The following is a 72,089-nucleotide window of genomic DNA, read 5'->3' as shown; positions in this document are numbered from 1 at the left end:
TACTCCAATAAATTTTGTTTCTGAAGGCTCAATTGATCCTAACGCTTCGTCTTCATGTGCAGATAAAGTAGTTGAAGTAAAGTTTGGAGATGTTCTTGGGAATGAACCAGATTCAAATTCAGATTTTTCTAAAAACTCAATAAATGAAACAGCTTCTTAATCTGTTTTTGGACCAAACTTTTTTAAGTCGTTATTTGGTTCTTTTTCAGTTGATAATAATTGTGATGTTTCTTGTTCAACAGCAACTGAAGCTGAACAAACAAATGAAAGTGAGAGTGAAGATCAACAATGTTCTGATTATTCTTCTGAAACTGTTTCTGTAAATGTCCCTGATAATGTATCCCGTGGGACCACTGAAACACACTCTCAAACGGATCAGGAGACTTCTTTCAAAAACAAAGCTGCCAGTGAACCATTCTTGAACACAAATGGTTCATGTGCTGATAACTCGTCTAATGATTCTGCTGAAGTTTATGGTGTTACATCTGATAAACCAGAACTCTCGGATCCTACCAAAGCTGATGAAGAGAAGATTGACGTGAACAAGGCTCCAAGTGCGCAAGCTGAACAATCTGAACCTTTTGTTAATGATGAAAAGGTTCAGATCAAGCAACAAGAGCCAAAGCAAGCAAGTAAAGGACGCGGAAAGAAGAAGCCTAAACATCAAAGACAAGCAGGCTCTCCACAGTCCTCAACGGGCAGCAATAGTCCTCAAAAGGCCCGTGATGTGAAAAATGCTTTTGTTAAGCCAGTCAGTAATGGCAGATGTGAGAAATATGCATTTGACTGTGCTAACAAAGTTTTTGAAAAGACTGGTGAGATTTCAAAACAAGACTTGCAGTCTAAACAAAACAAGAAGAATCAAAAGAAATCTCCACCACAGAAGGCCCCTACAAACGATAAGTATAGACATCCAAATTCATCCTCGTTTGTCAGAAATGTGCAACAAAAACAAGCACAGAAAGGACCAGTTCATCCTTCAGGGTCTGCAAGAGCTACACAATGTCACACCCCGACCACGTAGGACATACAAAACGTGGCGGAAACGTCGGGGAGTGTTGTAACAGAATCAATTGTTTCAAATCCATGGCAAATGAAGTTTCGTTTTAACAAGAACTAGTTCTTGTCTCGTTTTAGGTCACTAAGGCACAGGTCCGCCTAAGTATGTCTTGATAAGTCCTATGCATCATTTCCTGAAAACACATGTGAAAATAGGTACGTCAGCATAAAAATGCCTGTGAGATACATTGGTTTTATGAAAACGGAATTCATGACTTATGTTTGAGAAAATGTTTGGTCATGAACCTTGTAATTTGCTTTATCTTGTAATTCATTTGAAAAACGATAAAATCAGATGATATGTATAAATAAGAAGACACTGTATGGTTAAACGGATAACCATGTAAAATGTGTTTGTATAAGATAAGTCGTTTGTAAAACAATGTCTCGTAAAAAGTGTGTTATTTGTATAAAATGTCATATGTCTCAAATTGAAATGATTCAAATAACGCTACGATATGTAATACCATACAAACACTTATATATAGGAAGTACCAGCGGCGTATCCACCATGCTTGTATCATATTACACACGCCTCGTTACTTAATCATTTACCCAAACCATCCACCATGTAAGATTGTTCTTGTATAACTCAATTGTTTATTGTGTAAAAAATTTCAAATGTCTATGTTCAATGTAAATCACCAAATGTGTATGTCAATGTCAACGTGTTTATGTTCAATGTAAATCATGTAATGTGTATACCAAAATGTATCATGTATGGTAAGCGAAATGTATCAACTTAAACCATATGTAAAATGCACAAAACAAGTCGTTGAAGTAAAACGTGGTTTAAATCAACGTTATGTTCTGTGGAAAAATGCAAGCTCTATTGATATTAACATTTATGCGGTATTGTGAAATATGCATACATCCAAGCCTTGAGACTGTGGCGATAAACCCTCAAACAAATTAAAGGTTTATCTAAGTTATGTATATCGAATTCGGTCATTCCTTCCAATCCTATCAAACCCAGGATTTCAGAAACGGGAGTTGTCAATTCATATGGTACGACTACCTACTAACGAACGGCGTAGCTAATGTTAATGAATGTATTGTCCCATGTTAAACAAACCAAATGTCATAACAAAATGAAGGTATGTGATGTAAACAATTGTACTAAGTATGCTAAGTAAACATACGAAGCAGAAATGTTCATGTAAATCAATGTGCCCATATGCTGAGTAAACATATGCAGCAGAAATGTTCGTGTAAATCAATGTGCCCATATGCTGAGTAAACATATGCAGCAGAAATGTTCATGTAAATCAATGTGTCCATATGCTGAGTAAACATATGCAACAGAAATGTTCATGTAAATCAATGTGTCCATATGCTGAGTAATCATATGCAACAGAAATGTAATGTAAATCAATGTACTAAGTACGCACACAATGGGCATACATAGCATAAAATGTAATGAAATCGTGTACTATAATGTACTAACAACATAGCAGGCATATGATGTGAAAACATGGAAAGCATGAATGTAACAGATAGGCACATGTGTTTCACCCCAAAACAGTTTGGAAAACAGTAAAAGAGGGGTTCAATGTACTCACCTGAGATTGCTTTGATGTTCTTGTATAATAACCAGATAATGCTAGATCACGGAATATCAAACGGCACCTAATAGGTAGCTATGTTAATATACCGGACCTAAAATCGGAGGAACGGATAGTATGCGGGTTCGTAAACCAAACGAGCATAGAGACTCGTATAACATGGTTTAACAAAGCCTACATACTAAAATGAAACCTAACCTAAGTGCTTGCGACCCATCACGACCTGTTTAGGTAGCTTATGCTACCTTACGCGTCGTTCGCGTAGAACGCGTCTGGAACGCCTAACATCGTGACCACAAGTTATAACCTCGGAAGGTTATAGCTATGGTCACTTAATGTGTTTGGTCGGATCCTAATGATCGACCAAATGGGTCGGGTTCGAAAGTATAAGCGATGGTTTAGATCGCTTACCTTACAACCCTATATAAGCACTAAACTAAAAGTGACGAGCTAAGCATGTTAGAACATGCTTAACTAAGATTATAAAACAGGTTTGGCATCAAAACAAACGGCTTTGATACTCACGAGTAGTTTGGTTACAAAATATGCAAGAATGCACATTTTGGCCAAAACTACGGCTCGTCACTGAGCCTAGATAACGTGGTAATCAGTAGGTATAGTCACTACGGACTATAACCATCGTGATCACACTCACGTTATGAAGTTCCATGAACTTCGGGTTGACCATAGGCTGGTCAATGCAGAAAGTCAACAAAACATTGACTTTCGGACTCGAAAAGCGAATAAAAGAACGAAAGAATACTTACGGAGGGTCCCCGAATGCTAATCTAGATCAAAATGGCTCAGGTATGAAACAAAGGTTCCAACTTAGAGCTCTTGATCAGATTGTGTGGGTTTTTGCAACAAATGGGGGGTATTTATAGGAAAAGCATAACCGTTAGGATCGTTTATCGAATATCGTGCCACGATCTTGTGCGTACACTTGTCAAAATATTGTGGTAAGTCAGAACTTGGCCCTTGGCTCTTGATTGGGTGAAAGGGCATTGCCCTTTGATCGAACGAAAGGCCAACTGCATTGAATGCAAGCATTGAATCTGGTCTGATAGTCCCACGCGGCCCGCGTGAAGGTGCAGGCCAATCTTACGCGGGCCGCCTGGCCCCGTCTGATCTGCACCAAGTTTCAGAATTTGCAGTTTTGGTCCTTGTTGCGTGTTTAAGCCTTTTCCGACACTTCTAAGGCCCGTAAAGCCAACTTTAAGGCCCTAAAATGATGCCTAAACATTGTGGACATGAAACATGCTCAAAAATGTTCCGGATGTTGGTTCGTTCGGCCGTACGATCGCGATGTTCGCTTAATTACGACGGAATGCGCATAAGCGCGAAAAACGATCCAATTGAGGCGACAAATGGATTTTTTTCATGCCAAACACTAAGGCATAATATTAGGATGCTTACATAAATTTTTGGATGTCCGGATGTATTCAGAACGTAAGTTATGCGCGAAAGTGCAAACTTGTGTACTTTTTGACACTTTTAGTCCCTGAATGATCCAAAAGTTTGTTTTAGCATACCAAACCTCTCAAAGCCTATTTCTAAGCTATGTAAAGGATATTTATGGTATTTTTAACTTATGGACATGTTCCGGAATGTTCGTTACAGTTTAAATTGGCATACTTTTGCAGTTTGTCAAGTTTAGTCCCTGTAAGCGAATTAACTTGTTTTTGCCATACCAAAGCCTTCAAAACTTATTTCTAAGTTATGTAAGGGTTATTTAAGGTATGTTGAGTATATGTTGATGTTCCGGAGTATTTGTCGCATTAAACTGAGTACGTTTTATGCACCAGTTTGCGTATAATTCTCCAGAAAGCGATTTAGAGCTTGAAATCGAACAAGAGTTGATATGTGCAAACGATACACATATTTATATATGTCCAAAGTATGAAATACAATATTTCATTGGTTTGGCATTTGTTTGATGGTTGAAGTGACACAAGTGTCGCAGTCTCCCCTACTTTAGGAAATTTCGTCCTGAAATTTAGTTTTAGAGGAAACTTGTGAAGACATCCGTGACGGTTTCGCTTTCAGACAAATCCATTGAACCCTTAGGAAAAACTCTGGGCCATGTTAGGATCCATAGCGAAAATTTCAACCCACAAAGTGAAGTCCTTGTAGTAACAAAACATGGAGTTTCGAACTACGGGCAGGAGAACGTTTCCCGTGAAGAGTTATCATAGGAAACTTATGTGTGCTTGAAATCAGAATTGGGGAGTGTAAGGATAAATGACATGGGTCAAAATCCAAGACTTCTCCCGTATCATTACTCTTGTCACTGTAGGCCTTTAACACATGACAAAACTTCCTGTGGTTTCTATGCACTGAATTCCATAATTATGTAGGCCTCCATAATTACGTACTTCCTTGCACAGTCCGCACAGTTCATTTCATAATGCGTATGGGAAAAATATCAAACGAATAATCTCTTCAGCTAAACTACCCAAGAGAAATATTTAACTACATCAACGTAGGATGTCTTTAACTAGATTGTCGAACCAATCTATTTAACTTAGATCGACGTAGGATCTCTTTAACTAGACCACCCGGGGGCCTTTTTAACTATATCAACGCATGATATATTCAACTAGATTGTCAAACCAATCTCTTTAACTTAGATCAACGAATGATCTATTTAACTAAACTACCCACGGGGAATATTTAATTAAACTACCCACGGGGAATATTTAACTACATCGACGTAGGATGTCTTTAACTAGATTGTCGAACCAATCTCTTCAACTATATCAACACATATTGTCCTTAAACTTTGGAATAGTACTTTATAATCCAAGGGACATAACTACAACGTAGAAGTCCATTAAGGATTTAAGATAGTACCTTTCTTGGAAATCCTACTACGAATCCCTCATATGAAGGTATGAAAGATTCTATGAGGATTTGGATAGCGAATATCCAGAGTATACAGAAACACAAAATGCATATATGGAAAGACAAGATGTATAAACACATAGTCACATAACCACAAAATTGTTTATCTAGATCTCAAATTTGTTAATTTGTTTTGTTGATTACGTACATGAATTTAAAGCACACTAGGAATCCATTTCATGGATTTCATTCGGTACTTTAAACATTAGCAAGAATCTAACTATGAAGATAGAAAGATCTCCTATAAATTCGATTTTGTTTTCAAGAAAACGCAATTTTCGAATTAAGGTACAATAATTTTTGAATATACGGAAATATCCTTAGGTACCCTATTAAGAATTTATAGTGGTACTTTGGGTATTCGCGGGAAACACAAAAGATGATAAAATGGAAAAAAATTACGGGGTAGTCTGTTCTTCAAGGAATACGGTCCCTTGATTGTCGGTATTGAAGAGGATACGTTGTTTATACATAACATCACATTTGAACATTGCAATGTAAAATAAAAAAGATTTATTTATAAACAACAACAACTGTTTCATGGACCTCGACTACAAAAGAAAATAATACATAAGGTTTGATTATCTCTAAACAACATTGTCTTCTAGTTGGTCCGATGCTCATCCTTGCGCTGGATTCGCATTAGCAATCTTTGGGCAATTTCTCCGGAAATGGCCCATTTCGTCACAGTTGAAGCAAGGACCTAGTGGAAGACGAGCTTGAGCAGGATTTACTTGAGGTTGGTTTGGACCACCTTGGTTTGGGGTAAATCGACAAGCATTTTCCAGGTGACCGAGTCGCCCACACGATGCACATAAACGACACTGTAAGTGAGCTAAGTGGTGTGCATTACATCTGTCGCATATCGGTGCAGTACCGGCATAAGGTTTCTTTGCAGGAGGTTGAGTTGGTTGGTTGCGGGTGTTTTGGTTGGGTTGAGCAGCAGTTGCAAAATTCTGCGAAGCCTTACGCTTCTTAGACTTCTCATGGGATCCAGTCTGTTCATCCATGGTCTTTGATTCCTCGATTGGCTTCTTGTCACCCCTTTCGAAAAAGTTTATGCTTTCTGATCTGCGATTCAGTCAAGGTTGCAGATAGCTCAATGGCCTGACAGAGTGTGGTAGGGTTGCTACCAGTGACAATGTCTTGTACCGAGTCAGGCAGGCCGTCGATGTACCTTTCGATAGCCTTGTCGAGTGGGGCGACCATAGTCGGGCAAAGTAGACTCAACTCCTCAAACCTATCAGTATATGCCCTGTGTTCGCCACTATCTTGTTTCAAATCATCAAACTCCTTCTCCAACGCTCGTTGTTCATGACGAGGACAAAACTCCCTCATCATAAGAGCTCTCAGTTCAGCCCATGTCTGTGCTAGAGCAACATCTGCACCACGGTCTCCCATTACCCCATTCCACCATGTAAGAGCCCTCTTCTGAAACACACTCGAAGAAAACTCGACCTTGCGATTATCCGGACACTGCACGTGGCGAAAAGTATTCTCGATGCTCTCGAACCATTGAAGAAGCCCAGTTGCTCCCTCAGAACCACTAAACTTGAGTGGTTTAGCCGAGTTAAAGTTCTTGAAATTGCATGTACCATTGTTGTTGTTGTTGGCTTGGTTCCATTGAGCAAAGAGATTTGCGAATTGAGCAGCCATCTGCTGCGCAATAATTTTTGCCAGCTCAGCAGTTGCTATCTGGTTTTCGCGTCGAGGAGGCATTCTAAAAGAGAAACAAGAAAGAAAGCAAATGAAATGGCATTGGGTAAGAATAGGATGTTACAATTACCGACCATAATCATGGTTGATGGTCACTTGTTTGAACCACGAAGCAAACAAACAACACCAAGGCTGAATCAAAGCAAATAGATCCTCATAGTGTATCGCGAAGACATGCTCGCCTATAAGTGGACACTCACCCCAAGAGTTCCCAGGTAAGAGTGACTGGTCCGATTATGTGGATTTGTACGAACACTCTAACCTTAGACAGAAAACCCAGGGTACAGGCATTCACTCTTCCAGTTTGCACGCGTTCACACTATTTAGGACCCAAAACTTTGACGAGAGTTTTGAAAATTCAAAGGGGTTCAAAACCTTATAACAGAGGGTTCAAAACCTAGTAATCAATCATCCTAGAACAGATGATTGGTTTTCAAAGCGGTTTTGAAATTTATGTTCTTGTTGTGGTCGTCGCCTAAGGATATGTGACGGTATTGTTTTGTGACTAAACGCAAGTAAACTCGCGTTAGGGTCCTAGGAAGGTTATAGACTAGGTCAAAGCATTACTAATAACCTAATTCCCTATAACCATTGGCTCTGATACCAACTTTTCTGTCACACCCCGACCACGTAGGACATACAAAACGTGGCGGAAACGTCGGGGAGTGTTGTAACAGAATCAATTGTTTCAAATCCATGGCAAATGAAGTTTTGTTTTATTGATCAAATATGAAAGTATACATTGTTTAAACAAGAACTAAAGAGTACATAACATTAATTAACTAGTTCTTGTCTCGTTTTAGGTCACTAAGGCACAGGTCCGCCTAAGTATGTCTTGATAAGTCCTATGCATCATTTCCTGAAAACACATGTGAAAATAGGTACGTCAGCATAAAAATGCCTGTGAGATACATTGGTTTTATGAAAACGGAATTCATGACTTATGTTTGAGAAAATGTTTGGTCATGAACCTTGTAATTTGCTTTATCTTGTAAATCATTTGAAAAACGATAAAATCAGATGATATGTATAAATAAGAAGACACTGTATGGTTAAACGGATAACCATGTAAAATGTGTTTGTATAAGATAAGTCGTTTGTAAAACAATGTCTCGTAAAAAGTGTGTTATTTGTATAAAATGTCATATGTCTCAAATTGAAATGATTCAAATAACGCTACGATATATAATACCATACAAACACTTATATATAGGAAGTACCAGCGGCGTATCCACCATGCTTGTATCATATTACACACGCCTCGTTACTTAATCATTTACCCAAACCATCCACCATGTAAGATTGTTCTTGTATAACTCAATTGTTTATTGTGTAAACCATGTCAAATGTCTATGTTCAATGTAAATCACCAAATGTGTATGTCAATGTCAACGTGTTTATGTTCAATGTAAATCATGTAATGTGTATACCAAAATGTATCATGTATGGTAAGCGAAATGTATCAACTTAAACCATATGTAAAATGCACAAAACAAGTCGTTGAAGTAAAACGTGGTTTAAATCAACGTTATGTTCTGTGGAAAAATGCATGCTCTATTGATATTAACATTTATGCGGTATTGTGAAATATGCATACATCCAAGCCTTGAGACTGTGGCGATAAACCCTCAAACAAATTAAAGGTTTATCTAAGTTATGTATATCGAATTCGGTCATTCCTTCCAATCCTATCAAACCCAGGATTTCAGAAATGGGAGTTATCAATTCCTATGGTACCACTACCTACTAACGAACATCGTAGCTAATGTTAATGAATGTATTGTCCCATGTTAAACAAACCAAATGTCATAACAAAATGAAGGCATGTAATGTAAACAATTGTACTGAGTATGCTAAGTAAACATACGAAGCAGAAATGTTCATGTAAATCAATGTGCCCATATGCTGAGTAAACATATGCAGCAGAAATGTTCATGTAAATCAATGTGCCCATATGCTAAGTAAACATATGCAGCAGAAATGTTCATGTAAATCAATGTGTCCATATGCTGAGTAAACATATGCAACAGAAATGTTCACGTAAATCAATGTGTCCATATGCTGAGTAAACATATGCAACAGAAATGTAATGTAAATCAATGTACTAAGTACGCACACAATGGGCATACATAGCATAAAATGTAATGAAATCGTGTACTATAATGTACTAACAACATAGCAGGCATATGATGTGAAAACATGGAAAGCATGAATGTAACAGATAGGCACATGTGTTTCACCCCAAAACAGTTTGGAAAACAGTAAAAAGGGGGTTCAATGTACTCACCTGAGATTGCTTTGATGTTCTTGTATAATAACCAGATAATGCTAGATCACGGAATATCAAACGGCACCTAATAGGTAGCTATGTTAATATACCGGACCTAAAATCGGAGGAACGGATAGTATGCGGGTTCGTAAACCAAACGAGCATAGAGACTCGTATAACATGGTTTAACAAAGCCTACATACTAAAATGAAACCTAACCTAAGTGCTTGCGACCCATCACGACCTGTTTAGGAAGCTTATGCTACCTTACGCGTCGTTCGCGTAGAACGCGTCTGGAACGCCTAACATCGTGACCACAAGTTATAACCTCGGAAGGTTATAGCTATGGTCACCTAATGTGTTTGGTCGGATCCTAATGATCGACCAAATGGGTCGGGTTCGAAAGTATAAGCGATGGTTTAGATCGCTTACCTTACAACCCTATATAAGCACTAAACTAAAAGTGACGAGCTAAGCATGTTAGAACATGCTTAACTAAGATTAGAAAATAGGTTTGGCATCAAAACAAACGGCTTTGATGCGCACGAGTAGTTTGGTTACAAAATATGCAAGAATGCACATTTTGGCCGAAACTACGGCTCGTCACTGAGCCTAGATAACGTGGTAATCAGTAGGTATAGTCACTACGGACTATAACCATCGTGATCACACTCACGTTATGAAGTTCCATGAACTTCGGGTTAACCATAGGCTGGTCAATGCAGAAAGTCAACAAAACGTTGACTTTCGGACTCGAAAAGCGAATAAAAGAACGAAAGAATACTTACGGAGGGTCCCCGAATGCTAATCTAGATCAAAATGGCTCAGGTATGAAACAAAGGTTCCAACTTAGAGCTCTTGATCAGATTGTGTGGGTTTTTGCAACAAAGGGGGGGTATTTATAGGAAAAGCATAACCATTAGGATCGTTTATCGAATATCGTGCCACGATCTTGTGCGTACACTTGTCAAAATATTGTGGTAAGTCAGAACTTGGCCCTTGGCTCTTGATTGGGTGAAAGGGCATTGCCCCTTGATCGAACGAAAGGCCAACTGCATTGAATGCAAGCATTGAATCTGGTCTGATAGTCCCACGCGGCCTGCGTGAAGGTGCAGGCCAATCTTACGCGGGCCGCCTGGCCCCGTCTGATCTGCACCAAGTTTCAGAATTTGCAGTTTTGGTCCCTGTTGCGTGTTTAAGCCTTTTCCGACACTTCTAAGGCCCGTAAAGCCAACTTTAAGGCCCTAAAATGATGCCTAAACATTGTGGACATGAAACATGCTCAAAAATGTTCCGGATTTTGGTTCGTTCGGCCGTACGATCGCGATGTTCGCTTAATTACGACGGAATGCGCATAAGCGCGAAAAACGATCCAATTGACGCGACTTATGGATTTTTCTCATGCCAAACACTAAGGCATAATATTAGGATGCTTATATAAATTTTTGGATGTCCGGATGTATTCAGAACGTAAGTTATGCGCGAAAGTGCAAACTTGTGCACTTTTTGACACTTTTAGTCCCTGAATGATCCAAAAGTTTGTTTTAGCATACCAAACCTCTCAAAGCCTATTTCTAAGCTATCTAAAGGATATTTATGGTATGTTTAACTTATGGACATGTTCCGGAATGTTCGTTACAGTTCAAATTGGCATACTTTTGCAGTTTGTCAAGTTTAGTCCCTGTAAGCGAATTAACTTGTTTTTGCCATACCAAAGCCTTCAAAACTTATTTCTAAGTTATGTAAGGGTTATTTAAGGTATGTTGAGTATATGTTGATGTTCCGGAGTATTTGTCGCATTAAACTGAGTACGTTTTATGCACCAGTTTGCGTATAATTCTCCAGAAAGCGATTTAGAGCTTGAAATCGAACAAGAGTTGATATGTGCAAACGATACACATATTTATATATGTCCAAAGTATGAAATACAATATTTCATTGGTTTGGCGTTTGTTTGATGGTTGAAGTGACACAGGTGTCACACACAAGCTGATCAGAATGCCTTCTATGTTAAGAGACAAACATGCTTCAATTGCGGCATTGCTGGTCACATTGATCGGAACTGCACACATCGTCCCTACGTACCCTATTATATGCAAAATCAGAGGGTTACACCAAAGGGTAACTACCATTCCAGGCCGATGAAGGTATCATCACCTAAGGCAATGAAGAATGTGAATCCCAATGTTAAACCTTCTGATGGGGATTGGAATGTTGCTAAAAACAAACGAAGGGCTGTTCAGGAACAAAACCGTGTTTCTAAAACCAACAAACTTGAAACAGATAAAGTTGCTCAACCAAAGGCAACAAACACGTTTGATAAGCCGAAACAAATTTGGAAACCCAGATGCAAAATGGCAACATCTCCAATCCTTGAAACGAAAGGGGACTTATGTTTAAAGGAAGTGTCTTATTTTGATGCTTCAGGAAATCCCAGGACCACGATGGCCTGGGTACCTATGTCTTACTAATCTCCTTATTTTTCAGGAACAACTAAGGAGGAGCTATTGACAATCTTTGGAATGTTGATAGCGGTTGTTCCAGAGATTAAAACGGGTAACATTTCACTGTTGCAAAAAGTTCAAATTTTTTTTACAGATGATATGTTTCCTTTGGAGGAGATAAGCGAAGTAAGAAATGATCAGCAAAAGGTACCGTTTAAGTTCAGTACTTGATATGATTTTGATTAGTCTTCAATCTGATGATAGAACGGTTAAACAAAAATATTTTCTCTCTTTCTTAGTTCATTATTTGGTATATAAAGTGTCCTTTCTCTAGTAAATGGTAAATTTGCGCAAAAATACAAGATTTATGCACAAATTTAGGGGGGAGAGGAACATATAGATAGATATAGAGTTTAGGGGGAGAAAACTCTAAAAAGAAAAATACAAAAAGAGTTTGTTGTATATATATGCATTGTTTTAGGGGGAGAAAATGAGAAAAATACAAAAACATTAGAAAATGAAAAAGCCAAAAAGAAAAATTGCATGTTATGGGAAGTGAAATAAATGTTTGTGTTAAAGGGTTTGACTAACACATGTAAGGTGCCATAGCTGAAAAGACTAGGATCTACTGTGATATGTCGATAGGCTTGACGCTCAAAATGATAAAAGATACTAAGTGATATAAACATAACGAACTATGTACCATGTGGGTAACATACCAACGGCGTATGATTTTATGGTCTTAAATCTTGCGTTGATAGATAGCCAACATCTGAGGTTTCGGGTCTTTATATTGTTGAATCATCCGGGGGTATCTTGGCTGTCCTTCTGTTCAGAACTAAAATTATACATGACCCCAGGAAAGAAAGTCACTTGGAATTAGCTCATTTCTATTTGAATGTCTGTATGTTGTCCCGATACACACAATTTTGATCTGATTCTGAAATCTTCTCTGAAAAAAGTCGTGTACCTCCTCTGCTGCATCCAGATATATGCTGACCTGGAGGTGCTAGGCAATGACAGCTTCTGCTGCATCCAGATACATGCTGACCTAGCTGTACGTTGTCGCGCTATAGATCTAATACACCCGAAAGAGGCCCTCTAGTGCCCAAAAGAAACCCAAGAAACCTATATCAAATTGAGAAAAACTCATTTGATCTGTATATTATACCATCTCTGCAAAAGATCTATTATGTTCTCTTCTCAACCTACTCCCAGTTAAGATTTCAGAAATCTGGATTAGACTTGTGAAATATGTGGTAGGGAAGATACTTGCATGATAGAGTGTGCTGTTTATATTTCCGGGATTTGATTAGTATTTATTTGGGTGTTCATTGTTAAGAAATCAAAACATGATAAAACAGATTATATGCAGACCTAGACACAGTCAGGATATCTTAAAGGATGACATCAGTATACTCACCTGCTACGCTGAATCGTTGTGCTTACCTTGATCGCGGGGGTATGCCTTGGAATGGGACACACGGGTATAATAGTATAATATTACCTTAAGCATATCACGAAGTTGAAAATTGAAAGTTGAGCGTTAAAGTTTAAGTGGACAAACATATTGGCAGTCGCATAGACCAGTTTGATTAGGCTCGTACTGAAAAGTGTTCCTTAGTCTGCCTGAGAACGAATTTTGATCCCATTGCAATTGTAATTGTATATTATGGTAGCTGTTTATATTTTGAGTTCTTGTTTGTTTCTTGCTCTTAAAATTAAAAAAAATAGAAAAATTCAAAAAATACAAAAATAGTGTCTTGTTTTTCTTTAAAACCAAAAATCCAAAATAGAGTGTTTATTTGTTTTCTTAAAATTAAAAATGTAACCGTTCTTGAAGATTTGACTGATCATCAAAAGTTAAAAGAATTTAAATTGTGAAATCCGAGTACAAGTACTTGGATGTACCTAGTGTTCATATGGTACTCTCCCTGTTGCATAAGAAATGTTTGCTTATGAGTTTGTGAGCATGTGCAGAACTTGAATTCAATCAAGAACATGGGTTGATAAAGATTGGGATGCTGTTAGCTGCTGAAGAAGCATGGAGCATCACAACAACAAGATGTACCTGAGTCAGAAGAACCGGATACGAAACGTCGTCTGACAGTGATAGTGCATTTGAAGAAGTACCGTGAACCTGCTTGAAAGACAAAGATTGAAGAAGAAAAGAGCTGCTGAGAATCCTCCTCTCACGTTCTTTTTAACAAGACTTTCAAGCAAAGATGATCGAGATCCTGATATGAAGCTAACCACAAAATCTGAAGAAAGAGACCCAGTGCTGAGAGTTCAGAAGTCAAGAACTTCCACAACATTTGCAACATAGCGATAACCATAGATTTCGTTGAAGACGTTGCTGAATTCAAGTTATGAAGACAATTTGATGGCATCAGTCTAGGGGGAGATTGTTAGGCCCTAAAGTGTGAGACTGACGCATCAAATTAATACAACGGGCTATGGTTACGAACTGGGATTTACCGGGTTAGTTTATATTAGGTTGTGGACCATTATAGGTCACTTGGGCCAAGCTTTAGGCCCTGTGGGCCAAGCAGGCCCAAGGGGAGCCCATGTAGGGAATTGGGCTTAAGTTAGTATATAAACAAGTTTCTAACTTGTTTTTAGGTTTGAACTTGTTGAACCTTTGGGAGCCTCAGTTACACAATTCTAGAGAATCAGAGAAGGGGAGGCGATTTGTAGTGGTGTACTCATACCAGACGTTTTTGCTTGTTCAAGTAATCGAAACGTGTGTGAGTTAAAAGTGATTTTGGTGTTCTTGTTATTTATCGTTTTCAGTTTATCTTGAATCATCTTGTGATTGGATTCCGCACTCTCACAAGATTAAGTTTGATATCATTGAAAGATCCGTTTTACGGGACTTACATTGCAGCATAATGAGCAGTGTTAACATGTGCTGCAGGGGCATATTGGGTATAGTGCACAGTGTTTTGTTGTTGTGGTCTAGGGTTTGTGTTAGGGTGAGTTATTATGGGACCAGTAGTTTGACTCCTTCATTCTCTAGCAAAGTGACCTAGCCTACTACACTTGTAACACTTGATTTTCGACTTATCCAACCCCACCCTTAAATTTCCATGAAGCCCTGGAAATTTTCTCCCTGTTCTTTTGTAGAACTTGCTTGTTCTTACACTAAGCAAGGCCAACTGATGCAAGATGTCCATCTCTTCTAAGTCAGTGGGATCAAAATGTTGCAGATCATTCAGCTCAAAACACAAATTATCTGACATCTGGTTTTCAGTATTTGCTGTGACAGCATAATTTGTAGAGTGAGAATCAGAGTTGGCAAAGTTACCCCCAGCAGTTATGTCAATAAAGTGATCATAACTCTGATCCTTACTGCTACTGCCAGATTCTTCCTGACCAAGCAGAGTTGTGCTGCCGAATGAATAGTCATCAGCAACTTTACCAGACTCTTGCAACCTCCTTTTTTGGTTCAACTCCCTTTCATAGGTCAGGAGTCTACCATGGAGTTGGGTCAGGGTCAGATCTTTGAATTCAGCTGAATTCCTGGTGACAAAAGCAATTGTGTCCCATTTTTCTGGCAATGATCTAAGGAACCTGCTATTTTGGGTTGCATTCAGAAATGTAACCTTAACAAGCCTTAGTTCACTGATGAGACAACTGAAACGTTCAAATTGTTGGGTTAGTGACTCCCCTTTGATGTGACAAAACGTTTCATACTGCTGATTCAGAATTTCCCTATTGTTTTCGATAACCTCCTCCGTTCCTCCGAACTGTTCCTTCAATGCATCCCACAATTCTTTTGCACTGTTACAATGTAACAGTCCAGCATAGATTTCGTTGGGGAGTGCAGAGGCTATGATGCTAAACGCTTTGGCATCCAGTTCAAACTTCTGAAAATCCAATTCAGTGTAATTTTCAGTTGGTTTAGGAACGGACTTTTTGGCGTCCTCTGCGCTTGGCACTATAGGAACGTGAGGACCGAAAACGACAGACCTCCAACATCCAGTGTTTTGTTGAGCGAGGATGTGACACATCCTTCGCTCCCAGATGTTGTAGTCATTTCTTTTCAGCATAGGTGGTTTAAACAAAGAGCCAATGTTATTTTTATCATCTTGTGATTGTGACATCTTTCCGGTTGTTTTACAGGCACTGATTAATCAACTTTATCGGTGATTAAACCTTACTCTGTTTTTCAACACAACGAACAAACGATCAGTATCAACAATTTCGAGCTGAACTATTTACGTCAAAATGATTGTTAGATCAAGTTTGACTGTCCTAGCTCTGATACCAATTGTTAGGATCTGAGTTTGGATTGATTGTGATTTGTGTTTGAATTTAAATGAACAAATGGAAGAGTGGTGCGGCAGAATTTAATGGAAGCAAACTTTTCACAATCAAACAGAAGAAATGCTATCAATCATACATTTTCAAACACTGAATCAAATGATTAAATTTATTTTTAAACTCTGATTACAATGTGTGTATGATATGCAAACTCCCCCTCAGCCCGAGCTCAGTGTTTGTTCGTGCAGAAAGAAGATGGTGAAAGAGCTAAACAGAACAGTACTCTGTACTGTTCTATTTATAGGCACTTGCAAACCACTGAGCATCAAAGCTGACGTCACCATGAAAGTGACATCTAACCTCCTAACAAACTCTAACCTCTGATCTATACAAACACTGCTATGCTAACTACTAAACAGACTCAAACTGTTGCTGCATCCTTCCACTGCTGTGAACCCAGCAGTTCTTGTTATGATCAGCAATGCTTGAACCAAGGCAGTAGATTGAGCAGCAGAGCTTTAGTTCTTCTATCAGACTTTGTCTTGATCAGCAGTTGTAGGTCAGCAGTTTGCATGATCAGCAGATAGGAGGTCAGCAGATGTTGAAACCACTTTCAAGGGGAGAGACTTGCAACCAAACATCTGCTTATTCTGAATCTACTGTTGTGATCCAGTTTTGGCTTTTATTATCTGTTCCTTTGGTAGGGTTCACTCCCAACAGGCAAAGACCTCTCGGCGTGTCTTGCCAAGAATCTGTTTATGGCCACTAAACGCCCGTTCAATGCTTGTGCCTCTTTCAAAGTCCTAGGGGAGGGCATTCCCGTTATAGCGGCTACCTTTTCCGGGTTAGCTTTAAAACCGTCCCGGGTGACCACTACCCCCAAAAACTTTCCTTCTTCTACCCCAAATGAGCACTTTTTGGGGTTGAGCTTAATGTTGTATTCTCTCAGCTTTTGGAAGTTTTCTTCGATGTCTTCGAGCATTTGTTTTTCATCTCTGCTTTTGATCACTAAGTCGTCGACATACACTTCCAGATTTCTGCCAATTTGTTTTTCAAAAGCTTTGTCCATGAGACGTTGATAAGCGGCCCCGGCGTTTCGTAGACCAAAAGGCAATTTGGTATAGCAGAAGATGCCTATGTTGGTATTAAATGCCGTTTATTCTTCGTCTTCTCTTGACATTTTGATCTGGTGGTAACCCTTATAGGCGTCTAAGAAACACTTGTACCTATAAGGGACTAGTGAGTCCACTTTGAAATCCATCTCAGGCAGCGGATAAGCATCTTTAGGACAGGCCTTGTTCAAATCTTTGAAGTCAATGCACATCCGCCATGTGCCACGTGGTTTTTTAACCATCACGGGGTTCGATATACATGTATGATATTTAGTTTCCCTGAGGATTCCAGCTTCAACCAGCTTTCGTACTTTTTTTACTACCGCCGATTTTCGATCGGGGGCCATGCTACACTTCCCTTTGGCAACGGGCTTAATGCCTGGAAGCGTGGCCAATTTGTGTTCTGCCTTATCCCGGGGTATCGCGGTCATGTCAGAGTGCTCAAAGGCGAAGATATCAGCGTTCCTCCTTAGTAATTGCTTCAGATTGTTTTTAACTTCAGGAGAGAGGTTGTCTCCTATTGTGATTGTTTGCTCGAGATGGCACGTGCTTAAAACCCACCTTTCCAGACCAATCGCACCAGTAGGCCCTTGTCGGCACCTTTTAGTATCCAAAACTTCTCCCAGATTTTCCCGGTATACCGTTGCAATCCCCCGCGGGGTGGGAAACTTCATGAACCCACGCGCCGTGGAAACTACTGCGTCAAGTTTTCCCAGGGTAAACCTTCCAATGATTACATTATGGTAAGACTCAGCGCGTACCATAAGAAATGTGAGGAGTATGGTTCTTTCTCGGGGGGTGTGTCCGAATGTCACTGGGAAAGTTATCTGGCCAATTGGATCAACCTTTTCCCCGGTGAACCCCTTAATGGGAGCGTGTACCAACTTGAGCAATTTCCTGTCTTCTGGTTGCATTCTGTTGAAACAGTGCTCGTAGATGATGTCTTCAGAGCTCCCGGTGTCTACCAGGATTCTTCTCATATTATAGTCGCCTACTGCGGCGGATATGAGTGGTGAGGTGTAAATCCTCTGCGCGTGGTTTGATTGTCATGGTTGCCAGCATCCATGGTTCGAGTGTGGAGAAACTCCGTTTCGCTCCCTTTCCCTTATCGGCGTATACCATATTCAGCTCCCGCTGTCTCTTGCCCGCCCCTTTGTCAGCCTCTTCTTTGTTGGGGGGGGGGGGGGGCGGGCCCTGCTTTATGTCTCGAACCAGGTGAGCCAACTTACCCGCCTTTACAAAGTACTCAATTTGCTTCTTCAATTGATAGCAATTGTTGGTGTCATGGCCGCTCCCCTTGTGATATTCATAGTATTTACTGGTGTCTTTGTTGGGGGCGTCCTTCAATGGCTTGGGAGGATTAAATTAAGGTTTTTGGAGGCCAGGATTTCTGCCGGCGTTTTGCTTAAATTAGGGTAATCAGACCGCGGCTTAGAGGAGGATTCATTTCTTGAATATGAATTCCTGGATCTGTCATACCGCGAGTCTGATCTGTCATTCTTTTGGTACCTGTCTCCTCTACCTTTGCCCTTAGAGTTCTGTTGCTCTCTATCGTCTTGGTTTTTCTGGGCTTCCTTTTTCCTGTTAGCCGCGTGACTGGCTGCCACAGTTTTTTCTTGTGTAACGTACACCTTGGCTATCATCATTATTTACTCCTTGTAAAAAGGCGCCGCAGGCAAGATCGTTTGTGATACCTGGGATCGCCGGGCCTTCTTTGTTGAATCTAACAATGAAACTTTCCACTGTTTCATTTTCTCGCCGACGGATGTGAAGGAGTTCGTTTCGATCTTTTGTGTGTCGTCTCTGTTGACTGAATTGTAACGTGAATTTGGACTCTAAGTCCTCAAAGCTATCGATTTCTCCAATTGGTAGACTATCCCACCATACTCGCGCTGCCCCTACCAGCGTTTGGACGAACATTTTGCACCAAAGAGGCATGGGCCAGCAGGCTACTTCCCCGGCACTTTTGAACAGATTGAGATGGTCATCAGGGTCACCTAAACCATCGTATTTGCCCACTGTTTGGGGCATCTTGGGTTTTTCTTTAATTGGGGCTTCAGCTATTCTCCTTCTAAACTTGGACTTGAAAGTGGCGTCCATAGGTTTATAAGGTCTGGTGAGGTCGTCGTCCTCCACGTTAACGGGTTGTACTAGTTGAGTTGCCCCGCCCTGGCTAGTTCCCTGAGTGATGGGGGGTTGGGCTGAGGTGATGTTCAATGTAGAGCTGGGACCCCCGTTTGGAGAGAAACGAGGTCTTGAAGGGTTTCCCCTGTCATAAACAGGTTCCGCCGTAGGAGGGGATTGACCATAAGTCGGTTGTGACGTTGGAAAAGACCACCAAGGCGGCATGTGAGCCGCGTATGGCGGTTGCTGAGCATAACTCTAAGCTGTCATCTGGGGTATGTAGGTCTAGTTATTATATGAGGGTAGATACCCGTAAGGGGGTGCATAGTAATAACCTGGGAAGTAAACTTGATTCCCCTGGGTGACCGGGGCGTTCATGATCCCTGTAGGCATAATGACCGGCTGATGTGGTGGCGTAGACAATGCTGCCATAAGTGCTGCCGAGTATCAAGGCGGCATGGCGTATGTAGCCGGGGGCTGATAGTATTGGGCCATGCTCATCTGCTGTGTAGTAATACTTGGGCCCGCGGATGTGATAACAAGCATAGTGCTATGACGTATAGTCTGTGCACTTGTTGTCGTTGCTGGGGTGGAGACATTGGTGACTGTTGTGGTTGGTGCCACTGATCGCAGCTGCCAGGAAGTGTATGAGAGAGGGTCTGCTACTGTAATCTCAGAAGAAATAGCAGAGGTGCTTGCAAACCCCCGTGGTGGTGCTTCTGCTTTAAACTCTAGGTCAAGAGACCTGGTCACAACAGCTGAGGCTGGCATGGTAGTGGTCGCGGAACTCGCTACCAGCAACGGGTTGCTGGTTATCACTGCTTGATTTGGTGTTACTGCTGTGTTCTGATCGCTTGCCATTGGGTTTAATCTTGCTGTTGTTACCGAAAGGTCCCACGGATGGCGACAATGAAGAAACACTGACCTTATGGGTAAGCTCCGGCTAGGACTTCAACTCTTTGGCGATCCGAACAGCTAACTGGAAAACCAAACACCGTTAGGACTCGTTACAGGAATGGGGTTATTCGTGTAACCACCCTCCGGGGTGAGAATAAGTCTCGGTTTGGGAGAAAGAAAGTATAAGTAGATAGAGAGTAAACGAGAACAAGATGAATCGTACCTTTGGTGTTTACCTCTATTTATAGTTTACCAATAGGGTTTCCCCTAACTTAGGATGGATTCCGAAAAGTTAGGGATTTGCATGATCTTCCCAAAAGTTTGGGGATTTGGTTACGTGTTTTATCCATGCAGAATGGAACATTCTAGAATAAACATGTGTAATTAAATATTTGTAATAAAATGACAGGTGATGACCGAATCGGGTTAGCCGATCCGGATCATACCTCGTCAATGTTATATAACTCATTGACTTTAAACCATCGTATATTTTATTTATTCGATTAACCTTTTTATCATTTTTATCATGTGTCATGTGTTAAATGCTTTCATAGGTTGTATAATAATAGTAGTAGCGGTAGGGTAGCGGCAGCGGTGAGGTCGGTAGAATTAACGAGCCTATACAATTAATTAAAGATAGTAAGATAATAGACGTATATATATACCCCACACACATGGTGAGGTCGGTAGAATTAACGACCATGTCGACTAGCCGAGAACAACGGTGGTCTCTCAAGGGAATGACCGCTCTTGTCACCGGTGGCACCAAAGGCATCGGGTTAGTTCATTTCTCTACCAACCACTGAAACATTTAACTTGATCATAATTGCATATGTTTGTTTCATGTATGTAGTTATGCAATAGTGGAGGAACTAGCCGGATTCGGCGCAGCCGTGCATACTTGTTCCAGAAACCAAAAGGAGATCAATGAACGATTGGAAGAATGGAAAGGCAAAGGGTATGAAGTAACCGCGTCCGTCTGTGATTTGTCTTTGAAAGAAAATAGAGAGGAGCTCATCAAGGTCGTCTCATCGGTTTTTAGTGGCAGACTTAATATCCTTGTAAGTTGTTATGCATCTTTTCGGGCGTTGTGTTATTTGAAGGTTTGGAGTAGAGGTTTAAATGAGTCGAGCCGCTTTTGTAAAGACCTACCCACCCTTTTTATGTATAGTCGTCTTTCATGAAAAGGATATTATTGTTAGCAATTAGTCACGCTTAAATAACCTGCGAGCCGAGCTCGAGCTTTAGACATCAAGGTGGGCTCAAGCTTTCTTAAGATTGAACGAGTGGAGTTGAATTCAGGCTCAGCTCCGCTCATTTACACCACTACTTAAAATGGAAACAAGAAAACCTTACTTGAGTTTGACTGGAATATTGGTAAGCTCGAACTCCATTATATGTCAAATTTTCTTTATGTAGGTTGGATCCTGGGTTGAGGATGTTTGAGACTTGATTAGAATTAGAAGTATATATGCTCGATCGATAAAATAAGCTAGATACACAAATATGTGTCAAGTTATTCTACAAAGGCTTCTAATTGTAAGAAGTGTAAGAAGGATTTATAGAGTGACAAGTGTCCAATAACCTAAAACTAAACCCACTACATCACCAAAAAACTAAACACCCACCCCCACCCCACCCCACCACCACCCAAAAACCTAAACAACCCCCCCCCCCCCCGGGCAATAAAAAACAAAAAAAAAACTATACCTCACCAAAAAAAACCCCCAAAAAACCTAAACCCCCACCCCCACCCAAAAACCTAAACCCCACCCCCACCCCCTCGGCAAAAAAAAAAAAAAAAAAAAAAAAATATTTGGTGGGTTATTGGGGGGGGGGGGGAGGGGGGTTAGGTTTTTGGTGGTGGTGGATGTTTAAGGTTTTTTTTTTTTTTTTTTTTGTATTGGGGTTTTTTTGTGTAATGGGTTTTTTTAGGTTATTGGACATTTGTCACTCTATAAATCTTTCTTACACTTCTTACAATTAGGATCCTTTGTATTTGATCCTAATCCACACAAATATATATTGTGATTATTTAAGCATAATAACTACATATATATCAACACATGCATACCATATGGAATACTAGACATAACTTTTGATCTTATACATTGTGCCAGAAATGTGTAGTTTGCTATGCAGATACAATTATTTTAAGGTAAATATATACAAAATCTCTGTGTTTAGGTGTTGACTTTTGTGTAATATTATTAGATAAACAATGCTGCATCGACGTTAGTCAAGGATGCAACACAACATACACTCGAGGATTACGCATCTATAATGAGGACCAATGTTGAATCACCCTACCACTTGACTCAACTCGCACACCCGTTGCTCAAAGCATCAGGCAACGCTAGCATCGTTTTTATCTCTTCGATTGCTGGTGTCACGGCTCTTCCTTCTATATCTGTATATGCAGCATCTAAAGGTCAGTTATCTATTCTGTAAAAAGATGGGTGAATGATTGCATACATATCACTTATCACATGTTTGATGCTTGATTCATGCAGCTGCAATCAATCAGTTGACCAAGAACTTAGCTTGTGAGTGGGCCAAAGACAATATTCGCACCAATACCGTCGCACCATGGGGTGTCAAAACTACTCTTCAGAGTCCCGTAAGACCCATAAAACTCTTCATGACACTCTTTAGATATATAAAGGAAAAAAATATTGCCTAAGATTAGCGAAAGGGTGGTTATATTTATTACTAACTAGTCAAACATTACATTATATACACGAGTGTTGTTATGCGTGTGAGTTTTTTACACGACAAATATCTAATTTGAAATTAATGGGTTTAGGTTCAGTCTAGACTCTAAAAATGTGGGTTAGTTTCAGTTAATTGCTTCATCTTCGAGATGACTTGGCAGGGTCGACGGATGGCCCGTTTAACCGTGTATATGGTTAAAAATTTTGAAATAAGTATAGATTTTTATGGCATGACTTAAATGGATAGGGTATTTATGCCAAAACTAATAAGGTAAAAGAGAAATTAGTATTAGGTTTCATAATTTACATGTGATAATTATTTTTTTTGTTGTAGATTGTAATTTTAAAGTATCAATATGCCAAAAAAAAAAAAAAAAAAAAAAAAAAAAAAAAAAAAACTGCATGTGGTATCAACCAACGGAAATCTGTATCATGTTTGGGTTCAAGTGTCTTGACACAATTTTCGGGTACGTGTTGTGCTAGGGTTAATGTCCAGTTCGAAATGCGAACCCGCGAACACGACTCGTATATATGCTTATACATGAGTCATAACAAACCGATGAACATTCTCCATTCGGCTGAGATTCATTCTAAAGTTTAAACATTCCCTAGCTAATGTTACCAAGGACATTTGTTTGGTCAGCTTGTTTAATATATCCTATTACAAAACAGGAGAAGGTTGATGACAAAATTATTGAAGCGTATGGCGCGTTGATGGCCCGCACTCCACTTCGACCAATAGCAGAACCCGATGAAATATCGCCATTGGTTGCATTTCTTTGCCTCCCAGGAGCATCCTTCATTTCTGGACAGGTTATTGTTGTGGATGCTGGATACACAGCTGGTGGTTTCAAACAACCTTGAAGCTGGAGTTACTTTTGTATGAGTTTGTGTAGTCATCACCTTTGTTATATTTTTAACATACAAGTATGCGACCTAAGTATCACTATGATAAAAATGTTTTATGATATTACTGTTGGTCAAATTGCTAATGATTTATTAGGTTTGATTGAAATGTAAGCATTACCCTTGCCTTGATGAAATCTAGGTTTAATAGCAACAAAACTACACATGTGAACAAACTTAAACGGGGCTATATTCATGTTCGTTCATTCATCTTTACCTAAACAAATACTCAAACAAGAACACATAAATGAACATATCTCTTTTTTTTGTGTTTGTTTGTTAATAAAATGGACATATTCAAGTTAATTAGTTCGTTAATATTCTAAACGAACTCAAACTAACATAAATAATTTTTTTTTTAATTTTCGTATTGTTAATTAAATCCTAAACATCAATATCTAATAGTACGTTTTACTCCTTGATTCAAAATTAACATCTTAAAAAGATCTATAAAAATACAATCTTTGAATTCTTTACGCAAGCCCCATGATTCCACAATACATCATCCATGACATCAATCACTTAATCAACATTCGTACATACTTCCATGATCCATCGTGAAATAATAAGTAAAAAAACAAATCGAATTAGGGGTTTATGTTGATTATATTATTAAAACATGGATCAAAACATAAAAAAACCCTAATCATGTTTATGAACATAAAATTAAAGGCACTTACTTGGGGAATGGTTATCTTCACAGATGATGATGATGTCATGATTTCCGTTATGATGCCTTTGAGTGATGGAGATTTAGAGAGAATTGTTGATTTGTGGTTTAGGAGTTTTAGAGTTGTGTCTATGAATGAACTAGATGACCATACATTTTATTAGGTCCTCGAAACTCCTCACATTCTCTATATTAAAGGCATTTAAAGGGAAACCATAATGGCCCATTAACTTATAATTAATATGCACAATTACTTCCATCAAGTAATTGTTAGGGACCTGTTATGTAATATTATTAACTTAAATGATCCGTAGGCCACATTACGAGTTATTTCTAACATTCTCCCACTTGGCCGAGTGATCGTTTATGATGAGTATTAAGTATTTTTGGCAAAGTTTAGAACACTCATCTACTTTCATGTTGAAACTATAGCGGAGAGTTGCGGTCATTCAAATCAAAGTCAATTCAAGACCTCCAACAGTCATACTAAAGTCTCAATATAAAACACTTAACCATAAAACCAAAATGATTGAAATAAAATCATTTACATAAGTTTTATTTTATAAGGTACGCACAAACATCAGCATGGACAAAATAAAACATTCGAGGAAATTTATAATCATTCATACACACAATATGCTATCATACAAGTTCTTTACTAAAACCCATCCTCATTACAAATTCTTAGAAAGTTCTGGGTGGTAGACCTTTAGTCATCGGATCCACTAGCATACTTTAGTGCTTATTTGCTCGATACAAAGTTTATTTTCCTCTACTTGTTCCCAAATGAATAAAAACTTTTTATAGAGGTATAAACCAGCTCCGCTCAAACTGTTATTGTTCGAGAAACTAACAACAGTTAAGTTGTCACGGTAAATCCTCAATGGTCGTGATATGGAGTTAACAACTTTGAGTCCAGTGATGAGATTTCTTAGCAACATCCCATGGCATGTTGCATTGTACACTGTAACATATTCTTCAATTATCTTTGAGGTTGTTGTTAATTGTCGCTTATGAATCCTCCATGAAATTGGTCCACCGGCAAGCATAAAGATGTACCCCGAAGTTGATTTCTTATCATCTTTGCATTTAGCAAAGTCCGAATCAAAATAGCTCACTACTTCCAAGTTATCAGAGCTTTTATGTATGTCAATTTATAGTCTTTCGTTCCTTGTAGATATCGCAACACTTTCTTTGTTGTTTTCCAATGATCTAGGCCGGGATTAGATTAATATTGGCCTAGCATTCCAGCAAAATATGCAATATCAAGACGAGTACAAACTTGAGCATGCATCAAACTTTCCACTACGGAAGCATAAGGTATCAATCTCATTTGCCCATTTTCAACCTCTGTTTTCGGACACTGAAAAGAGCCGAAAACATCTCTCTTAACTAACTACTGGAGATTCTAGGATTGACCTAATATCCCATTGATACGATCTCGATGTATTCGATGCCTATTACATAAGAGGCTTCTCCGAGATCCTTCATGTCAAATTTTCATGAAAGTAATCGCTTTGACTCATGCAACAAATCTAAACTGTTACTTGCTAAAAGGATATCATCCACATATAGGATAAGTATAGCAAAGTTGCTCCCACTCATTTTGAGGTAGGTGCATTGATCCACAGGATTCTTGATAAAGCCTTGTATCTTCATAGTTTCATCAAAAAATACTACTTACCTGCAACCTGTTTTAACCCATATATGGATTTTTGTAACTTACATACTAAGTGTTCCTAACCTTTAGGTTTAAAGCCTTCAAGTTGAGTCATAAACACATCCTCATGTACAGTAGCGGACCTAGGAATTATTTGTTGGGGGTGCGAATGAGTGATTCAAGCATATTTTCAGGGGGTGTGGTCGGGTTTTTTGCCTAAAAATACACTAAATTTTTTTTCAAGGGGTGCGCCCGCCCACGCTAGGCTTCACCTAGGTCCGCCCTGCGCATGTAAGTCACCATTAAGGAAAGCGGTTTTGACATCCATCTATTGTAACTCCAAATTAAAATGAGCTTCCAATGCCATAACGATCCTTAAAAAAATCTTCCGTGAGACAGGTGAGAAGGTTTCTTGATAATCAATTCTCTCTTTTTTAGTATAGCCTTTTGCAACCAATTGTGCTTTATACCGTTCGACGTTTCCGTTCAGGTCTAATTTGGTTTTGAAAACACCCATTTACATCCTACGGGTTTTATCCAATTAGGTAATTCAACCAATTCCCAAACACCATTCTTTCTCATGGAATCAAGCTCGTCAGTCATAACTTTATTCCACTCAGAAGATTGATCACTACTCATTGCTTCATTATTTGAGGTTGGATCATTATACTTTCCTAAATCCAAATCAGCTTCATTAAGGTAGGTTACATAATCATCAAAGTTAGTGGGCCTTCTTGGCTTTGATGACCTCCTAAGCTGATTTTCAAGTTCAACAAGTTCATTAACTGGTTCAGAGATTTGGTTATGCTCTTGTGAGTTTGATAGGCCTTCATTATTAGGGATGTTAGGAGCATAAATCTCTGAGGAAACATGTGGTGGTATAGTGTCATGTACAAGAGGTGTAATAGGAGATAAATTTGAAAAGCCTACCCCCTCTTCTTGCACTTCTTGGAAATCAAAGACTTCACTTTCACTACTTCCACTGACCTTAAAGTCCTCTATAAAATCAGCAATTTGAGATTCCACAATACGTGTAACGTGTGAAGGACATTAAAATCTATATCTCTTTGAGCATTCGGGATATCCTATAAAGTAGCAACTGACTGTTCTCATGTCAAGTTTCTTTTTCAAAGGATCATAAAGTGTAGCTTCGGCAGGACAACCCCATACTTTCATATACTCTAATCAAATACAGATACATGTACCGATAATAATCATCTATGAAAGTAATAAAAGACGTATGGCCAGTTATGCCAGGTAGGAAATGTCCACAAATATCAGTGTGTATGATTTCTAATAATCTAGAACTTTGTGTGGCACCCTTTTTATTTGTATTTGTCTTTTTTCCCTTTAATGCATTTAACACATGTTCCAAAATCGCTAAAATCAAGATCCGGTAATTCACCATCCTTCACGAGCCTTAACATTTTGTCTCATGAGATGTGGCATAAACTTTAATTCCATAATATAAATGATGTTTCCAAATCATGTTTTCGTTTTGTTTCGTTTTCCTTTGTTGATTTCCTCATTTACGTTATATGACCAAAAGATTTCGAAAAGGTATTATCTAGTTCATAATTATAGAGACTTCCATCCAGATAACCACAACCAAGAATTTGGGAGTTTACCTAATAGTAACATTCCCATACCCATGTAAAACTTCAAAACCATCGTTGTCTAACTTTGGTACCGATACTAAATTCTGAGTAGTTTTCGGTACGTATAGTGTATCATAAGGTTTAATGCAATAACCAGTTTTCATAAAAAGTTTCATGGTTCCTACGGCCTCAACTTCAAGTTCTTCCACACCTCCCATTCTAAGTGTCATTTGGTTTCTTTCCAACTTCTGGATTATAAGGACTCCCTGTGTAGCATTAGTAACATGAACTATTGAACAAGAGTCAACCCACCATGTGTTAATTGGTACATTGATATTAAAGGATTCAATTATCATAAATGCGTCATTAACTTTCTTAACCAGTCATTCCTTGAATTTCGGACAATCTCATTGCAAATGCCCAAACCAGAGTGAGATAAATATAAGTATATAGATATAGATATAAATAAATGATTTATGAAAGTTTTAGATTTATTGATTAAAAAATAATTATCTATAATTAAGTAGGAGAAAAGGCGTGAAAACAAAAAAAACTATAGATATAGATAAATGATTTATGAAAGTTTTAGATTTATTGATTAAAAAATAATTATCTATAATTAAGTAGAAGAAAAGGCGGGAAAATTAAAAACTAGATGCCTCCGGTCAGTATGACATGTGTCTCTCATTAATCAATTTATACACACATTCGTCAAGATACGTGTTTTGAAAAAATGAACTTCGATGTAATATTTACGTATAATAACACTTTACTTTGTTTTTTTTTTCTATTTATTAAAAGGTTAGAAGTCTGTATGTTACACATGGCCGGATCAATAAAATATTAAATAGTTATTATTAATTAGCGAAAAAAATAAAAGAAATAGTTAAGAAAAATATATTAAATAAATAAGAGATAAGAATAAGATAAAATAGAGAAAGATAAGATTATATATATTAGAAGATAAATATAAGTATATAGATATAGATAAACGATTTATGAGGTTTTATATTTACTAATTAATAAAATAGTTATTATCTAATATTAATAAAAGAGTCCACTTAATGCCACATGGCATCTAATCTATCCAATTCTAATAAAAAGCTCTCAATAATGCCACATGGCATTTTCTCCATCAATTCATTAATATTAATGATATTATTATTCAATTAATTTCTAATTCTAATTTATAATTAAAAATATATAAATTATCTATAATTTTAAAACCTTTGATTTTATTACTTCTTAAAATGGATAAGCATAATCTCACATTAGATTTTCTCCATCAATTCATTAATATTAATGATATTATTAATTAATATCTAATTCTAATTTATGATTAAAAAATATATAAATTATCTATAATTTTAAAACCTATGATTTTATTATTTCTTAAAATGGATAAGCATATGGTTTAGTTTACGTTATCTGTTTTGCGTAAATTAAATTTGAGAAAAAATAATTGCTATTATATAAGAAAAATGGTGTTACGCTATTAAAATGTTATTTTATATAGTGTTACGTTATTAAAAATGTTATTTTTCTAATTATATGCATCAATATTTCATATCAACATCACAAAAAATATGTAAAAGAATTTATATATTAGAAATAATGTAGTGAAGTGATTATTTCAACTAAATATTTTGTGATGAATTTATCTATTAATTCAAAGAAAAGTTAATTAATTAATAATATTATTAATGAATTGAAAGAGAGAATATCATATGACACTAACTGAATTTTTTTTATTAGAATTAGATATATCATTACCCATCACAATCCATCTCCATCACCACCATTTCAGCCACCAACTCTATCTCAATTAAGATTTAGAGTCTTCTCATTATCATCCCAAAATTTTAAAGAAACCTTTATGTGTTCATCGGTTTTTTTTCTACTTCGTCTCATTCCCCAAGATAAGGATGAGATTTAATAATCTTTTTCACATTCTTTACGTATCGTATCATAACATAATATTGAAATTTAATTGTTATATAAATACATATTTTATGTATATCTAATTATTATTACTAAAGTAACAAATAAATATAAAGTATTTGCTTAAACGCGTCATATATAGTGAGTAATGTTATATTTTCTTTAACTTGGTATGGATAGTTCATGTTATGATCAATATGTGTTTATATCAAAACTTATTTTTAACATGTGCAATATCAAGAATAATTCAAATTTTGTAATTATTCTCTTCTTTGAATACAACCAATTAGCAAGTTTTTTGTGCATTAAGAGTTGTGCCCCAAGCTTGGGGAGTTTTTCAAAAAAACAAAAAAAGAAAAAAAAAACTCTGCTATTTCACTTTCAACCTAGAAGTTTTATCTTTTACATTTTAACCCATTTGAAATTTTTACTTTTAACTCAAAGTTTTTCATCTTTTGTAATTTAACACAACACTTTATTATTTACAACTTTGGTCCCCCATACTTTTTATCTTTCGCAAGTTTTTCGTTTTACATTTCTTTCTAAATTTTGCGAGTTAACATGTCGTAGCGTGCATGTGAGGTTCAACGTTTTTTGCTCTATTTTTTCATATTTGACAGACACGTCGCAACGCGTCCATTTTTTCCCTTTTGAAAAGTTTGCCGCAACAGGCGGGTCCTAGATCGACTAAGTTATTATTTTCTACGTTTTACGTTTCTGGTTAATTTCTTCGCATTAACACACTGTAACGGGTGTGCGTGGTTCAACGATTTTAGTCTGCTTTTCGTTTAGTATATTTTTTACCATTTTATCTATTTTATTTATATTACGTAGGATAGTAAGACGGGAAAACTAAAAAATATCTCTAATGAATGACACATGTCCCTTTTTTAGTTTATTTACTTTATTATATAGTATAGATATAAATATAGATGATTAATTGTTTAAGCATGTTAGAACGGGTGTTTAAATTGATTAACTAAAATTACTAAATTTGTCAACTGAGCCAATTTGACTTAAATAACCAGTTCTTAGTAGAGTTACTATTATTGTAATTTAATTACATTTCATATAAGTGTATCTGATGATACATGCATAAGTGGCTAAACTACATATTTTACCAATGATACTTAAATATATACTAGTAATTAGACTCGCACGTGTTGTGGCGCAGGTACATCATAAACATTAAAGGGATAACATAAAGAGACGCGCCCTTACTCGAAACCCGAACAAATTATACCGCAACTGCTTGCATCTAAGCTCGTGTAGCTCTAACCGCAGCTAATTATGCAAATTTTTGTTGCCTGCAAATCCAGTCACCATAATATTTCAAAACAAACATTGACGTCTGTAATGGGTTTGATTATGATTAAGGCTTGTAATGATTATGGATGTGATCATGTATTTATATTATGTTTTGGAACTTGATTTGTTTATTTTGCTCAAATTATGTGCCCCTACCAAAAGCGTAAGCAACTATACCCGAACGTGATTAAACTAAACCCATAATCCAAATGTTAATTGGGTTGGTCATTTGATACATTTACACATACGAAAAAACCAATTAACCTGAACCAATCTACCCGAAACCTGATTAAATAACCTGAACAACACCCCTAAAACAGTATGACATTTGATAAATTTACCACATAGGCGTCATAGTTATTAAAGGCGTGAGGTGCACTCAGGGGGATTTGTTGGGCCCGAGGCTTTATTTGCGCTTAGGCGCGCCTGGGCGCTCGCTTTAATAACTATGACATGAACTAACCTGAAGCATAGTTATTAAAGGCGTGAGGTGCACTTAGGACGATTTGTTGGGCCCGGGAATTTATTTGCGCCTGGGCGCTCGCTTTAATAACTATGATAGGCGTTAGGCGGTTACGGATAGTCTAATGTGACTATGATGCTCAACTAATACAGTGGGTGGTAAGCACTTCTTCCACTGGGTCTAATAGATCGTGTATATAGTCTTAAGTTAAATGCATTTGTGATGCACTTTATGTTACATAGCCTAAACTTGCAACTTTTAAAACTTAAACCCCAAACATGTGACTTCGGACAAACCAAAGCGATCATCTGTGCAATTAACTCAAATAAAATTAGATAAACATGAGAGTTTAGAAACGAATATTATGTTTCACGTAAACTCATCTAATATGTTTTTTTAAGTGGTGCTTTTAGACCAAACATATTTCGGCTCGTTAGATAACCTGCTCGGCTCGCCTCTTTTACCACTCATACTCAAAAGTGTGTGTAAATAAAATTAACTATAGATTCAATTTAGACGTTGATCGTTCATCATCGAAATAAACTACATTGCAGGAACTGTTTTGTCAGGTTTGTTTTAGGCATTTGTTATACGCTTCTAGAAATTACATGCCTAGCTAAACGTAGTTTATTTCCTTCTTTTACTAAACATGATGAAATATAAGGTATCGAATTCGCACAGGAATCTAATGTAGCGGGTGTTGGGATGCCCTTTTTTACCCAGGCCCATTTGGGACAAAACCCCTTTTGACCCCTTATCCCGTTTTGACAAGCTGCTCACAATATCATATTTGATTGTTTGGTAAAAACTACTTACGATATTAACATATAGATTATTTAGGATCAAAATATGCACATAACTATTTGAAATTTGCTAACAAATATTACCTAATACCAGGTTTATACATTCCACCAAAATCTATATCTGCAAATGCATCATCTGGTGCAGATCCTCCTATGCTTATGTAGATATTTTCACCATCAATTTTTAAATGAATATACAAATAAACTTCTTATAGCATGTGTCAGTTCTTTTAACTCAGGATTCTTTAGAAACCATTCTTTGATTAAGACCCATTTCTCAAATCAAATGTGCTATCACATGAAATACTCCCATTTAAAATCGGTCATGCATCATGAAGTGGCGTTGATAGCCGAAAGACTAAGGGGTGCATGCACCAATCGGTCTTTGTCCCGGATCGCTAAGTGTTATGTGCCTTAGGTCCAAGACTTGATGCAAAACGACTATCGAGCCGGAGGTCTCACTAGAAGCAGCCTCTCTATTCGTACGGGGTAGAGGCAAGGCTGTCTACATCTTACCCTCCTCAGACCCTACCTTAGCTTTGCTGTTGGTGGGATTTACTGAGTGTGATGATGATGATGATGATGATGATTAAAATCGGTCATGGTTATGCATCGTTAATATAAACTCAAAGCTATGAATAGTTTCTTACAGATAAAGGTAAGGAAGTCTTATGAATGTACTGATGCCTTTAAATATCCTAACTTATATAAATATTAAATGGATAACAATATGGAAGTTAACTCCAATTTGCAAATGAAACACACAACTGATGCCTTCATATAATCTCATCATGCATTCAAATAAAAAGAGCAAACATTCATAAAAGAAACCCAAAGACCAATAAACAAAAAAGAAACCCTAGGTTATGAATTAAAAGGAAGGCGCACAACAAGACTGACCTTAACGACAAATTTGATACACCATTTAAGGCTCATGGCTCTCAAAATCGCTCCAACTTTAAATCCTTCTACACGATTTGGAATTCTTGAGGTAAAACGGCGAAACCCATTAATCGAATGCTTTCTAGGTTTAGTGAAATTTGATGATTTCTTGTGCAGTTTGATTTTGTAAATCTTGCGTTTTTGGATTCTGGTTGTTGTAATTTTACAAAAAGCTGGAAGAAATCCCTTAAAGATCAGAGCAAGACATATTAACACAGGAGAAAAACAACCTCGAGTATATAAGTGGTAGATGTGAGGGGAAAATGGAGAGGGACCAAATGGGAGGAGGGTCGCCGGCGTTTTGATTAGGGTATTAGCCACCGGAATCGTCGGAGACAGTGGTGGTGGTGGTGCACTCGCGAGAAGACAAGCAGTTTTAGGTGCTGTTTGTTTTTGCAGACATAAACTGTCTGCAACCTGATTTCATCTGTTTTCATGTCTGCAACTGAAGATGTAGTCTGAATGTCTGTAAGCTGAAAATACAAGACTGTTTGTTTTTATAAATTGATAATGTTTGCACAAACAACATCTCACAAAGATTCTGCAACCTTATCCTCTCAAATCTCCCTCACACAATCAAAACACATACATATAGAAACAACACTCTGGCTCTCCTCTCTCGAAACACAGAATCGAACAAGCAAACCCACACCCTTGAGCTATCAACAAATCACTAAAATCTTCACATACAAGTATGTATGCAACCCCTATTTCAAGATCAATTGCAAAATCAAACAACTGCATCACCGTTGACCAATTAAGCTGAATTCATGTAAAAAACATACCTTTGTCGGAGTACAAACCGATTGAAGTATTCTGGTTCCCTCTCCGACTGAACTCCGGTGACCGGAGTACGAACCGCCCGACGGTTCAGTTCTCGATAAACACCCTTCTCTCTCAGATGCCCTGCAACATTCACACCCCCCTCTTTGTCGATCAAACGGCCGGCCCACACCTCTCGATGGTGGCACACAGCGGCAGGCACAGAAGAGAGAGAGAGAGAACGGAGAGAGACAAACGGCGGTGGGGCTGTGCCGCGGTGGCAGGAGAGGTGGTGGCGGGTGTGGGAGGAGAGGCGGTGGCGGCGGGGGCTTGGGGAGGAGAGGTGGTGGTGGCGGTGGCAGGGAAGAAGAGAAAAAGGGTGGAGGAGATGTTTGAAGATTTGGGGAGGATGGGAGAGTTGTTGAGTTCTGATGTTTGAAGATGTTTGAAGAAAGGATTTTTAGCTTTTTTTTTAAGATAAAAGAAGCTATTTTCAGATCTTTTTAAAAAAAAAAATCAAACAGTCTTCAAGGGGTAACGTCTGCGCGCCTGCAGACATTAGCTCCTTGAAGATGTTAGAAGAAAAAACAAACACCCCCTTAGTTAAGAGTAAATTACAAAAATCGTCCTTTATGTATTATGTATGTCAATTATTGCAAACAGTGTCCCTTGTCTTCAATAATTATAGAAAACGTAATCGATGTTTGCAAACCCTTGCAAGTTATGTCCTTTAACCCTAACTCAGTTAATTTTTGTGGTTAAATCTGACCAAATGAACCGCACATAACGGTGTTTTTGTGGTTAAATCTGACCAAATGGATTGGACCCCACATGAGAGTAAAATAACCAAAATACCCTCATGTGGGGTCTATTTGGTCAGAATTAACCACAAAAAATTAACTGAGTTAGGGCTAAAGGACATAACTTGCAAGGGTTTGCAAACATCGAGTACGTTTTCTGTAATTATTGAAGATAAAGGACATTGTTTGCAATAAGTGACATATATAAAGGACGATTTTTGTAATTTACTCTTTATTAAATATGAAAATTTTGAGGGTCGTCGGTGTCGAAGGCCACCGACAACCCTTAAAAATTTCATATTTAATTAAGATAGTATAAATATTGGTGATAAGACAATATACGTTATTGATTATATTTTAGTGTATAATTAGTGATTACTTTTCATATGTATATTTAGTTTTGTCTATCTTAGTTATATTTTTAGGCACATTTTGTAACTTAAACACTATATTTTCACTACATATCATGCATTTATCGTATCTATATCTTATTATTTTGTAAAACACTTATTATATAATATTCTAATTTGCAACATTTTGTTGCATTAAAGGTTGTACACCATGCTATGTTGGTGTTTTGTGCATTAAATGGTTGTACAAAAGCATTATTTATAATAATAAATAGTAATATATGTTTGCTTTATTGTTTGTACCATTTGTATTGAAATATGTATGGTTGTTATGGGTCAGTTAATTTCCGTTATTTTACTAATTTCGTGAAAATAATGTTAAAAAGTGAAGGACGGTTAATCATGCATCATGTGGTGGCGTTGATAGCCGAAAGACAGGGGGTACATGCACTAATTGGTTTTTGTCCCAATTGCGGAGTGTTTTGTGCCTTATGTCCAAGGCTTGATGCAAAACTATTATCGAGCGGGGTCTCACTGGAAGCAGGCTCTACGGTGTATAGGTAAGACTATCTACATCTTACTCTTCTCAGACCCTACCTTGGTTGATGTATTTTACTTTCTAAAACTGGGTTACTCAAACGTCTGATATGAAGTTGAACAACAACCGCAACGCGGCGGATGCTCCTTCTAGTTATTATAAAACGGAATCTACTTGGGATTGTTTTCATTGTTTTATAGGTGGAACGAATCAAAGGAATTAAAGAATACAAAATTCAAGATTTACGATGATGGAGCAAATGATGGGGTTATGTTGAACCTTGAGATAGATAAATGCTGGAGATAGATGAGTCAAAGTCTTGACCCTTAGAGTCCTAATGTTGCAACCCCTTTGCCGTTAAAAAAAAAAGTCAAAGTCAAACCGATGGGTTTATTTCTACACGGATAAAAATGATTTATTTGTTTCTTCTCGTTTGGGACGTATGTGAAAAGAACCACAAATTAAAGAAATCAAACGGATGGGCTAATTACAATTATGAATTGAGTTCACATATGATGGGCTAGTGTTGGACCAAAAGAACGTTAAATAGAGACTGGGCCATTTTGGAGGTCGGCAGTTCTTTTGATGGCAACTGACGAAAACAAACTTCTATGGCCGACAAGGAATTTGATTTTTTATTTTTTTATTTTTTGTGTGTGAATCTATTCAACCCAATCATCGGTTTCGTAAGTTCTTAATTATATATTTTGTCTCTCGTAAATCATTTTTTTTCATTTAGTCGTAAGGGTGGAGGGAGTGGTCTCGAGGAGTGCTTAAGGGAGGGGGGTTTACTGATTGGTATATATATATAATAAGAGGTAATACACTATGTCTTTAACGTTGCACTTTATTCCATTTTACATGATGTTGGTCGGTATTTAATGCATTCACATAGAATAGAATGTCCATCTAATCATATATTAAGCTTGGTTTTTAGTGTTACATAATGGCCCCTTGAAGAAACAGCGATCCAAATGGACCAGAGTCAATCAGATCGGGGGTTTTGTCTCTGTATAAAAGGGGTTAATCCTCTCGTCGATTTGGTGGTGGGCTAGTTTCCTCCTCCGGTGATTACCGCAAAACAGAAAGCTGTTAGACTCGCCACGGGGAGAATGGGGGTTCTCTTCGTGACCACCCTCCGGCGTGAGAATAAGTACAGTGATCTCGAGGAAGAAGGTAAAGTAGTAAAAGTGAGAGTAAGTGAAGTGTAACTTGTGAGATCATATCTGCAGTCCCTTATTTATAACTGGATTTTAGCGGGAAAATGGTGTAATGGAGAGGTAACGGAAAGCACTTTTTCGTTAGCGGTTATTCTACTTTCTGTAACAACCGTCAATAAAACTCGTAATTAGAATAATAATTATCTAATAAGAAAACCCTAATTAAGACACCCAAGTAATTTGGCGTAAACCCTGAAATTTCCGGAACAATCGGAATCAGGATCAGGGCCCCTAAAACTCGAGGGGGGCAAACCCTAATTGATAATTATCTTTATTAAAACGTTGCACAGTTCTTATTTGTTGAAAATGTTGATTCACCAAGGCTATAACCCAACTCAGCTAGGCTAGGAAATAGGCTGAACCCTTTACGGACCGTAAGGGTTGGTCCTTACGGACCGTAAGCATACCAGTCAGCCTTACGGACCGTAAGGGTTAAGGCATACGGTCCGTAAGCGAAGCGAAATTCTGGCTATAAATAGCCGACCTTGGCACTTGAACTGTGGTGTTAAAACGTTGCACAAAGCTTCTGTGTACGTTGAGTTCTAACTGTTACACTACAAATAAACACACACGATCACGAGGTGCTGCCGCAATCAAGGTAATAACTCGATCGCTATTACGATTCAACGTCCGATCGATTATAACTATCCAACGATAGTCTGGGTGCTGCTCGAATTGAGCTTGTACTTTGATTATTTGTCGTGATTTCGACTTGAATATTAGAGTGCTGTTCGAATTCGGACTATGCTCTGTTATTCGTTGTGAATCCGACTGAATTATCGAGTATTGCACTGATTAATCGTTGTGAGGGTTTAATCTCGTGAATTGACGTAACTGTTGTATTAGTTACTAACCTGCCTGTGTGTGCATTGTGTTAAATTAGGTTTAATCAAGGCTAATCAGTAGGCTTATATCTTGCTCGTTAATCTGCAATGTGAGTCATTCTTCTTTTAAACTGTTTTCTCACAGTTTGTGAGTAAGTTTACAAAACTCCAAGTTATTTTCAAAGGTTATAATTACAGGGATTAAGTCTATGTAATCACCATATTATAGCCGGTATGTGGGGTTTTGTATACATTACTTATTTCCCGTCACACTTGGACAAACGGGTGGCCAAGGGGTGATCTGACCACAGTCACAGACACCATTGGACAAATGGGCTAGCCAATGGTTGGTCGAGTGACAAATACTGTGGGTAGTTGGTTTGATATCAGAAACATTGTAATTCCCCTTAATACTGTAATTTATAACTAACGGGTCGTTTTAGAAAAATAGACTGATTCACTCAGTATTTCCCCGCTGACCGAACCTTTTTTCCAAACATGTTTCAGGTGATCTGTGTGATCCAGGAAAAGTGCAGTAAAGCACTACAAGCTCAGAGAAGTGGCTCATTGGGAATAAATAAATAAAACATGTTTTGGCAAATAATGATTTCTGTGTGGAATCAACGTATTGTAAATTATGGGAATTTGTCCATAAAACTTTGTAAAATATATTAAACGAGCATTTTTACGGTGAAAAGATCCTGTAATAAAAGACTTCCGCTGCCGCATAAATCAGATACCACGGGTACCACTGGACTGCTCGCGACTCCCGATTCCGTCCAGGGTGGGTCGGGGGGCGTGACAGAAGGTGGTATCAGAGCTAATAATTAATAACTATTGAGCCACTGATCGAGCCACTAATTTAAGCCTATTACGGAATTAAGTATTCGACAAAATAATTAATCCTACTAGTTATCATTCTGTGATTATTTGTTGCATTAACTGACTATTTGTTAGTTACAGTATGGGTAAACAAAAGCTGTCTGCTATCTACCACAAATTAGATATTGCATCTTCTTCTAAAAACCCAGTAAACCTAGAAGAAGGAATCTTTGTCCGCAAGGCAAACTATGAAAATCCTCTTTCCCCAAAGAAAAGGGATTCAATACTTAAAAAGAGTCAGGAGAAAAAGAAACCCCGAACCAAGAGAGTTAGGTTTAACCCAGAAGTCCAAGAGTTGGGTAATAGTACACCTTGGGAAGATAAAATAGACAAGAAATGGGCAAATCTCTATATGCTAGCTACTGTAGCAGAAAATGCCAACCTCTAAATATCCGATAAGTTGGGTCTAGTAAGAGAAATCACAATCCAGTAAATAAATAAAATCCTAGTGTGTTTATTTCTGTTGTCCTTTGTATAAATTAGTATGCAATAAAACTTCAGTGTTTGTTTGTTAAACCTTGTTCCAAAGTTTTAACATTGCATTCTTGTATTTTGCATATATACTATGCAGCATGAATGAGATATCGGAAGCATTTCAGAATCTCAACCTATATCCAGTGCCTATCGAAGTCTCTTACGACTTTACTGGTTACATTGCTGGCATAGAAGAACCTGTGGAATTCAAAGCTCCACCGCTGGAAAAAGCCAAACCTAAAAAGAAAAGAAGATACGTAGGGTGGAGGAAAGTACGCCGTAGGAAACCAACCACTAGGAGACTTCCTAATAGAAAATCCTGTGAGCATGAACAAGGGAAAGGAAATAGAAACTGGAGAAGGTTCGAAACCACCAGAAAAGGAATTAGGAATAGACCTAAAGCAAAAGGGAATAGAGATCGGAGAAAGCTCTAAACAGTCTGAGGAAATCACATTCCAGGACGAAATAGACCGCCTACTGGATAATTGTGATGTTCTAGAGCCTATCAACGATAATCTCTTCTCTTATCCTGCTACAGCCCAATTCCCACTAAACCTAGGACCAGCTATTCCAGACCCACTAGTTCACACCAGACCATTAGGCCAAATGGAGGAATGGTGGACTAATGACCGGCAATTCCAAAATATAGTTAATAGTCCCTATAGTTTTCTCCCACAGTTTGATCCAGAACCTATCCCTAATCCGCCAATGAACTATGAAAATTTAGCTGAGTTACGTCAGTTTGGTGAAGAACTGATAGGCACCGGGAATAGGATCCGGGAAATGGGGGAGCAGATCTCTTGGAAGTACGACGAAAGGGAGCGTCGTTACTGAAACTGCCAGTGGACCAAAAGATAGGAAGGGCTGGAAAAAGTTTGTCTGTATTATAACTAATGTAGTAAAACTGATTCTGTAAAATGGGCAATAAAACCTTGTAAGATATGGTGTGTACGGAGGCATATACAATATACAATAACAAAATGAAAGTCGAGAAATCGACAATTTTGGTTATGTTTGTATGTTGTAGTAATTTATGTGTTCATCTGTGCTAAATTTGTTATTAATAAGTTAGACACTAATAAATTTCTACTAATTAGCAGATGGAAAACGCTAACAATGAACCAATTAATGAAGTAAATCAATCTGAGCAAGAACCGGAAGATCAATATATAACCCGACAAGATATTGAGCACTTTATCGCCCAAGGAATAGCCCATGCTATTCCAGAAATTGTGGCTGCTGTTCAAAAACCTGCCGAACCACAACAATTACATCCTAGTAAACGTACTCTGGAAGATAACGGCAGTAACAGCATAAATGGAGGCGGCAATCACAACGATCATGATCCGCAACAAGTCCCACTTCTAAAAAGAATAAAAGCTGCAACATCCAGTTGCACTTACAAAGAGTTTCTTGCTTGCAAACCCACTGAATTTGCAGGTAACGAAGGGGCAACTGCAACACTGCGCTAGTTAGAGAAAACCGAAGCAGTAATTGCAATAAGCAAATGTGCCGAAGAGGATCAAGTGATGTATGCATCAAATCTGTTCAAAGAAGGAGCACTAGAATGGTGGAACACGGTCCTCCAGGCAAAAGGAAGAAGGATAGCCTATGCCATGAGTTGGGAAGAATTTAAGAATCTTGTAGAAAGAAAATTATGTCCCGAATATGAAAAAGATCAAATGGCAAACAAATTCCTAAGTCACCGCATGACAGGGGTAGATTGCCGGGGCTATACTTCGACATTCTTTGAATACGCAAGGGTGGTGCCAACACTGGCTTCGCCAGAACCGGTACTCATTTCCCGTTACATCTGGGGGTTAATTAGTGAAATCCGAAACATTGTTAAAGCTGCGAGACCTCGTACCATTGACGATGCGGTAGAATTAGCTAACACCCTAACGGATGAATTGGTACGCACAAGAGAGGAATATCGTAAGAAGGAAATAGCTCAGAAGATTACCCAAGGGTTTCGTATGGGTAATATCAAGAAAAGAGGAACAGGGCAATCCTCATCACCTCCTTTCTGCAGAAATTGCAAAAAGAAGCATTATGGACAATGCAATATAGTTTGCAATTTTTGCAAGGCAAAAGGACATCGTGAAGAAGACTGCAGGAAGAAAACAAGAATTTGTTATAACTGCAGAGAAAGGGGATATTTTCAATCCGAATGTCCTAAGCTAGCTAAACCAGTAGACAACAAAGCTAAACCAGTTGAAGGAGCAACCAAGAAGAATGTACGCACATTCCAGCTGACCACTCAAGAGGCCGAACTCATTCCAGATGTGATAGCTGGTACGTTCCTAGTACATGACGTATTTGCAAAAGTATTATTTGACTCTGGTGCGAACCAAAGTTTTATTAATACTTCATTTTGTCAAGCTCTTAAGTTACCTTTAACCACTCTTAGGCAAATTTTCACAGTTGAAACCGCAGAAGGAAATTCTGTGAAAATAGATAAAGTCTGGCAAGAAGGAAAAATAGAACTATTAGGCCATAAATTTTCTGCAAATTTGTTACCAATGAATTTAGCCGGATTCGATGTAGTATTAGGAATGGATTGGTTAATAGCCAACCATGCACGAATCCTATGTGATAAAAATGCAGTAGAAATTCAAACCCCTTTAGGAGAGGTAATTGTAATTACTGGAAATAAACCTCGAAAGCCACTGAAATTTATTTCAGTAATGAAATTGGCAAGCTATTCGAGAAAGCAGGAAATGGTGTATATGATTTCAGTAATCATTAACACTAAAGATAAGGAACTTCAGGATATTCCCATAGTCTCAGAATACCCAGACGTTTTTCCAGAAGAATTACCTGGATTACCACCTGATAGAGAAGTAGAATTTAGAATTCATTTAATTCCAGGTACTGCACCAATAGCCAAAGCACCATATAGATTAGCACCTACTGAAATGCTAGAATTGAAAAAGCAATTAGATGAATTATTAAGCAAAGGATTCATACAACCGAGTTCATCCCCTTGGGGTGCACCAGTACTGTTTGTGAAAAAGAAAGATGGATCGATGAGAATGTGTATCGATTATAGAGAATTGAACAAGGTTACGATTAAGAATCGATACCCACTACCTAGGATTGATGATCTTTTTGATCAATTGCAAGGAGCTAGGTATTTCTCTAAGATAGATTTAAGATCCGGATATCATCAGTTGAAAGTACAAGAAGAAGACATACCTAAAACTGCTTTCAGAACTAGGTATGGTCATTATGAGTTTACAGTCATGCCCTTTGGATTAACGAATGCCCCAGCAGCATTCATGGACATGATGAATCGAATCTGTAAACCATACTTGGATAAATTTGTGATCGTTTTCATCGACGACATACTTATTTATTCCAAAAGCCAAAAAGAACATTGTGAACACTTACACGTTCTCTTAACTTTGTTAAGAAAAGAAAGGCTTTATGCCAAATTCTCGAAATGTGAATTTTGGCTACAAGAAGTACAATTCTTAGGTCATATGGTAAATCATGAAGGTATCCATGTAGATCCTGCTAAGATAGAAGCTATTACAAAGTGGAAAGTCCCACAAACAGCTATGGAGATAAGAAGTTTTCTAGGCTTAGCTGGATACTATAGACGATTTATCAAAGATTTTTTCTAAAATAGCCGTACCTTTAACTAAGTTAACCTGTAAAACTGCTAAGTTTGAATGGGGACCTAGACAAGAAGAAGCCTTTAAGATTTTAAAGCATCGATTGACGAATGCACCAATCCTAGCTTTACCAGAAGGAACCGAAGATTTTGAAGTATATTGTGATGCTTCAAAATTAGGCTATGGATGTGTGTTAATGCAACGCAAGAAGGTAATTGCGTATGCTTCTAGACAATTGAAAAAGCACGAAGAAAATTATACGACTCATGACCTAGAACTAGGAGCCATAATTTTTGCCCTTAAGATATAGAGACATTATCTGTATGGAAGTAAGTTTACTGTTTATACAGATCATAAGAGTTTAAGATATATATTTGGGCAAAAAGAGTTAAACATGAGGCAAAGAAGATGGATGGAGATGCTAAGCGATTACGACTGTGATATCCAATATCACGAAGGAAAGGCAAATGTAGTGGCAGATGCATTAAGTCGTAAGTACCATGAGAAACAGAAATGAGTCCGTGCTCTGAGGTTAAATCTACAAGTAGATTTAATGGCACAAATCAAAGAAGTTCAGAAAACAGCAATCAAAGATGATACTGAAGGAATGAAAGGTTACCTAAAAGAACTAGAACAAGGAAATGATGGAATTTGGAAATTCCATAAGAAACGAATTTGGGTACCTAAGCGAGGAGAGTTAAGAAATAAGATTTTAGAAGAAGCTCATAAATCTAGGTATACCATACACCCAGGAAACCATAAAATGTACCAAGATTTAAGGAATAATTTCTGGTGGATAGGAATGAAAAAGGATATAGCCGAATACGTATCCAAATGTTTAACTTGTTCACAAGTTAAAGCTGAACACCAGAAACCTTCAGGACTACTACAACAGTTAGAAATGCCTGCATGGAAATGGGAACTCATAACAATGGATTTTGTTACTAAGTTACCCAGAACCAGAAAAGGTAATGATGCTATTTGGGTAATTGTCGATCGATTAACCAAATCAGCTCATTTTCTACCAATGAAGGAAACCTTTAGCATGGAAAGGTTAGCCAAGTTATATGTAGATGAAGTAGTATCCTTACATGGAGTCCCACTCTCCATTGTATCGGATAGAGATAACCGTTTTACTTCCCGTTTCTGGACAAGTTTCCAAGAAGCAATGGGAACTCGACTTAATTTAAGTACCGCATATCATCCTCAAACAGACGGACAAAGTGAAAGGATGATACAAACCCTGGAAGACATGCTCCGAGCATGTGTAATTGGCTTTGGTGGTAATTGGGATAGCCATTTGCCATTAATTGAATTCTCCTATAACAATAGTTATCATTCAAGCATCGAAGCTGCACCATTCGAAGCACTGTACGGACGTAAGTGCAGAACTCCAGTATGTTGGGCAGAAATCAGAGAAAGTCAATTACCAGGTCCTGAAATTGTACAAGAAACTACTGACAAGATAACTCAGATTAAGGAAAGATTGAAAACGGCTCGAGACCGTCAGAAGAGCTATGCAGACAATCGTCGTAAGCCTTTAGAATTCCAAGTAGGAGATAAAGTACTTTTAAAAGTCTCTCCTTGGAAAGGAGTAGTACGATTCGGTAAGAAAGGAAAGCTAAGTCCAAGGTACGTTGGACCATTCCCCGTGATTCAACGAATAGGACCAGTAGCTTATCGTTTACAATTACCAGAAGAATTAGCTGGAGTACATGATGTATTCCATGTATCCAATCTCAAGAAATGTTTATCAGATGAATCCTTGGTAGTCCCTCTTCAAGATGTAGAAGTAGACGAAAAACTAAAATTCACAGAGAAACCATTAGAAATCGAAGATCGAAAAGTCAAATTCCTCAAGCATAAACGACTGGTATTGGTCAAAGTCAAATGGAACTCAAAGAGAAGACCAGAATACACGTGGGAGCTGGAATCAGAAATGAAGCGAAAATATCCTTATCTCTTCCAATAAATCTCGAGGACGAGATTTTTCTTAAGGTGGGGAGGATGTAACAACCGTCAATAAAACTCGTAATTAGAATAATAATTATCCAATAAAAAAACCCTAATTAAGACACCCAAGTAATTTGGCGTAAACCCTGAAATTTCCGGAACAATCGGAATCAGGATCAGGGCCCCTAAAACTCGAGGGGGGCAAACCCTAATTGATAATTATCTTTATTAAAACGTTGCACAGTTCTTATTTGTTGAAAATGTTGATTCACCAAGGCTATAACCCAACTCAGCTAGGCTAGGAAATAGGCTGAACCCTTTACGGACCGTAAGGGTTGGTCCTTACGGACCGTAAGCATACCAGTCAGCCTTACGGACCGTAAGGGTTAAGGCATACGGTCCGTAAGCGAAGCGAAATTCTGGCTATAAATAGCCGACCTTGGCACTTGAACTGTGGTGTTAAAACGTTGCACAAAGCTTCTGTGTACGTTGAGTTCTAACTGTTATACTACAAATAAACACACACGATCACGAGGTGCTGCCGCAATCAGGGTAATAACTCGATCGCTATTACGATTCAACGTCCGATCGATTATAACTATCCAACGATAGTCCGGGTGCTGCTCGAATTGAGCTTGTGCTTTGATTATTTGTCGTGATTTCGACTTGAATATTAGAGTGTTGTTCGAATTCGGACTATGCTCTGTTATTTGTTGTGAATCCGACTGAATTATCGAGTATTGCACTGATTAATCGTTGTGAGGGTTTAATCTCGTGAATTGACGTAACTGCTGTATTAGTTACTAACCTGCCTGTGTGTGCATTGTGTTAAATTAGGTTTAATCAAGGCTAATCAGTAGGCTTATATCTTGCTCGTTAATCTGCAATGTGAGTCATTCTTCTTTTAAACTGTTTTCTCACAGTTTGTGAGTAAGTTTACAAAACTCCAAGTTATTTTCAAAGGTTATAATTACAGGGATTAAGTCTATGTAATCACCATATTACAGCCGGTATGTGGGGTTTTGTATACATTACTTATTTCCCGTGACACCTGGACAAACGGGTGGCCAAGGGGTGATCTGACCACAGTCACAGACACCATTGGACAAATGGGCTAGCCAATGGTTGGTCGAGTGACAAATACTGTGGGTAGTTGGTTTGATATCAGAAACATTGTAATTCCCCTTAATACTGTAATTTATAACTAACGGGTCGTTTTAGAAAAATAGACTGATTCACTCAGTATTTCCCCGCTGACCAAACCTTTTTTCCAAACATGTTTCAGGTGATCTGTGTGATCCAGGAAAAGTGCAGTAAAGCACTACAAGATCAGAGAAGTGGCTCATTGGGAATAAATAAATAAAACATGTTTTTGGCAAATAATGATTTCTGTGTGGAATCAACGTATTGTAAATTATGGGAATTTGTCCCTAAAACTTTGTAAAATATATTAAACGAGCATTTTTACGGTGAAAAGATCCTGTAATAAAAGACTTCCGCTGCCGCATAAATCAGATACCACGGGTACCACTGGACTGCTCGCGACTCCCGATTCCGTCCAGGGTGGGTCGGGGGGCGTGACACTTTCCGTTAATAGTTAACTTTACATCCATGCACACGGATTGTGAGTTTGATCGACGGCTGGGGAGATGCCACGTGGAAAGTGGTTTTGTGTAGATCTATCTTCAAGTGAGTGTCATCATCGTGATTAGATGAGCATCCATGATTATGCCACGTCACAATCATTTGTAACCGAATGGCCATGCACGATGAGCATTAATAATCCTTCTAGAAGATCTACAGCTGTAAACCTTTATGCCTTTGCCACGTGTCCATTCTGTTATAACAGAAAAGATTCCTTTGTTCAAGTCTTGATTTCAGGCGCACGGAGATGTTCAGGAGTTTGTCTTCAAACCTAACTGTACCCTTGCGCGGGCCCGCGCAAGGGTGTTGGTTAAATTATTGTCTCTCTTTTCTTCCGGCGCATGGTCCTCGAAGACTGTTTTTTCCCAGATCTTGTTTAGAACCGTTGCGCAGCCGCGCAAGGTTCTGTTTGAGATGTTTTTTGGAATGAAGTTAGGGTATGGTCCTATACGCTTGCGCAAGGTTTTTGAGACCATACCCCTTCAAGCCCCCCCGGTCCAGTGTTGTTCCTATGCGCCAATGATAAGTAGGTGGAGCACTGGTAGGGATGGCAATCAAACCCGAACCCGCTGGGTAAACCCGAAACCCGACATATTTGGGACGGGTTTTGGGTCGGTTAATCGGGTTTGGGACGGGTTTGGGAATAGTTTTTTATTTTTTTCGCGGGTTTGGGACGGGTTTGGGATTTAGTGATATACCCGTTTACCCGACCCAATTACCCGATAAAGTGTACCCGTTTACCCGATATAATTTCCTTTATATTATTAAATATGTATATATATGATACATCTATTTTTTACACATATAGGTATTCTATTCCGTATACATTGTAGTTATTTGATATATATTTTTATAATGACAATACAAAATGTAACCGGTTAGTAGTAACCCGGTAGATACCCAATAGGTTTTGAGATGAGTATACCCAACAAGTAATCTTTTTAAATTAACGGGTTTACCCGATACCCGATGGGTATTTACCCGCTAGAAACCCGACGGGTTTTGGGACGGGTTTGGGACAAGCTTATCTAACCGGGTTTGGGTTTGGGATTACCTAAACCCGTCCCAAACCCGACCCATTGCCATCCCTAAGCACTGGACTATGAGGATGAAGTGTGCACTTTTGCTGTTTGAGAAGTAGCAAGGTTTATTCGGCACAAGGTATGAAAAAACTAAGTTTGTGAAGTTGACTAGCTGTGCGCCATGGTAGTTCTGTGCACGAGTATATAACTGTTCCTTGTATGTTGTCTAAGGTGGTGTTTGTTTTTTCTGCGGGAAAAGGTATGCAGTCTGCGGACCACATCTGCAAGCATCTGCAGGAGAAGAAGTGGACCAAAAGTCTGCAGTCTGCAAGGAGAAGAGGGTTTGTTATTTTACTTCTACAAAAACATCTTCTACACACATAACACACACCACAGAACTTCTCTCTCTCTGCCTTCATCTCCCCACCACCACCACCACCACAACCATCCACCGTCCACCGTCCACCGTCGCACCCACCATCACCCCCGTCGCAACCACCACCACCACCTAACACTCAACACCACCATCTCACTTCCACCTCCTCCATCATCTACCACCGTCGCAACCAGCACCACCCCCGTCGCAACCACCACCATCACCAAACACTCACCACCACCATCTCACTTCCATCTCCTCCACCGAACACCCACTGGAACTAAGCTCAGGTATGCGATGAAGATGATGGTGATGATGATGATAACAGATTTTGTTAGCGATCGATGATGATGATGATGATAACAGATGATGACGATTTGATTTAGGGGTTTTGTTAGCGATCGAGTTGGGTTTCGATTTGGGGGTTTTGGGAGCCACACCGGCGGCGGTGGCAGGGAAGAAGGTGGAGGTGGTGGCGGCGGAGACATGGTGGCGGAGATGGTGGAGGTGGTGGCGGAGACGTGGTGGTTTCGATTTGGGGGTTTTGGGTGGTGTTTGTTTTGTGGGGGTGCATGTGGTGGCGATGGTGGTGGAGGTGGTGGCGGAGACGTGGTGGTGGAGGTGGTGGCGGAGATGTGGTGGTGGAGGTGATGCAGGTTTGTGGGCAGGAGAAGAGGTGAGAAGAGGTCTGCAGACTTAAGGCCATGTCTGCGTGGGGAAGAGGTGAGGCAGACGTTTTTGGTCTGCAGATCTTCCAGAAAACAAACAAGCTGCAGACTTCAAACATCTGCGCGCGTCTGCGCGGCGCAGACATAAGTGGCCAGAAGTGCTTCTGGCCAAAAAACAAACACCACCTAAGTTTAGCTAGGACACCAGTTGTTATATCCTTGGTGAAGGTCATTACCATTGTTTCCTTGTCTTGTTAAGGACGAATAACGTCCATCTCCCGATGTGGCAGAAGCCTTGGATGACCGCTAAGTTTGTCATTTATTTTGAATTTGTTTAGGATGTTGAATCCGTTCTTGTTTGGTTAATGCGCTTTTGCGCAAGTAACTTTGTTAATGTGTTGCCGAGTAAGTAAGTTTGTTATTGTGTTGTTTGCACAAGTAACTTTGTTAATGTGCTGTCGCACAAGTAACTTTGTTAATGTGTTGTCACACAAATAACTTTGTTATTGTGTTGTTTGCACAAGTAGCTTTGTTAATGTGTCACCGCACAAGTAACTTTGCACAAGTAACTTTGTTAATGCGCTGCCGCGTGATGTGCGTGAAGTGTGTTATATTTTAGGTGTATATTTTAAGCCTTTTTTACACTTTTTAGCCAAGTTTTAAATTTACAAACACGATATTTACTAACACTAAACACACATATGGGCAAGTGCACCCATCGTGGACGTAGTATAGTGTTGGTAAGATACCGAGGTCGTCCAAGGACACAAGAGCTTTTAATACCGGTTTATCCTCAACGTCTAATCAAATCAAAAAGTTAGAAAAAGGTTTTAAACTAGAAAAATAAAACTAACTAAAATGTTGAAAAGTAAAATAAAAGTAAAAACAGATAGACAAGATGAATCACTTGGATCCGACTCATGTGTAGTGTAACCTTTGATTATTTTCGCACTTTTGCACTTGTTTAAGAGATTATCTTAGTTATTGTAGTAGGCCCCTTTTTTGAAGGTGACGTTACCCTCAACCCATTAGTTTGAGTCAGCAAGGATACAATCCTAAAGGGTCGGATTATTGAAAGATAATTAATTAAGTTATTAATGCATAATGTGGTAGGCCCCTCTTTTGAAGGCGACGTTACCCTCGGCTAAGTAGTCTGAGTCAGCAGGGATACAGTCCTAAGTAGCCGGGTTAAAGTTTTAATAGTAGTTTAACTTATGAGGGGGTCAAAGAGTTTGGACCCCCGCCATCCAATACCGTTGGGTATTGAAGGAGGTCCTACTAAATTTGACCCAGGTCCTTTGCAGGATCTATACATTGAACAATGGCAAGACTCTTACCAAACTGTTCCCTTAACCCCCGACCAGGTAGCCAACATACCTCCATATAGACCATGGAGATATGAATGGTGAAAATCTTTTATTTTATATAGACAGTAAAATAATGCCAAGACACCACGGACAAACGATAAGGAAGAATCACCTTCAACATAAGAAACTAGTTATTAAAGTCATTAATATATAACCAATTAAAAAGTGCAAAAGATTAAAAATAAAAAGTATTACACTAGACACTTGTCTTCACCAAGTGATGTAAGAGACTTAGGCAAACATGGCCTTTGATTATCAAGAACTCTTACGATCAATCTTGGATCCCGAGACGACTCACACACTCTATGATGGACAATGGATGATGGTGGTGGATGATGGTGTTGTGATGGTGGTGGGTGGTGGGTGAAGTGTGAGAGAGGTGGTGTGCCAAGGGATGAGTTGAAAGAGCTCCAAGCACTCCTATTTATAGGCTGAACAGAAGCTCGGGCACGGCCCCGTGTCCATTGGGCACGGCCCCGTGTCCATCCTCCTCTCTTTCTTCATTAGATGCAGTTTGTCTGCATTAGTTGACCACGCCCCCATGTCCGCTGAGCACGACCACGTGTGCAGAAGCATATCTGTACTATCAAGATTTGCCTGGATTCCGCGAATCTTATAGTTGACCACGGCCCCGTGGTGAGCGATGGAAGCTTCTACAACTTTGTCTTTTCTGCTGACACTTGGGCACGCCCCCGTGCTCATTGAGCACAGGGCGTGTTCAGCCCTCTGTTTCCTTGTTTTACTTGGGAAGATGCTGTCGGGAGGCTGGGCATGCCACGTTTGTTCCTTTTCTTGTATTTGTGTTAGATTTAGCTGCCTTTTTGCTTCTTTTGTTTATTTGAGCTCATTTAATCCTGAAAATACAAAAGGAAGACAAAAGCACACTTTTTTCCAACATTAGTACTAAAAAGGGTTAGTTTTATGCCACAATTGATGTAATTTATATGTTGCATTTTGTGCACATCAAATACCCCCACACTTGAATCTTTGCTTGTCCTCAAGCAAAACTCCTTATAATGTGGCTTTTTCACTCCCAAATGGAATGGGTAGAATAGAAGGTTTTTGGGCTTGTCATAGAGTGTCGGGATTACCAAGATTCTTTATTAAGTTTTATTTTTATTTATTTACAATCCTATTCGTCATGATTTATTAAAAACGTTTCATAAGATAAATTACTTATTAGGGCATAACATGCCTTTTTTAAAATTCCATTTATATATAAGTTCACATACCTCACGGGGGATCACTCAACACTTGGCCGAAGGTGTATTTTTAGTGAATCACTCGAGAGCGGCATGGAACTTACTCCTACCATAAGCTTGCCAAGCAATCAATCCTCCTCCTTTTTAACTATATACCTTTGTAAATATCAAGAGGACTTTTTGGGTGAAGGGTTAGGTGTAACACCCCGAAAACGGGTTTGATAATCAAACCTCGTTAATAGTAAAAACGGGTAAAATACCGTTAGTGGTAAAATTAACCCGGTGAATATTAGGATTTAAATAAATAAATCTAATATTTATTAAAAGGATGGGAAATACTTTGAGAAAACAAAGTATATAAAAAGGCCCGAGATTTAACAGGACTTAAAATAAAACAGGTTTTTGAACAAGAACTAATTAACTAGGAAAAATTATAACCTAGTTAACTACAAGTCTAGAAATAACTTGAAATAAGGTTAGAATAACCTTATTTAAATGTTAAACAAAAGGGGAGGGACTAATGTTGTTAAACTTGAAACTATTATTATTAGTTAAAAAAAAACCAAAACACCATTTAGGTGTCTGGTTCGATCAACAGGAAGAGGAGGGCGACCTCCACCCTCAAAACCCTAATAACTCACTAAACTCTCAAATTGAAGGCTCAATTCAAGTTGAAATCGAAATTTGCGCATAGATTACTGATCCTCATCACAAGAGGATTACAAGGTATGTAAAATTTGATGAAAACTTTCAACTTGAAATTCTCATGAAATTGGGAAATCTGAAAATTTATGTCGCATGTTTGCTATTTGGGTTGATATAGTGTCTAGGAGTAAAACCTAGACAATAACATGTGAAATCATGGCTAAATTCTGAAAATTTCATGAACACATTGAAGGTGATTCATGGGTTTGTGAGAAAATGAGGAACACTAGGATGTAGAATGCTAATCTAGTGTAAATTGATGCATAGAAACTGATTTCTGAAAATATGATGTGTAGTTCATGAACACTAGAAATAGAGGTTTGATTTGTGATGTAAGTCTTGGTAAAAAAATAACTAGTTATGAACTAGTTAGTAAATATGTAAAATTATGCCCACTAGGTGTTTGTTAAAATGCCTAAACGGAGCTAAAATGTTGAAATTCCATGTGAAGTGTGCATTTGAGTATGATGATAGATCAATTAACTACTAGGAAGTCAAACTAACCAATGATTTAATCGAGCGATAAAGTCGGCCAAAGACCCGTTAGATGGAGTAGTCATAATTGATAATGACTAATCTAACCATCTTATGAATTATGATGATAGTTTGACGCCTAACGAGCTAGGTGGAAGCTTGATGAGTGAACGGGTCAAACGAATCAAGAAGGAAAGAAGAAAGCGTATTCGGATGCGAGGTAAGTAAAGCTTACGCCCCTTTACATTATGTACAAATTACATAATTGCAAATATTGTTTATGAATGCTACTAAATGGTTGGTATAGAATGTTCCGACACGATTCAATAAGAGTCGGAACAAGGGAAATTGGTAAGAAATCACGAGTTATGGGAAAAGGGGTAAAATGGTAAATTAGTCATGTAATGACGAACAAATAAAAACGGTTTTAAGTAAAACGAGTACAAGGAAAAACCGGGATAGGTTTAAAGGGGATGAAATGGTACTTAAATACCATCTCATACGGACAAATGGTCAATTGGACTAAATAGGTCAATTGGTGTGGGTAACACCATTTGACAATAACGTTTGATAATTGCTTGTTGAGTTTTCTAATCACAGGAAATAACATAAGTTTGCATCGCTTTAACTATAAAGATATAAAGCAAAAGTTAAGTAAACGGGTCAATACTTTGACCCGAGCCAGGTACGTATAACTAAGCTTTTTGGTTAAACATACAATTTCGGTCAAAATATTTAGTGAAAGTCCTTCGTCGTTAAGTGAGGGACTAAAGTTGACAAAACACCCTTGAAGGGTATATTGGGCAAACGACTCATAGAGGTTGTTTAAGAACTTGCATAAAGGTTATGGAATCATTAGACATGAACAAAGGTCATAGGAATGCACATTCGCGGGTCAAATGCTCAAAAATGGTCATTTTCGTAAAATGACTAACCGATGGGTAAAATTGGGAAAAAGGGGTTCATTATGATAAATCCGCCACAAAATAGTTGTGGTGGAATATTTGTAATTAATTAGATATGGAACTTTTGTAGCGACAAAAGAAAGGCACAAGTTCTAGACTAAAAGGCTTAAATACCCTTAACGGGTCAAAATATGCATTTAAGCGTAAACGGGTCAAAATCTTGTAAAAAGGTAATAAGCCGAATGCATAAAAGTCTCAAAATTTATTAAGCCGGATGTCGGACTTTAACTCCATATGATGGAGAATCAAATTACAAACATGTAGAAAGAAACGGTAGGTCAAACAGACAAGCGAATTTAAAGATACGAAAGATTTCGTGTCAATTACGGCAAAATGGAAAGGCTGAATGCAGGGGCCACCGTAACTTACGGTGCCACCGTAAGTTACGGTGGATCTGAATTATTTACGGTGGTTGCCTACTGTTGTACGGTAGGAAAATTTTATTACAGAGGCCACTGTAACTTACGGTGCCACCGTAAGTTACGGTGGAGGTCATTTTCAAATTTTTGTTTTTGGAATCAGGGGTTTCCCGAACTCGTTTGGACACGTTTTAAAGCCCGTAAGACTAAAGCATTTCGTGTTTATGAAATGTAGGTACACTTTGGATGCCGGGAGAAGATCAAGCTCAACGAAGGACCGAACACGATATAGATACATGCTTCCGCACTTTGACACATTGCAAATTTTAAACAACGAATTCAACCACGTTATGTAGAATAACTTATGAATTGTAAAAGTTTTAATAAATTCGTATTTTTATAGTATGTGTAGGCTTAACTACACATCTAATTGTTGGTGTTTACATATAAAATTGTTAATTAGTAACTAGGGTGTTACAAGTTGGTATCAGAGCGTTGGTTTAAGAGATTCAAGTATGGTGGGAAAAACTATGCTTGGACTTAAACCTTATGCTCTTAATAAAGGATAGTGTTCGGTTCGAGGCTTGATCGCAAATCCGGTAAGTACACGTACGTTAATAGTTTAGATGCTAAAGTGTTGTAAACAACACATAGGGCTATCGTGTGATACACGTTACCCCAATTGAAATGATTGATATAGTTGACGAAAATACGCACATTGACGCGTATAGTAGAAAAGCCTTGTATTATAATACGGGCGATTTTTGAAGTTAATGTTACTAACTTTTGTGAATGTTTTAATTGAAGGACACTCGTGTTTGAAGACGACGAGAGTCAAACGAATTGTGGATATGATGATGGAACGGTCCGAGATATGACAAGAAGAGCATGCTCATCAAGGACCCAAATCGCGTGATGGTCGCGAACAAGGCTAATGGCAAGGAAAGCCCGTTAGGGCAAGCATTTACCAGGTGCACGTTTAAATAATTGCATGAATATAAACATGCAACCAATACGTAGAAACTGATAATTGCAGATGTAGATTGAAAACTTGGACATACCTGAATAGAATACCTATCCAGGATATTGTTTCCAAGAGAAATAAACAGAGGTATTACTTACATAGGGCGTGATGTGAAAACTATAAAAAGGTCATGCGTGTCATGTGTTAATCGCTTACTCTGGCCAAGTAAGTAGTGGCATATGATACCATGAACTTCTTATAGCGGACACATTAACATCCTATGTAGTAAGGACGGGGTGAAGGGGACAAATTAAAAAGTACCCAAATGAAACAAATAAACAAAATAGTTGAGAATAATGTAAATGCATAGCCGGGTGACGGGAGCGTATTACATTAGGATAATGAGCCTGATAGAAGGGACAAAGATTAATGTAAATGATGATATAAATGAATGATCAAAAGAAAATTCACGAAAATAAGTCATGGTGAACGAAATGGGCAAGTAAAACCAAAGTATAGATGATCCGCCGGGTCATAAAAACAAAGGTGTTGCCCACACGAAAAAGATAATCAAGGTTGTTAACTTTAGTCGTAGTAAAGCAAAGATAACGATGATAATCGTCGCTTAAAATTAATAAGGCCGCAAATGGTGATCAAGTAAAGAATAAAAGACATGGTCGAATAAAAGCGATGGATTTCACTAAGATGACCAAGCAAATCGAAATGAAGTCTTAATGCATACCGAAAGGGGTGCAATGATAAGGATTTCGGTAAAATGCCCGGTTGATGGGTAAGGAATTAAACACATACGTAGACTGAGAAACAGGAACGCGTATGGAAAGTCAAAAGACTCGGGTTTTGGGTCATGACCAAAGGACGATAAGATAACGGCAAATAGAAATTTTGATAAATTACGCTCAACTATTTTAATGTTGAACGGGTCGAACAAAGACTGAAGTTTGACATTTATAAGTGATGAAATTTTCACACGAATAAGTCAAACAAAATTTAATAAAGGATGACACTTGCTAAAGTAAGTAAGCGCGAATAGAATAAAAAAAAGTGCGAAATATTAGTAAACCTATGTAAAGGAGTTAAAGGTGTTAAAAACATTAGAATAAAAGAACCCGGGTAATGGGACGTAAAGAAGTATAGGTAAGAACCGGTTAACGGTAAGTGTAGGGCAAACCGACGTGTAATTGACGTTAGAAGTCAAGGAGTCGGAAGGATAATTCGAAAGAAAACAATGTAGCCTTAGACTACGGTCAAGGTCAAACGAAATCCAAAAAGTAAAGGTGAATAATTCTAAAACATAAGAAGGGGTGCCTTAATGCCATATGCGTATATAAATGTATACACATTTGAATAAAGACTTGAATAAAAGATGATCTACGGGATCATCATAACCTACGGGATATTAATTAGAGCAAGGGTCTACGGGACCAAAATGACCCACGGGTCATGAATTAAAGCAAAAGGATCATAAGGGCCTCGCCTCAAGGAGGTGAAAGCCTAAGGAAATAGCCTACGAGGTTAAGTGAAGGAACATACGGGTTAATAGTGTAAGGTGAGGGAACTTGTTACGATTCCCCGCTTTAAACGAGAACGGAAAACAATAAATTAGGGGATTGTCAATTTCCTTGAATAGTAAGCATGAAAGATTCAAGTCTTGACGCTGATAGGCGCAAGACGATATATTCGAAAAGTGATCTTTTCGAAAATGAAAGGTTGATATAAATTAAACATGACGTGACACGATCACGGTCAAGAAATGCAATGTGAAGAGGAATCACATTATAACCAAGCGAGCGGTAAAAAAAAAGTAACTGGACTAATAAGTCGAGTTAGTGAGACCGGTTAAGGTCATTTAAGTAATTTGGTTGCTTGTAAGCAGTGGATTCGATATAACTAAACCGAATAAACAAAATTGAAAACGAAAGAAATTGTTGCTAAAACTGAAAGATTTCACTAAAGACCTTTAAACGGGTCAAAGTAACGGATTCATAAGGAATTCGATAGTATATGAAAGCAATGGATATCGCTAAATTAACTAAAATAGTGGAAATAACGAGATTACGATATTTCAAGTTGCACTATGTCGTATGATTTATGTAGACGAATAATAACCAAAAGATGTTACTATATTTTTCTGGTAATACTAACAATTGGATAAAAGTATAAGTAATGTTTAAAAGAATTCTCGGCTCAAATACATTGAGTTAAAACCCAATAAATTATGTAAGAAAAGGTTTCGAGGACAAAACCTCTTTAAGGGGGGTAGACTTGTAACACCCCGAAAACGGGTTTGGTAATCAAACCTCGTTAATAGTAAAAACAGGTAAAATACCGTTAGTGGTAAAATTAACCCGGTGAATATTAGGATTTAAATAAATAAATCTAATATTTATTAAAAGGATGGGAAATACTTTGAGAAAGCAAAGTATATAAAAAGGCCCGAGATTTAACGGGACTTAAAATAAAACAGGTTTTTGAACAAGAACTAATTAAGTAGGAAAAATTATAACCTAGTTAACTACAAGTCTAGAAATAACTTGAAATAAGGTTAGAATAACCTTATTTAAATGTTAAACAAAAGGGGAAGGACTAATGTTGTTAAACTTGAAACTATTATTATTAGTTTAAAAAAAAAAAAACCAAAACACCATTTAGGTGTCTGGTTCAATCAACAGGAAGAGGAGGGCGACCTCCACCCTCAAAACCCTAACAACTCACTAAACTCTCAAATTGAAGGCTTAATTCAAGTTGAAATCGAAATTTGAGCATAGATTACTGATCCTCATCACAAGTGGATTACAAGGTATGTAAAATTTGATGAAAACTTTCAACTTGAAATTCTCATGAAATTCGGAGATCTGAAAATGTATGTTGCATGTTTGCTATTTGGGTTGATATAGTGTCTAGGAGTAAAACCTAGACAATAACATGTGAAATCATGGCTAAATTCTGAAAATTTCATGAACACATTGAAGGTGATTCATGGGTTTGTGAGAAAATGATGAACACTAGGATGTAGAATGCTAATCTAGTGTAAATTGATGCATAGAAACTGATTTCTGAAAAATATGATGTGTAGTTCATGAACACTAGACATAGAGGTTTGATTTGTGATGTAAGTCTTGGTAAAAAAATAACTAGTTATGAACTAGTTAGTAAATATGTAAAATTATGCCCACTAGGTGTTTGTTAAAATGCCTAAACGGAGCTAAAATGTTGAAATTCCATGTGAAGTGTGCATTTGAGTATGATGATAGATCAATTGACTACTAGGAAGTCAAACTAACCAATGATTTAATCGAGCGATAAAGTCGGCCTAAGACCCGTTAGATGGAGTAGTCATAATTGATAATGACTAATCTAACCATCTTATGAATTATGATGATAGTTTGACGCCTAACGAGCTAGGTGGAAGCTTGATGAGTGAACGGGTCAAACGAATCAAGAAGGAAAGAAGAAAGCGTATTCGGATGCGAGGTAAGTAAAGCTTACGCCCCTTTACATTATGTACAAATTACATAATTGCAAATATTGTTTATGAATGCTACTAAATGGTTGGTATAGAATGTTCCGACACGATTCAATAAGAGTCGGAACAAGGGAAATTGGTAAGAAATCACGAGTTATGGGAAAAGGGGTAAAATGTAAATTAGTCATGTAATGACGAACAAATAAAAACGGTTTTAAGTAAAACGAGTACAAGGAAAAACCGGGATAGGTTTAAAGGGGATGAAATGGTACTTAAATACCATCTCATACGGACAAATGGTCAATTTGACTAAATAGGTCAATTGGTGTGGGTAACACCATTTGACAATAACATTTGATAATTGTTTGTTGAGTTTTGTAATCACAGGAAATAACATAAGTTTGCATCGCTTTAACTATAAAGATATAAAGCAAAAGTTAAGTAAACGGGTCAATACTTTGACCTGAGCCAGGTACGTATAACTAAGCTTTTTGGTTAAACATACAATTTTGGTCAAAATATTTAGTGAAAGTCCTTCGTCGTTAAGTGAGGGACTAAAGTTGACAAAACACCCTTGAAGGGTATATTGGGCAAACGACTCATAGAGGTCGTTTCAGAACTTGCATAAAAGTTATGGAATCATTAGACATGAACAAAGGTCATAGGAATGCACATTCGCGGGTCAAATGCTCAAAAATGGTCATTTCGTAAAATGACCAACCGATGGGTAAAATTGGGAAAAAGGGGTTCATTATGATAAATCCGCCACAAAATAGTTGTGGTGGAATATTTGTAATTAATTAGATATGGAACTTTTGTAGCGACAAAAGAAAGGCACAAGTTCTAGACTAAAAGGCTTAAATACCCTTAACGGGTCAAAATATGCATTTAAGCGTAAACGGGTCAAAATCTTGTAAAAAGGTAATAAGCCGAATGCATAAAAGTCTCAAAATTTATTAAGCCGGATGTCGGACTTTAACTCCATATGATGGAGAATCAAATTACAAACATGTAGGAAGAAACGGTAGGTCAAACGGACAAGCGAATTTAAAGATACGAAAGATTTCGTGTCAATTACGGCAAAATGGAAAGGCTGAATGCAGGGGCCACCGTAACTTACGGTGCCACCGTAAGTTACGGTGGAGCTGAATTATTTACGGTGGTTGCCTACTGTTGTACGATAGGAAAATTTTATTACAGAGGCCACCGTAACTTACGGTGCCACCGTAAGTTACGGTGGAGGTCATTTTCAAATTTTTGTTTTTGGAATCAATGGTTTCCCGGACTCGTTTGGACACGTTTTAAAGCCGTAAGACTAAAGCATTTCGTGTTTATGAAATTTAGGTACACTTTGGATGCTGGAAGATGATCAAGCTCAACGAAGGACCGAGCACGATATAGATACATGCTTCCGCACTTTGACACATTGCAAATTTTAAACAACGAATTCAACCACGTTATGTAGAATAACTTATGAATTGTAAAAGTTTTAATAAATTCGTATTTTTATAGTATGTGTAGGCTTAACTACACATCTAATTGTTGGTGTTTACATATAAAATTGTTAATTAGTAACTAGGGTGTTACATTAGGCTTGGGCTAAAGGTGGGTGGTTGGGTTAGTGGTTAGTAAAAGGGGCGAAAAGCGTAAAAAGCATCGGTTTTTGAAAGACTTTTTATTTTTGACAATTTATTTTATTTTGATGAACCAATTCTTTCAAACAAAGTTATTTTGATAAACTTGTTTATTTATTTGGTTTCATCATCATTCATATTTTTTTTAAGTCATAAGAAAAACCGAGCTTTGTTACTAAAAGAAAGGGTTAAAATAAAAAAGGGTTTAGGTGGGTAAAAAGGGTGTTTGTTTTGGGTTAAGAAATGAAAAGGTTTAGGCTCAAAGGGGTTAACTAGGGGGATTTTGGGTAGGTGGTAAAAAAAAAAAGAAAAATAATGGTGTAGAAAGAAAAAGTGTTAGTCCTAATGCCTCCATCACTTACTTACTTGGGTTTAAGTTGGTAAGGACCGGGAATGCATTGTCGTGGCAAGTTCTAGAGTCGTACGAACCAAGCGGCTATTCACACAAGAAACGAAAAATGAGCATTTAGTGTAAAGATATGTATTTGTATGCTCAATAAAGGCTCAAAACTCACTTTTGTGGGAATGGGTTTTTATGTGATCAAGTAATATAATCAAATTTTAACTAAGTTTGTTATGTCGTTTCATAATTTTCTTATGTTGGTTCTTTTTATCATGACGCTATCGGTTGTAAATTTGTAAAAATATAACCTTGTTAGAACTTGAAATTCCCAAATTAAACCTAGACAAGTAAAAAGAAAATGAAAATTTTTGAAAAAATTTGGGGTGATTAGCGGTTCCAATAGAGTTTTGTGTAAGGCTTGTTAATTAGGACTTGTAAGATTCAAGGTTTTAGCATCCCCCCACACTTAATTACACATTGTCCTCAATGTGTCCCAAAAATAATGTGTAAAAAGGTGTGAAAAAGCAAAATTTTATGTTACTGGGCACCTGGACACGGCCCCGTGTCGGGTAGACACGACCCCGTGTTCAGGTGCTAGTAACGAAAACTTACAGAAGGTGGACACATGGGCGTGTTGGCTGGACACGGCCCCGTGTCTGGCAAAAATGTGCAGAAATAAACAAACAGCAGGTCTAGGGAAGTGGGCACGGGGGCGTGTCGGCCGGACACGACCCCGTGTAGACAATCTGCAAAGGTGAAAAATAGGTTTCTGGCTCCGGTTTTCCTGTCTCAGCTTTAGTAGTACTAATGTTTAGTACTCTAAGCCTCGTATGTACCTGTTTAATCAGTAAACACCATACCAAACACTAGCAAACATCCTAGATTACCAAGTTCAACATCCATGTCACAAAGTTAAAAACAAAAGCAAAAAAAATAAAAATAGTTAGGGAAAGTAAATTGTTCAACACTCGGCACGCTGGCCGGAAATTGTTCGATAGAAAAGAGGGGTTAACCTGTGGGATTACCAACCAGCTGCTCCTGCTCCTACTCCACCCGCCTAGTCCATGTCTTCATCATCGTCATCACCTCCCCCTCCATGCCCCGCCGTGTACTCCCGGATGCTCCCGATGTCATCTTGGATATCGGAGATATTTCTTTCAATGGCTCCGACCCGGTTGTATGTGTTGTTGGCGAGGTTGTAGGTGTTCCTGGTGCAGATAAGTTTTTCCTGCAATAGATCATGTAAACTTTGAAAGTTAGGAAAACCACCTCCTTGTGAGGAGGATTGGCCCGGATCACCGTGAGGCTGGTACTGGTAATGGGGAGGTTGTTGAAACTGTGGAGCGTGAAGGACTAGTGCCTCTTGCGGGTTCCATGCATGCCCTTGCATCCTCTGGAAGCTAACCGACCCGTCTTCCGCCTCATAGATTAGGTTCATGGAGCGGCAAATGTGTACATCTACCCTTCCCGACCATGGGCTCCTTTCGAAAGACCTAGGTATGTTCACGAAGTGCTTGAAGAGACGGTATATCCACCCCCCGAAGAAGATAGGGGTTGGTGCATCAGCAAGCCGGTTCAAATACATGTTTTGGAGCAGGAGAAACGGAACATCGAGGTGTCTTCGGGTATGAATGCAGTGAAGGACTATCAAATCTCTCAACCCCACAACGCCACCGCTTTCATGCCTTTGGCTAAGAGAGTAACCGAGGACCCTATGGATGTATCGGTAGAGTGGGTCTCTTAACTTGGTACTCTTTGTGCTGCTTGGGTTGTAGTGCCCTTCACTAATCTGAGCCCACGCGGCTTGGCGTTCGTTCTCATCCAAATCTCGCACCCCTCCGGTGTTCTCTTCATTACCTGAATCTTCCTCTATATACAGCCCAACTATTGACCCAAATTGTGTCATTGAGATCGAGTACCTCGTTCCACCACATCGGAATGCCACCCCATCATTGTCGAAAGGGTCGCACCTTGAATTGAACATGAAGGTGCTATAGAACTCCATAGTGCACTCGTGGACAGAGCGAAGTCGAGTGGTTAGGGCAATCCTTAGTGGGCCAGTAACGAGGTTGTTGAACCGCTCAAGTTGGTTCACCAGTGCTAACAGGTCCATGCATGCTTGTCTCGGGTATTCTTCCGGTCTTGTTTGAAGTACATCGTATCTTGCTCTAGCATCGAGCTCATTGGTGTTGAACCTTGTGAACTTCTTCGACATCTGAAAGAATATACCAAAATGTTAGCACGAAATAATGATGTTTTTCGGAGAACTGAAAACAGTGGGCTGGACACGGCCCCATGCTCAGCGGGCACGACCCCGTGTCCAGGCGTCTGTTACTCAAAATTTCCATTTTTCGACCCGGTCTCGAAAACTTGAAAATTTTTGGTCAAGTATGTGCGGTTTCCCCCGAAATGAAACCCCAAGCGCCGTTTTTCCCAAAACAAACCGTTTACCCCTTCAATTTTATCTTTTTCGGTTCAAAAACAAGGGTTTGAGGTTTTTGTGAGAAATCGGGCAAATCTATGAACAATATAAGTGGATTTACTTCCCATAACACTAATCTAAACTAATGATAACAGATTTATGCAAAAATTTGAGGTTCAATCCGAATGAACTTCAAGAACCCTAGATTTTTCCCCAAATTTTTGATGTTTTAACTACATGCAAGTAACTAATCTAATTACTAATGGTGATAGAATCATACCTTGATGTTGTTAGAACGAGAGGGAATGTCGGAATTCTGCGGAAAATCGCCTGAGACAGAGAGTTTTTGGGGAAACGGGGCGTGTGGAATGATGTAACTGTTATGAAAAAGGGGTTTTATCCCGACAGTTGCGCGGACACGGCCCCGTGTCCAGCGGACACGGCCCCGTGCCAAGCAAAGTTTTTTTTTCAAGTGCTCGTGTGAGTGCCCTGTTTTCCCAAAACTCGGTTAGAAGACTTACCAGTTTCGATGTTCATCCGCTTGTTCGTAAGTTACCAGATATGATGTTGATGCTTTTACTCGTCGACCGTTTAAAGCGAGATTTCTTCCTCCTCATCCTCAATGAATCCTTGATAGAGTTTCAGTCGTTTGCCATTGACTTTGAATGGAATTCCATTCTGAGATTTAATTTCTACTGCACCGTGAGGAAAAATATGGGTGATGGAAAAAGGTCCTGACCACCTAGATTTTAGTTTACCTGGAAATAATCGAAGTCGTGAGTTAAACAATAGAACTTGATCTCCTACTCGAAATTTATTAGGCATAATGTGTTTGTCATGCAAATTTTTCATTCTTTCCTTATAAATTTCGGAGTTAGAGTATGCATAATTCCTTAATTCGTCTAATTCATTTATTTGACAGAATCGATTTTTACCGGCAAAGTCTAAATCTAAGTTACATTTTTGATTTCCCAGTAGGCCTTGTGAGCTATTTCTACCGGCAAGTGACAACTTTTTCCATAGACGAGCTTATATGGGGTTGTACCTATTGTTGTTTTATAAGCAGTTCGAAAAGCCCATAAAGCATCATCTAATTTATTGGCCCATTCCTTTTTATTTAATCCTACGGTTTTTTCAAGTATTCGTTTTAAACCTCTATTAGTCACTTCGGCTTGTCCGTTTGTTTGAGGGTGATATGCTGTTGAGACCCGGTGATAGACCCCATATCTTGTTAAGATTTTTTCAAGTTGATGATTACAAAAATGGGTACCTCTATCACTTATTAATGCTTTAGGTGTTCCAAAACGAGAGAATAATTTTTTCAGAAATCTTACCACGACTCTTCCATCATTTGTTGGAAGTGCCTCAGCCTCGGCCCATTTAGACAAGTAATCTACTGCCACAAGTATATATTTGTTTCCTTTTTATGGCGGAAAAGGTCCCATGAAGTCGAGTCCCCACACATCAAAAATTTTACAAACAAGAATGCCATTTTGTGGCATTTCTTTTTTGGAAGAAATATTACCTGATCGTTGGCAAGCATCACATGTCTTGACAAGACTTTGCGCGTCTTTGTAAATGGAAGGCCAATAAAACCCTGAATCAAATACCTTTCGTGCGGTACTAGCGGCACCATGATGTCCTCCATATGGACCTTCATGACAATGGCGGAGAATTCTTCTTGCTTCACTACCATGTACGCACCTTCGGATGAGTTGGTCGGCACACATTTTGAAAAGATAAGGATCTTCCCAAAAGTAATGCTTTACATCAGCAAAGAATTTCTTCCTTTGGTGATGTGCCCATCCTTTGGCGACTATACCGCTAGCTAAGTAATTAGCATAGTCGGCATACCATGGTTCTTCCTTGTATTCCACCATTTCTAAGGACTCCGTTGGAAATTTTTCGTTTATTTGCTCGTCCCTTGTTGCCTCCAAAGCTGGGTCTTCTAAACGTGAAAGATGATCCGCTGCAGTGTTTTCTGCTCCTCTTTTGTCTTTGATTTCAATATCAAATTCTTGGAGGAGTAAAATCCACCTAATCAAACGGGGTTTTGCGTCCTGTTTCTTGAAAAGGTATCGAATGGCTGCATGATCTGTATAGACTATTGTTTTAGAAAGAACAAGATAAGAACGAAATTTATCAAAAGCAAATACCACAGCTAGTAATTCTTTTTCACTTGTTGTGTAATTCTCTTGTGCATCGTTAAGTGTTTTACTAGCATAATAAATTGGGTGAAAATGCTTTTCTTTTCTTTGTCCCAAGACTGCTCCAACTACAAAGTCACTTGCATCACACATGATTTCGAAAGGTAATTTCCAATCAGGCGCTATCATGATAGGTGCATTGACTAGCATTTCCTTAAGTGTAAGAAATGCTTGATTGCAATTCTTGTCAAAGATGAAAGGGGCATCTTTTTCAAGTAATTTCGTTAGAGGTCTTGAAATTTTAGAAAAGTCTTTGATAAATCGCCTATAAAATCTGGCATGCCCAAAGAAACTTCTGATTGCTCTAACGGAGGATGGTGGAGGTAATCGAAAAATAGTGTCTATTTTTGCTCGATCAACCTCCATTCCTTCGCTTGAGATCTTGTGACCAAGTACTATTCCCTCCGTTACCATGAAATGGCATTTTTCCCAATTAAGGGCGAGGTTAGTTTCCTCACATGGTGCAGTGAGCCCATAAACTGCTTCCGAGCCGTAAACGAGGCTAAATGGCGTTTCGCCTGTGCTAGTCTTTGGCATGGTGCGGTGAGCCCATAAAATGCTTGGAATTTCATCAACCCATCCTCTTCTTGTTGTTCCCAATCTTGCCTTAACGCCGTCTACAATTTGTTGTTGACGCTTTCGACTTGACCGTTTGCCTGTGGGTGCGCCACGGAGGCGAAACTATGTTCGATACGCATTTCTTTCATCCATTTTTGTAGGTCGTCAGACGCAAAGTTGGTACCATTGTCTGTGATAATGCGCAGCGGCAATCCGAACCGGCATATGATGTGTTCCCAGATAAATTTTCTGATTACCATTGCGGTGGTTGATGCTAGAGCTTTAGCTTCTACCCGCTTGGTGAAGTAATCCACAGCAACTATGATAAATTTTACTACACCAGGCGCATCGGGAAAAAGACCTACTAGATCAATTCCCCATTGTTGGAAAGGCAATGATGCGGTTACTGGAACCAAAGGGTTCTTTGGGCGAAGTGTCTTTGGAGCATGGCGTTGGCACGATGTACACTTGCGCAAGATCTCTACGGCGTCTAGATGCATATCGGGCCAGTAATAGCCCGCACTCATGATTTTTGCCACTACCATACGTGGACCAGCGTGGATTCCGCATAGTCCTTCATGGATTTCCCGGACCAGATACTGCGCGTCATGTTTGTCAACGCATCTTAGAAGAGGACCCATATAAGACTTGCGATACAAAATTCCATCCGCCATCTCATAAGTTAACACTTTGTTTTGAATTTTTCTTGATTCCGTTTTTCCCTCTGGAAGAGTTCCATGTTGCAAGTACATAATAATCGGGGACATCCAAGATGGATTCCCAATTTCTATCATGTTTATGTGTCTTAGAGGAACGGATGGGTTTGAGAGAACTTCAAAGCGGACCTCCTTCGCCAGGTGCTTGAAACATGTAGCGGCTAGTTTACTTAGCGCGTCCGCGTGCTTGTTCTCGCTTCTGTTAATATGGATGATTTTGAAGGTCTGAAAATGATTGATTAATGTTCTTGCCTGCTCATGGTATAAGGCCATTGTTTCTCCTTTTGCGTCGTAGCGATCGTTAATTTGTTCGGCTACCAGCAGGGAATCGACATGTGCTTCAACATTCTTTGCCCCTATTTTGATTGCTAGGCGGAGACCTGCGAGGAATGCCTCGTACTCTGCTTCGTTGTTGGGGCTTTTAAAATCTATTCAAATGGCGTAAGTAAGTTCGTGGTTGTCAGGGTTGACTAGGTTAAGACCAGCTCCTGCGCCGTCATCGTTGGAAGCACCATCTGTATATAGGATCCAGACCCTGTCGTCGAAGATTGGGGTAGGATTTTGTATGGCTTCGCATTCCTGGATCTTATCGACAGGGACTTCGATAACAAAATCTGCTAGGACTTGGCCCTTGATAGATGGGCGCGGCTTATACAAAATGTTATATCCACCCAGTTCAATGGCCCATTTTGCTAATCGACCCGCGACGTCTGGCTTGGACAAGATTTGTCCTAGGTGATAGTTGGTAAGAACAGTTATAACATGGCCAGAAAAGTACCTTCGTAATCTGCGTGACGCATGGACTAACGCGAGAACAAGTTTTTCCATGATTGAATAGCGCGTTTCTAGGCCGGTCAACATTTTTCTGATGTAATAAATTGGAGTTCGGACTCTGTCCCTTTCGACCATCAGCACTACGCCTACTGCTACCTCTGATGCGGAGAGGTACTAGATTAATGGTTCTTCTTTTCGCAGAGCTGTTAAAGTAGGTAGTTGAATTAGGCATTCTTTCATTTCCTGAAAAGCTTTTTCTGCCTCTGGAGTCCATTGAAACTAGCTCTTCTTTACGCAGTTCGCAATGTGCTGACGAAGGATATGATTTGGCAGCATGATTCGCTAAAAATCGGTTGAGCGTAGCTAGCCGACCAGCTAAGCGTTGCATCTCTTTGATAGATGCTGGTGACGGCATGAGCTGAATAGCCTCTACCTTTTCTGGATTAACTTTGAAACCATCCTTGGTTACGATAAATCCTAAGAATTTGCCTTCTTCCATTCCGAAAGAACACTTTACTGGATTTAGTTTTAAGTTAACTCTGCGCAGAGAGTCGAAGGTGCGCTAGATGTTTGAGAGCATTAATTCTTCTTCGGGACTCATGATGACAAGGTCGTCCATATAGACTTCTACTGTTACGCCGATATCCTCCCCGAAGACTCTATCCATTAGGCGTTGGTAAGTAGCTCCCGTGTTGCGGAGACTGAAAGGCATTTTTTTGTAACAAAATATACCTTTGTCCGTGTGGAAAGCTGTCTTATCTTCATCTTCTTCCTTTATTTGTACTTGGTGATAACCTTTGTAACAATCCAGGAAGTATTTCCAGTGGAAGGATGCTAAGGAGTCCACCTTCTTGTCTATCTCTGGGGGAGCATAACAGTCTTTTGGGCAGGCTTTGTTGAGGTCTTTGAAATCAACGCACATGCGCCACCCACCATTGTGCTTCTGCACCATTACCGGGTTAGCTACCCAGGCTTGATATCGAACTTCACACAGTATGTCGGCCTGAAGTAATTCAGCCACTTGCTCATTCATTGTGCGAGCCTTTTCCGGACCAAGACTTCGCTTTCCTTGTGCTACTGGCTCTACGGAAGGTCAAACATTCAAGCAATGTTCCGTCACCTCTCTTGGTACGCCGGTCATATATGCTGGGGACCAAGCGAAAATATCCATATTCTCAAATAGGAGTTCTTTCAATCTTGCACGGATTGCTAGTGAGATGGCGTTCCATAGCAAAATGGTTTTTGAGTACCCACTTTTCTGGTTTGTTAGATGGAGATGGCTTCGCGGCCTTTACTGGTGGCTCGTTGTCTACAGACATCACTTCTGTAGGATCGCGAAACGACCTAATGAGTTGATCAGAAGAGTGCTCAGACTGAATCAGAGGCGGAATTCATTGATTCAGTCTTTGTTTAGCTTGATTTCACTATTAATTGTCTCTTGTATTGATTATAAAGCTGTTACAGATGCGGAGACACTTCGACGGAGCTTCGCCGTCGGAAATCACAACCTAACTGGACTAACTACTATGATTTCGCTCATGATTTCCTTTATATAGGCTTGGGATTTCGCTCGTAATGACACAGAGTCAACAGGAGCGAAATCAAACATTACACATAGGAGCGAAATCAGAGTCTAATTAACAGGAGCGAAATCAGGATATATGTTGATTTCGCTCCAAATGACACAAAGTCATTATGAGCGAAATCAGCCTAAATACAAGCATCCTCGATTTCCGTGCACTGTACAATCCACCCTAACCTAAGACTCGAACGAAGATGTAGTCGACAGACAACTGCACCAACAGACTCCCCCCTTGAATGTTGACGGAATCTTCAGTGAGAGTCTTCAATATGACGACTCTTCTGTCTTGTTCAGTCTGCTTTGATGATGTTTCCAGGATCTCTCTTTGGTTTTAACTTCATCAGACTCTTCCTCTCATCATGCTAGGATTGCTGTCTGGAATTTGTTCGTCAGACTCTCCCTATCATCATGCTGGGTATGCTGTCTGAAATTAGCTTTTGCCTTTAAACCGAATCCTGGCTTTATCCATGTCCAGCTCAAACACCTACACACATCTCAACAACTCAGTTACAACAAACAATGTTGTGATTCAACTTAATGAATCAATTAAACATTTGAGAATCTTTTACATTTAAAATTTATCAAAATTTGAAACATTCCAAAATCAGATTCAATTTAATGAATCATCTTAAACATTTCAAATCACTTAACCAAACCATTCGTTCATCATGTTTAGCCTTTGAGATTTTGAATATCAGTTTTCCAACATCAGTTGTCAAAAATCTTTTTGGATTTTACAAACTTTAAGCTAAAACACACTAAAATCTTTTTGGATTTTCTGAAAGAAAGTAAATACATAAATGAAATATGTACAAACATATTTTTGTGAGTTTGCGAAAGAGGATCAGATCAGTTTTTAGACATATCACAAGCACCGTTAAGCTTTTAATCATTTTAGGTTCTAAACGATTCACATAGACTGACGATATTGTTGTCCACATAAACTCAAACTAAAAACTTTCGACATGCTTACCAATACTTTTAGATATATTAATTTTGCACTCAATTCTAATGGATCCCACGATCTCAGCATATCCCCTCATCATGCAATATACTGACTCAAGTAATGCCTTTAAACTTTGATCAACTGTGATTTGTGCAAAGAACAACGCAGAATGTTTAAACATTAACAATCAGGTCGATACTTCCGTATACGCAGAGAAAGTCCAATGTTTAAACAAAATAAGAAAATAAAACAAGTTGAAGTTGTTTAGGCTTTAACCACCAGGTCGATACTTCCGTATACGCAGAGGATGTCCAAAGCTTAAACGAAACACTAATGAAAATAAAGCAGAACGTTTAAGCAATAACATCCAGGTCGATACTCACGTATACGCAGAGGATGTCCAATGCTTAAACAAAATAAAGAAATAAGACAAGTTTAAATCTTTGCAAAATAAAATACACAATCACAGCGACTTTTCAGCAAAGTAGTGAAAGCTCACAAACTTAACCAGTTTTTATGCTTTTGGCATTCAGCGATTACTGAGCAGGCACACAATCAAGAAGGACAAAACTAAGTACTATGCTTTTGATCATGTTTCCCACTAGAACTAGGCTTTTTCTTTTAGGTTTGTATCGTTATCGCAAATCTACTAGTCTAGCTGAGCCTATCGTCACATCTTTAGTGAGACCGTTTATCACTTTTAGACTTTACATATCTTTAGCATGCTGTGATAGTTCACTGATTTTCTATCATTTCCTCTTGTTTCAGCAAAACTCATTTTTAAATTTTTCATGTTTTTGACATTTTCAAATTTTCTAATTTTTTTAAAAAAAAAATTTACTCCCCTAAAATCAAAATATGTTTCAATTTTGATTTTCTGGGAAAATTTGAAACAAACTATACAAACTTGACAACTTGATGAGAATCACTTCAATTCTCCATCCACCTGACATAAACAATCAGAACTCCCCCTCACAACAAACTACTTCCCCATTATGATTTCAAAACACTTAAGTTTGTTTTAATCAAAATGGTTTTTCCGGAAAAATTAGTTTGTTTACCAAACATTTGTAGGTTTGGGGTCTCTTCATCACTTTGTTTTTCTCAATCACATGAAAGATTTATCATTTCTGGATTTTACCATAAAAACCACTTGTAGAAAATCAAGTACAAGTTAATGTCCCTGATTTACCACATGTAAGGCGAAAAATCACTAGAGTGAAATTTCTCAAGAAATGTGCTGATTCATGTTCCACGCTTACCAACCTAGGAACTCTGGAAAGTCAGGCTTTTCTATTTGAACAGATTCACCCAAGCCTGACGATCCTTGGGTGATTTTGAATTCTTGTTCAACAATGGTGGAAAATTTGCATCATCCATTGTTAAACCCGAATTCTCCTTTTTTACCTCAACACCAGGCTCCTCTGGCTTTGACGAACCAGAATCATTGCACGCACATGGCTTGTCTGACTTTGACCTGTCAGATTCATTGCCTGAAGGTGGCTTGTCTGACTTTGACACGTTAGATTCATCGCCGACAATTTTTTTCTTCTTTTCTTCTTTCGTCCTCAGATTTGTATCCGATGAATTCGTCTTGCTTGACTTTGCAATCGAGGGAGTCGATTCATCAGAACTCTTATTTGATTCAACTGGTGAACCTGAGGACAATATCTTCTCCAGATACTCTCTCGCCTTCTTCCTCTTCTTTCGCAGTCTGTCTTTCTGCCCCTGTGAAAGTTTAACTTTCTTTTCTTGAATTGTCTGTTCTTGAACTTTAGGTTTTAGAACCTTCTGTTCATGGGGCTTGACATTGACTGGAATCTTTGCCAATTTTTTAGAATTAGCCCTCAATCTGTCATTCGATCTCCTTGGGCAATCTCTGGCAATGTGACCTCTGATGTTGCAGTTAAAGCATCTCCTCGTATCATAACTCCAACCTTGGCAGTTAACAGCAATGTGTCCTTGATAACCGCATTGGTAACACACTCTGTTATCATACCAATCACCATTTTCAGCCCAAACGTTCAGATCAAAGCACTGTTTGGCTTGGTGATATTCCTTTCTCCTCTTGATTGCTGGATTTGGCTGTTGAGCACTGTGGTCCGACCTGCACCACTTATTACCGACAATTTTTGAGCTTTCATTTTTCAATTTTTGTGCTTTTTGAATGTGATTGGATGATCGATCTGATGAGCTTTTATTATCTTTTTGAACATTTTTCTCATTTTTAATTTTTTGTTTCTGTTCCACTTTCTTCTTCAAAGGTTTTTGCTTAGAGCATTCTCCCTTTTCAGTCGATTGCAAAACAGTTTTCTGAAAATTTTCTTTTAATTTCAAAAACAATTTTTGTTTTTTAATTTTTTTCATTTTCATCATCAGATTTCTCATCACAATCTTCAACTTTGACATTGTCAAAGTTTGTGACATTGTCACTTATTGGTACTGAATTGATCGGTTTTGGACATGGAATATTCAAAAAATCTGATGAAGTCACAAAACCTTTCAATTTCTTTTCAAGTTCATCAATCTTGTTTCTTGAATTCTCAGTTTCGTTTTCAAGCTGAGATATTCTTTCAAGATGAGACTTGATTGATTTTTCATTCTCAATCTTAATGTTTTCAAGAACAGATTTTTCATTTTTCAAAACTTTTAACTGGTCTTGAAATTTTGTTTCATTTGCTTTCAGATTCTTGTTTTCCAGCTTTATCCAGAAATCTTCATTTTCTGAAGATTTCTTTTTTGCTTTCAAAGTCTTTTTCTTTTTCTTTCAAACTTTTGTTTTCTGATGTTAAACTGTTTAAGTCAATTAACAGTTTAACATTCTCAGATTTCAACTTCTCATAATTTCCCTGTAAATCCAAAATCTGTTTTATATCAGTTTGCTTTTCATCTT

The 72,089-nt window shown here is 38.5% G+C and overlaps 2 protein-coding genes across 2 annotated transcripts; one reads left to right on the top strand and one right to left on the bottom strand.

Annotated features, from left to right (window-relative positions):
* Positions 1–21,004: 21,004 nt before the first annotated feature.
* On the top strand, positions 21,005–24,085 carry LOC110922387 (tropinone reductase homolog At5g06060). Its single transcript, XM_022166698.2, has 5 exons — positions 21,005–21,134; positions 21,210–21,417; positions 22,571–22,787; positions 22,870–22,976; positions 23,743–24,085. Exons 1-5 carry the CDS (start codon positions 21,031–21,033, stop codon positions 23,932–23,934), a joined length of 828 nt encoding a protein of 275 aa, XP_022022390.1. The 5' UTR covers positions 21,005–21,030; the 3' UTR covers positions 23,935–24,085.
* A 9,091-nt stretch (positions 24,086–33,176) lies between these two features.
* On the bottom strand, positions 33,177–61,996 carry LOC110924970. The gene is made up of 3 exons (XM_022168942.2): positions 61,744–61,996; positions 34,147–34,622; positions 33,177–33,834 (listed from the first exon to the last, which is right to left on the bottom strand). The coding sequence occupies exons 1-3, from the start codon at positions 61,994–61,996 to the stop codon at positions 33,667–33,669; spliced, it is 897 nt and encodes a 298-aa protein (XP_022024634.1). The 3' UTR covers positions 33,177–33,666.
* Positions 61,997–72,089: the final 10,093 nt, after the last annotated feature.

This window comes from Helianthus annuus, chromosome 5 (assembly GCF_002127325.2).
Source record: "Helianthus annuus cultivar XRQ/B chromosome 5, HanXRQr2.0-SUNRISE, whole genome shotgun sequence".
NCBI lineage: Eukaryota > Viridiplantae > Streptophyta > Magnoliopsida > Asterales > Asteraceae > Helianthus > Helianthus annuus.
Note: the sequence above shows the minus strand (reverse complement) of the source record. Positions and strands in the feature narration are given on the sequence as shown.

Excerpts from the sequence above, each read along its gene's own strand:
- LOC110922387 (XM_022166698.2), top strand. The coding sequence starts at position 21,031 with ATGGTGAGGTCGGTAGAATTAACGACCATGTCGACTAGCCGAGAACAA. Across the intron at positions 21,135-21,209 it reads GGTGGCACCAAAGGCATCGG|TTATGCAATAGTGGAGGAAC; the intron begins GTTAGTTCATTT and ends TCATGTATGTAG. Across the intron at positions 22,788-22,869 it reads TGTATATGCAGCATCTAAAG|CTGCAATCAATCAGTTGACC; the intron begins GTCAGTTATCTA and ends TGATTCATGCAG.
- LOC110924970 (XM_022168942.2), bottom strand. The coding sequence starts at position 61,996 with ATGGAGTTCTATAGCACCTTCATGTTCAATTCAAGGTGCGACCCTTTC. Across the intron at positions 34,623-61,743 it reads CAACCCAAGCAGCACAAAGA|ATCTGAAAATAGCTTCTTTT; the intron begins GTACCAAGTTAA and ends TTTTTTAAAAAG. Across the intron at positions 33,835-34,146 it reads CGGTTTGTACTCCGACAAAG|CTTACAGACATTCAGACTAC; the intron begins GTATGTTTTTTA and ends TTGTATTTTCAG.